General features: G+C 39.5%; 2 protein-coding genes across 2 annotated transcripts in view; one reads left to right on the top strand and one right to left on the bottom strand.

Annotated features, from left to right (window-relative positions):
• Nucleotides 1–2,341, bottom strand: part of LOC137064734 (anoctamin-9) — a 27,698-nt gene extending 25,357 nt beyond the window's left edge. The window contains exon 1 of the mRNA XM_067436224.1: nucleotides 2,093–2,341. Coding sequence (XP_067292325.1) covers nucleotides 2,093–2,149 — 57 coding nt within the window. The 5' untranslated portion in view covers nucleotides 2,150–2,341. The remainder of the gene's footprint in view (nucleotides 1–2,092) is intronic.
• A 14,408-nt stretch (nucleotides 2,342–16,749) lies between these two features.
• Nucleotides 16,750–71,750, top strand: ano5a (anoctamin 5a). The gene is made up of 20 exons (XM_067436130.1): nucleotides 16,750–16,978; nucleotides 22,152–22,219; nucleotides 39,336–39,443; nucleotides 42,835–42,903; nucleotides 44,295–44,579; nucleotides 44,931–45,041; nucleotides 45,141–45,256; nucleotides 47,637–47,771; nucleotides 48,325–48,430; nucleotides 48,507–48,567; nucleotides 55,023–55,174; nucleotides 56,444–56,518; nucleotides 58,713–58,941; nucleotides 59,181–59,359; nucleotides 59,547–59,644; nucleotides 61,168–61,298; nucleotides 62,826–63,031; nucleotides 66,942–67,144; nucleotides 67,240–67,345; nucleotides 69,481–71,750. The coding sequence occupies exons 1-20, from the start codon at nucleotides 16,906–16,908 to the stop codon at nucleotides 69,715–69,717; spliced, it is 2,748 nt and encodes a 915-aa protein (XP_067292231.1). The 5' UTR covers nucleotides 16,750–16,905; the 3' UTR covers nucleotides 69,718–71,750.
• The last annotated feature ends 339 nt before the right edge of the window (nucleotides 71,751–72,089 follow it).

Below are 72,089 nucleotides of genomic sequence, written 5' to 3'. Positions count from 1 at the left end.
TACAGCCCTAGTAATCATGCACAAAACTTGACCATCTCTGAGGAAAGCTAGGTGAGATTTTGATACAGCTAGAGAGAAGACATTGATGACATGCCTTTATTTGTCAAAAAAGGAGAATACGTATATCTACAGGAACTTATTGCCTTTTTAGCACACAAACATTGAACTGAAGAATTAACTTGCATTTATCAAACTGCCAACATCAGTGTAGGTTTGCCTGGTTATACTCGCGTCCTGTTATACGCGTCCGCACGAGCGCGAGGGTGCACGCTGCAAAAACCTGGAGTGCGCGAGACCCCGTTTCGCTTGGCGGTGTGCCCGTCAAATCTTTTAACTTTGCCTGCGGCTCCGCAACCGAAGAAGCACGAGATCCAGACGAATCTGGCCGAGCCTGACGTCTCATCACGGCACACACCCAGTCTGCGCGTCGAGTTTAAACATCTCCCCAAACGGACGAGGCGCACGCTCCGTCAGCGAGAGAAACATCGAAAACAAACAAGCATGCAAATGGAAATTATCGCGGCCGGAAACATTATCGAGCTCATTATTTTATTATCATTGACTATCGCGACAGTTATTATACTTTTTGAGGTTTTTTGGCCGATGGCCCTCGGTTGGACGGCCGTTGTGGACTTTTCCAGAACGCACAGATTGCCAATCCGTCCCTGACTGGCAGTCTGGCACATGTGGGTGCTCGATATTTTCCGTGGGTGCTCGATATTTTCCGTGGGTGCTCGAGCCCCGGAGCACCCACAGTATCGGCGCCTATGGACATCAGTATCAGTATTAGTATCAGTGATACTGGCCTTCATTCATAAAAGATGCCATTACAAAAAATTTAAAGTTGTTTCTACATTAAGAGAGTAACTGTGAAATTATTCAAATATAATATTAAAAAGTATTTAATTGTGGTTAATTACAGAAAAATTTGACTAATTCTTTGTTTTCAATATATACTGTCTATTGTATATAAAAATGTATTATCTTAAGAATGAGATCTGTAAGATAAGAGATCAATAACTCTGGCTATTTCTGGCAAAGAAAAGAAAAAAGCACTCAAGATCAGTATCAACCCTCTCCATGTACTGTTCAGTCAGTTCTGTCCTTGTGTTCTTACTCTAATGAGGAATAGTAATAAACACACCGGTCCAGCTGCATTCACATTATAGGCTACTGTAAACTGAAACACTCTTTTCATGCTCTCCTGATATTCTGCTGAAAGTTTATTTTGACACATGTAACCCTATATGCCTGAGAATACCATAAATACCATGACAGTGACTCAGTTATCATGTCATCAGGGTTTGAATGTTGTTTCTGCATTTTTTAATAGCAGTAGTTGTAGAATCTGATCCTACAGTAGATACTGTTCCTTCCCACAGTTGGTTAGCGTTCACAGCAACAGAACAAAAAGCACAATAGCACATGCTGAAGGTTTTGTGTTGCTTAGCATGAGCCCAAACACAAGTTGTATCTCAGATACTGTGTGTATTGATACATGACAGCTTTGAATCAAGTGACAGTTTCACAGAGACAATCAAAGCATTACATTCAACCTTTTCATGGCTTAGTGGAAGTCTTGATTTGGTTTCATATTGCTGAGGTACTTCCCTCAATTTCACAGCACATTCTAAAACCTCAATCTGGGAAACTGAAGACAGACAGCCTGTTAAAGACCTCAGTGTATTAGACATCTGACTTACGCCTTGCTCATTATGATGATTTGTGTTTAAAACATTTCTGTAATCTTTTGACAGAGCAAAAAATAAATTCTCTATGAACATGAACATGACATTCTCTGTGAATCAATGTTATCAAACTGCCAATGTTAGTATTTTTCCAGGCACATTAAATATGTTTTATTTTTAAAACATATTTAAAACATTAAAAACAGGTATTTTAGTTTTAGGTCAGACATCCTTCACTATATTACTGGTGAAGTAGGCTATGCTCATCTTTAAATCAGACACACACACATCTACCATGTGATTCATTGAACTTCTGTTGGCTCTCAGTTAACAATTGCAGTAGCTTATTTTCAGGTGAAGCACAGTTAGTTAACTCTTGATAATGCGGTTGAAGTTCCTCTCACCTGCCTCCGGTGGCCTATCTTCCGCTGCATCATGAGCGATCCCGGGCTCCAGTCCATGAGTGAAATCTGTGCGGTTTGATGTAAGAGGAATCTTTAATCATTCGCCATTACAAACACAGCAGAATCATCTGAAACCTAGACAGACTTCCGCGCTGCTACAAGGAACTTGACATCTATTGTTGGCTCGACTTGAAGCGGTGGAATGTCGCCGGATTACTCTCGATGATGTCACGAAACAAACAAATTTAACACAACTCATCACAGGAGCGCAATAAGACAATCAACTGCGTCATACGAGCACAATAACTCAAACAACTGCGTCATTAGAGAACAATAACCCACAAATAACATCCATTACAGTGCCATTTTATCTTTTATACGACAAAGACTCAGTCACCAAAGAAAAAAGGGGGTCTAAATATAGTCCTATATAAAAATCTACACAATTCACAATTTTTTTAATGAATAGGCTATTTATTTAAAATATGCATTTAATGACATATATTAATTTAGCATAATACTATTCATTTCGTTTGTAAATATTATCGTATTTACAAACAATGTTCACGTAATATTGAAATATGTCGCTTTATATTTGGGACAATTCGCTAGTCTAGTTATTTGGAACATTGTCACTATTTCTTATTTGCTCAAAGTTGCGCCATTAAGAATTAAAGGACACATGGTTGTTGTTGTTGTTGTTGTAAGCTATAAAGAATTGTTGTTGTTTTTATTATTATTATTATTATTATTATTATTATTATTATTATTATTATTATTATAGTTGTTGTTGTACTTTGCAGAGTGTGTGATTTACAATAGCCTATCTTACTTAATCAAAAATATCTAGGAAAATGTACAATCAGTTGTTTTGTTTTTGTTTTGTTTTTTATGATAAGGCAATTAATGTAATTTTGCAATCTCTATTTTTATCAAATGTGGACTGTAAGGTGTATGTGTGTAGTGTGTTCGGGCTTTTGAATATATTTTGGCTATTGACTGATTATCTGTTTATTATAATTCAAACCCGCCTTTTTTTCTTCTTTTTTTATCATCAAACCCGTCATGTCAGTATACATTCCTCAGCCGAACGCAGTTCTGCCACTAGGTGGAGGCACGCCACTGCAGGAGTCTAACCGGCATTCTCTGTGTGTGTATCTATTTGAGAAAAAAAAAAAATCACAATGTGATTCCCCCCACACACTTTGTCTAGTTTTCTTCAATGAAAGGTTAGAATTTTGTGTTTTTTAAAATGCAAGATCAAAACGATAAACAAAGCAGATTTATTTTCACAGCCGCATTTGCTCACATTTACCAAGGTTACCAATATTAGTGGAGGGCACTGGCATTTTTTAAGAATATAACAATTTGTCAAAATAACACAAAAGATGATCTGCCATGCATTCCAGACGTTGAATAATGAAAAGTTCAAGTCATTTTTATACAACGCAATACAAGCATAGTCAGAGCAGAAGGAAACAGTTCCTTCGTAACATTGGCCGTGGCTTGATTCAGGCATCCTTTACAAAGATGGATCTGATAGATATGTTTATCGGCTACAGTAGGCTAAATAGCAGATCTAAATGATCTAAATAATATTTTGTGTATAAATAATGTTTTATATTTTGTTGCCACTAGGTGGAGGCACGAGCTCTATTACAGGAGCCGGGTTGAAGACTTCTGGTACTGTATAATCTAAGGTGAGCCAGTTCCAAGCATGAAGGGGTGTGTTTGTGTTTTGATTGTTTATTTTTGAAGTCTAATAAAAATGCCCATTAACCTATTGAGTCCTTCATCCCCTGCCTCACCTGACAATAAGTAACATTATAATATTTTAAATGTCTTTTTTTATGCATAAAATCTATACTAAGACTGCAGCAATGATTTAAACATATATAATATGTGGAATAAAGATATATGTGAATACATGGATTTTCTGATAACTGTGCATATATGTCCATTTATGTTTTACTCTATATGAACATATTGGGATATTTCATAATGAGACCTAGTACTGTGTCAAAATACAAACCAAATTCCACAAAAAGTTGGGATACTGTAGGCCTACACTGTAAAAAAAAATGCAGGTCTCCAATTGAAAATGTTCAAGTGACCGATCACATTTAAATTTTTCAGTTAGCAGAATTTCATTTCTGTAAATTAAATTGCATCAGTTCTCAGAATTTCAATTCGGCCAACTGAAAAATTTAGATGTGATCAGTCACTAAAACATTTTCAATTGGAGCAATTTTTTTTACAGTGTACAAATTGTGAATAAAAACAGAATGCAATGATGTGGATGTTTCAAATTTTAATATTTTATTCAGAATACGACATAGATGACATCAAAGGTTTAAACTGAGAACATGTATCATTTTAAGGGAAAATAAGTTGATTAAAAAATTTCCTAGCATCAACACATCTCAAAAAAAGTTGGGACAAGGCCATGTTTACCACTGTGTGGCATCCCCTCTTCTTTTTATAACAGTCTGCAAACGTCTGGGGACTGAGGAGACAAGTTGCTCAAGTTTAGGACTAGGAATGTTGTCTCATTCCTGTCTAATACAGGCCTCTAGTTGCTCAACTTTCTTAGGTCTTCTTTGTCGCATCTTCCTCTTTATGATGCGCCAAATGTTTTCTATGGGTGAAATATCTGGACTGCAGGCTGGCCATTTCAGTACTCAGATCCTTCTTCTACACAGCCATGATGTTGTAATTGATAATATATGCAGTATGATGCAGGCATTGTCATGTTGGAAAATGCAAGGTCTTCCCTGAAAGAGACAATGTCTGGACGGGAGCATATGTTGTTCTAGAACTTGGATATACCTTTCAGCATTGATGGGGCCTTTCTAGATGTGTAAGCTGCCCATGCCACACACACTCATGCAACCCCATACCATCAGAGACGCAGCTTCTGAACTGAGCGCTGAGAACAACTTGAGGTATTCTTGTCCTCTTTAGTCCGGATGACTTGGCGTCCCAGTTTTCCAAAAATAACTTTTAAATTTTGATTCATCTGACCACAGAAGAGTTTTTCACTTTGCCACAGTCTAGTTTAAATGAGCCTTGGCCCAGAGAAAACGCCTGCGCTTCTGGATCATGTTTAGATATGGCTTCTTTTTTGACCTATAGAGGTTTAGCCATCAACGGTGCATGGCACGGTGGATTGTGTTCACTGACAATGTTTTTGGGAAGTATTCCTGAGCCCATGTTGTGATTTCCATTACAGTAGCATTCCTTGTGTGATGCAGTGCCGTCTTCAATATGGATTTACTAAACCCAAAAATGTGGAGAGGCCTCAAATGACACACAATCTATGATCAATCAAATATACTCTAATGTTCTAGACAGTGTATTGTTGTATTTTGAAAATGAGTGGTGGAGTTTAGTTTACAATGTGTTATTTTGAGCATGGAATGAACTATTTTGACAATTTTGTAGGTGTGTTGGTGCGTTAAGAGTTGTGTTAAAGAGGGAAATGAGTTAAAGTATTGGAAAAATTGTCATAGTGATTGTAAAAAACTTTAAAAGTTTGTGCACCCACTGCATGAGTCTGAAATGCATTCTCTCTCTCTCTCTCTCTCTCTCTCTCTCTCTCTCTCTCTCTCTCTCTCTCTCTCTCTCTCTCTCTCTCTCTCTCTCTCTCTCTCTCTCTCTCTCTCTCTCTCTCTCTTTGTGTGTGTGTGTGTGTGTGTGTGTGTGTGTGTGTGTATTGTATGCGTGTGTACATTTATAGTGTACTGTATGTATGTATGTATTTATTGGAGAAAAATATTTATTTCACGATGTGTTTTCCCCCTACTATCTCTTGTTTTCTTTAATGAATTTTTTGAATGAAAGATCAAAACAATAAACAAAGTAGATTTATTTTCACAGCCACCTTTGCTCATATACATACATGATTTTGTTATTTATATACCGTTTTTTAAGAAAATTACAATTTGTCAAAATAAAAACAAAGATGATTTGCCATGAATTCCAGACATTGAATAATGAAAAGTGCAATATATTTTTATAGAACGCAATACAAGCATTGTCAGAGCAGAAGGAAACAGGTCAGTTTCAGGATAATAATCGTGTGTATCGTGTAATAATATGTGTATCGGCTACAGTACATAGCAGATAATGAATGTAAGAAAGATCTTTCTTAAATAAATGAAACCATTGTTATATTTTGTTGCAATCAACTTCACACAAATATCTTAAAACTCACAAGCTATTGGTTTGACTTTTCTATACGTGAGCGCAAATGATAAATATCTGAATATACTCTATAATCTTATAAACCAGATTAAACCCTCTTGTCCTATATTATTACTTTGGTCCCACTCCCACCCATAAGCAGGACCATAGCCCTCAAAGAGCAGGATCCGCCCCATGCGTCTGCCACCTTCACATACGACTGTGGAATTATGAAACCCAGATTGTAGAATTTAGGGTTTGGGAAATAGGCAGCTGTGTTTCTGTCCCGCTGCCACACCCAGACAGAGCTGTGTAATTGCTAGAGTGAAGGGCTGTGGTAACCACTTGAAGGGTGGCCCGGCCAGAAGAGTCTATATTGGGCTCCACAGGCTCCTTTAGTTACACTCCTGGTGGGGCTGGAACAAGCCGTTAACATGAGGAGAATTCTTAGGAAGCTGCTTCAGAAACTCTCTTTGTTCTAAATGATGAAATTTCTTGGCCATTGAAAACCCATACTGGTCAATCCACGTAAGCCTTCAATGTTGAGGCGATTTTAGAGAAAAGTTAATAATGCATTGGCTATTATAATGTGTTACATTACTGAGCTATTCCTAATGGCAAATTGTATTTTTGTTGTTCACGTTTCATTTTTGTGTTCTTGAAAGGCCAGGAAGTGAGCACTATGATCATTGGGTCATCATCTCAAACAACTTCTACATTGTTGTTATCAGAGGGATCATGCAATGGTAACGGCAAGCAGCTTCTCCGTTTATGATCACATCACCTTCACGATTCATTTGAGATGTTAATGAAATTGAATCGGCTTTAAACCAACCAGGAAAAATTCCTCATAGTATTTATGTGTGTGTTTCGCAAATGCCACTCAAAGAGACAGTATCAAGTTGAAATAGCTTAGAATTAAAGACAATCTTATCAGCTATAAACATGAATTTTACTGCTATGTTATCAAGACAACATTTACATTCAGATAACATTCAACGTGAACATTTGAAACAATAATATCCTGCTCTGTTTTCATCTTTGCTCATCGGTTAGATATGGAACTTTAAAGATGTTTAGTTGTCAAGCCAAATGAATTAGTATGAACACTAGCAATTTAATGTTTTAGTAATAAAAAATTAACTATATAAAAATACCCTTTTTTCCACCCCTATTTTGAAGATACTTTGAAGTTAATTCAAACTTTAATCAATTTGAAGTTAAGTTGTTAGTCTTACTTATTTCTTTTTCCTACACTTTTATTCAGGTATCGTTTGTGTCAGGAGTGCTTCAGTGTCAGATGTATGACACAGGCTACACCATAATGCTGCAAACATTAATGGACAGTAAAACAAAGGCAGAAAACTGTAACTCCAGGCCGGCACAGTAACTTCTAAACAACGGATAACCAATAGCAGAGTGTCCTAACTCAGACTGATTTCTTCTGGGCTTTTGGAAGCTTCTTTAAGACAGCCCAGAATGTTCTCGATAAAACAACAGAATTGGCTCAAGATACATATCCACATAACGAAGGAGGTGTTGAATGTCCCAAAAATATCAATCTAATCTCAAAAAATTACCATATTTCATCCGACCAATAAAAGAAAATTGGTTTTAATACAAAAAAAGGTCAACCTTGAAATAATCATCTTCAGTTATGCACTCAATACTTGGTCTGGAATCCTTTTGCAGAAATGACTGCTTCAGTGCGGCGTGCCATGGAGGCGATCAGCCTGTGGCACTGCTGAGGTGTTATGAGGCCCAGGATGCTTCGATAGCGGCCTTAAGCTCATCCAGAGTGTTGGGTCTTGCGTCTCTCAACTTTCTCTTCACAATATCCCACAGATTCTCTATGGGGTTCAGGTCAGGAGAGTTGGCAGGCCAATTGAGCACAGTAATACCATGGTCAGTAAATCATTTACCAGTGGTTTTGGCACTGTGAGCAGGTGCCAGGTCGTGCTGAAAAACCAAATCTTCATCTCCATAAAGCTTTTCAGCAGATGGAAGCCTCCAAAATCTCCTGATAGCTAGCTGCATTGACCCTGCCCTTGATAAAACACAGTGGACCAACACCAGCAGCTGACATGGCACCCCAGACCATCACTGACTGTGGGTACTTGACACTGGACTTCAGGCATTTTGGCGTTTCCTTCTCCCCAGTCTTCCTCCAGACTCTGGCACCTTGATTTCCGAATGACATGCAAAATTTGCTTTCATCCGAAAAAAGTACATTGGACCACTGAGCAACAGTCCAGTGCTGCTTCTCTGTAGCCCAAAAGTGTCTTGACCTGGGGAATGCAGCAACTGTAGCCCATTTCCTGCACACGGCTGTGCACGGTGGCTCTGGATGTTTCTACTCCAGACTCAGTCCACTGCTTCCGCAGGTCCCCCAAGGTCTGGAATCGGTCCTTCTCCACAATCTTCCTCAGGGTCCGGTCACCTCTTCTCTTTGTGCAGCGTTTTTTGCCACACTTTTTCCTTCCCACAGACTTCCCACTGAGGTGCCTTGATACAGCGCTCTGGGAACAGCCTATTCGTTCAGAAATTTCTTTCTGTGTCTTACCCTCTCGCTTGAGGGTGTCAATGATGGCCTTCTGGACAGCAGTCAGGTCGGCAGTCTTATCTATGATTGCGGTTTTGAGTAATGAACCAGGCTGGGAGTTTTTAAAAGCCTCAGGAATCTTTTGCAGGTGTTTAGAGTTAATTAGTTGATTCAGATGATTAGGTTAATAGCTCGTTTAGAGAACCTTTTCATGATATGCTAATTTTTTGAGGTAGGAATTTGGGGTTCCCTTTCGGGGAACTCGAGCTGCGTCGAAACGCTGTGAGAACGCCTCTGCGTTAATGCGTCGTGAAGCGCCTGTAGGACCATTCCATCGGAAAAAAGATCGATCGTCGGCGTGATGACGTCATCGACCGGAAGCTATAAAACGTCCGTGAAAACAAACAGGAACTAGCTTCTGAGCCTTCAGCAAGCGATCTGTGTGAACCTGTCTGTCTATTTGGTGTTTTTGTCTGTCTATTTGAAAGAGTTTTTCCACCCTTTGTTAAATATTCCTATATATTTACAAAAAAGAGAAAATAAATAGATAGAGAAATGGCGAGTGAAAGCAGTCAGTTCAAGAGGTGTGTACATCCCTGCCCACGCTACATCACGAGTGGGGATACACACTCTCTTTGTGTTGCCTGCTTGGGAGCGCAGCATGCCCAGGCAGCCCTCGAGGGGGCTGCTTGCGAGCACTGTGAGCGTATGCCACTGAGAATGCTGCGCTCCCGCCGGGCACTCTTCGAGGAGGGTGCCTCGGCTCGTGTTCCCCGCGGCTCTGGTCCCGCTGCTGCCGAGGCAGAGCGGAGGCTGCAGTCGTGGGGTTCACAATTGGATGTTGCAGAGGGGTTTGAGACGGGCGCTGCCTTATCTCTGCCCTCACCTGCTCCATCCAGCGGCTCTTCTCGGGGCTTGGAAGCACGCATTGCGGTTTCTTCCCCCCCCGAGAGAGTCGCCGGTGCTCCAACTATCCAGCTCCGAGGAGGTGGACGTTGAGAGCATCGCGACTGAAGATTCGCCACTTCAGTCCCCTGCGAGTGAGGAGCTCGTTGAGGTTCTAACGCGAGCTGTGGCCAGACTAAATATTGACTGGCCCGTAGAAAGATCTGAGGCAGGAAGAAAGAGATCTAGCAAATTAGATGAAAGATTCCTGCCCGCTCGCGCTTCAGAACCTCAGCGGCGGGGCCTGCCATTCTTCCATGATTTGCACACCGAGGTGGCAAAGTCATGGAGGAGACCGGCATCATACCGTGTGTTCAGCCCTCAGACTTCGGTCTACAGCAACATCATGGGGCTGAAGCACTACGGTTATGGGGCGATGCCAAAGGTAGAAGAGACGCTCGCGAGCCATCTCTCGCCTTCCTCGGCATCGTCCCTGAAGGCCCCGACTTTGCCCACCAGACCATTAAAGACAACGTCGGCATTGGTGGGCAAAGCGTACTCGGCGGCAGGTCAGGCTGCTGCATGCCTGCATACTATGGCTATAATGCAGGCTTATCAGGCTGACCTGCTCAGGGACTTAGATGGACGTGATGAAGTGGGGGGTGATGTCATAAATGAGCTAAGAACATCAGCTGATCTTACTCTCCGGGCCACCAAAGAGACGGCCAGATGTGTTGGCCGCTCTATGGCAGCATTGGTGGCTACGGAGAGGCATTTGTGGCTCAACCCCACTGAAATCAAGGAGAGGGAGAAAAGCTTCCTGCTCGACGCGCCGCTGTCTCCTGGTGGCCTCTTCGCCACTGGGGCGGCAGTGGGGCGGCCACTGGGGCGGCAGTGGCTCAGTGGTTCATGTAGGTTGTCTACAAACCTGAAGGTTGGTGGTTCAATCCCCGGTTCCACCTGACCAAGTGTCGAAGTGTCCATGAGCAAGACACCTAACCCCAGCTGCTCCCGACGAGCTGGATGGCGCCTTACATGGCTGACATCGCCGTCGGTGTATGAATGGGTGAATGTGAGGCAAAATGTAAAGCGCTTTGGATAAAAGCGCTATATAAATGCAGTCCATCTTCGGTGACGCAGTACACACTGTCACCGAGAGGTTCCAGGAGTCAAAGAAACAAGCTGCGGCGCTAAAGCAGTTTCTCCGTCTCCGGGTCCAGGTCCCTGGGGCTGCCGCTGACATCAGGCAGCCTAAGCCGAGTACGAGCTCCGCTCACAGGGCGCAACAAAAGCAGAGCGTCGCCGCTCGAGCTCCCCCTCAGCGCGGGGACGAGGGGCGGCGCTCTCAGGCGAGGCCTTCGAGGGGCAGGGCTGATCTGCGGACAGTCCTGATCGCCAAGAAGGCCTCGTCGAAGCGTTCCTGACGCCAGAAGCGTCAGGACGCTGAGGGTGGTTCCCCCCGTAGGGAAGCGGTGTTTACCCCTGCCAACGGTACCCGCTTCCCTACGGCACCCTCGGGGGGCCGCGCTGCCAACCCCGCCGCAATGCCGGGGCGCAGTCGGTCTCCGCGGGCCACCCGAGGGTGGTCCGCACCCCCTCCGGGGGGTCCCCGAGCAGTCAAGTCAGTCGTTCCCTGCCGGTCCGCCGCTTCAGGGCACTGCGCTTGTTGCTCAAAATACACCAGAGGCCAGCCTCGAGAGGCTGGTTCCCTTAGTAGATTTTCTAGACGAATGGAAACGTCTATCAAATATATCTCGTTGGGTCCTGCAGATAGTAGAAAAGGGGTACGCCATTCAATTCAAAAGTCGGCCACCTCCTTTCTGCGGTGTCCTACCTACTCTGGTAATGGCACAGGAAGTAGAGACACTCCTGCAAAAAGGGGCTATAGAGAGGGTTCCCCCTCCCAGCAGGGAGTCTGGCTTTTACAGCCGTTACTTCATCGTGCCGAAGAAGGATGGGGGCTTACGCCCGATATTAGATCTGCGGCTATTGAATCGCTCGGTGGCCAAGCTCAAATTCAAGATGCTTACACTCAGACAGATTGTAGCGCAGGTCAAATCGGTGGATTGGTTTGTCACCATAGACCTCAAAGATGCGTATTTTCATGTCTCCATCCTTCCACATCACAGGAAGTTCCTGAGGTTTGCCTTCGGGGGAGAGGCATACCAATATCGGGTACTTCCCTTCGGTCTAGCACTGTCACCCCGCACGTTCACCAAGTGTGTGGATGCAGCTCTGGCGCCGCTGCGTCTACAGGGCATCCGCATACTGAACTATATCGACGACTGGCTGATTCTAGCGAATACAGAACAGATGGCGGTTCAGCATCGAGATGCTGTTCTCGCCCACATGTCGAAGCTGGGGTTGAGGCTGAACGCCAAGAAGAGTGTGCTTTCTCCGGCTCAGAGAACCACTTTTCTGGGTGTGAACTGGGATTCGGTAATTATGCGGGCACAATTATCGCCAACACGCATAGCATCGATCCTGGCAGACGCCAAAGAACAGAAGCTAGGCCGAGCCGTCACTGTGAAACAGTTCCAGAAACTGTTAGGTCTCATGGCAGCAGCGTCCAACGTGATACCTTTTGGCCTACTGTACATGAGGCCACTGCAGTGGTGGCTCAAAACAAAAGGGTTCTCCCCGAGGGGAAATCCGCTCCGCACGATCAAAGTCACGCGGCGATGCCTACGTGCTCTGGTCATGTGGAAAAACCCGGGGTTTTTATCTCAGGGTCCCGTGTTGGGGGCTCATGTTCGTCGCGTAACGCTAACGACAGACGCCTCTCTCACGGGCTGGGGGGCGACCATGAGTGGTCGCTCATCCCAGGGTCTATGGCAGGAACATCAGCGGCACTGGCACATAAATCGGCTAGAGATGCTCGCAGTGTTTCTTGCATTGAAACAGTTCCTGCCCGACCTCAGGGGCCACCACGTACTAGTCAGAACAGACAACACGTCCGTGGTGGCCTATATAAATCACCAGGGGGGTCTGAGGTCTCGTCCGTTGGACAAATTGGCACATCGGATCCTCCTGTGGGCCCAAGGGAAATTGCTGTCAATCAGGGCAGTATATATCCCGGGGGCCCTGAATCAGGAAGCAGACAGCCTGTCGAGACAGGGGCCGAGGCCCGGGGAATGGAGACTCCACCCAGAGGTGGTGGAGCTCCTTTGGAAGGTTTATGGGAAAGCAGAGATAGACCTGTTCGCTTCGGCGGAGAATTCTCACTGCCCGCAGTGGTTTTCTCTGACCCATCCGGCCCCGCTGGGGCTGGATGCCATGGTACAGGAGTGGCCGAGGCTGCCTCTGTACGCCTTCCCCCCGATTGTCTTGCTTCCAGGAGTTCTGGAGAGGGTACGCCGGGACGGGGCCCAGGTACTTCTAGTGGCTCCGAACTGGCCGACCCGAGTATGGTTTTCGGACCTGATATCTCTCCTGGAAGGCTCTCCGATGGAGATTCCGACCAGGAGGGATCTACTCTCTCAGGCGGGCGGGAGATTCCTGCACCCACGCCCGGAGATGTGGAAACTGTGGGCCTGGCCTCTGAGGGGGCTAGGCTCATAGAGGAAGGTCTCTCGGCCGAGGTCGTAGAGACCATCCTACACTCCAGAGCTCCGTCCACAAGGAAGCTGTACGCTTTGAAATGGAGACTTTTCTCAGCATGGTGCAGAGAACGCCAGTGGGACCCAGTTAACTGCCCGGTTGGTACAGTGCTGGAGTTCCTGCAGGCGAGGTTCTCGGCAGGGTTGACCCCCTCCACACTTAAGGTGTACGTGGCGGCCTTGGGTGCCTTCCACGTCCCTTGCAGTGGAGTGTCTTTGGGAAGACACCCTCTAATTACACGCTTCCTTCGTGGCACTTTAAGGTTGAGGCCAGTTATGCACTCGAGGGTCCCAGCATGGGACTTGGCCATTGTTTTGAGGGGCTTGTCCGGACCTCCGTTCGAACCTCTGGAGGAGGTTTCGGATAAGTTCCTCACCTTAAAAACCATCTTCCTTTTGGCCATTTCATCTCTTAAAAGGATAGGAGATATTCAGTCCCTGTCAGTAGGGCCCTCATGTCTAGAGTTTGCGCCAGGGATGGTGAAAGCATTTCTGCATCCCAGGCCGGGTTATGTCCCCAAGGTTCCTACGAGCCCACGGGGCCCCATCACTCTACAAGCCTTCTGTCCTCCTCCGTTTATGACGTCAGACCAGGAAAGGTTAAATCTGCTGTGTCCTGTGAGGGCACTGGATACTTATGTCCACAGAGCTGCCCTGTGGAGGAAATCTGAACAATTGTTTGTTTGCTTTGGACCCCCTAAGAAGGGGGCCCCAGTATCCAAGCAGAGGATGAGCAAGTGGGTGGTCGAGGCCATCTCACTTGCTTATGAAGCTACCGGGCAGCCATCTCCACTGGCTGTCCGGGCGCACTCAACCAGGGGTATGGCTGCTTCTAAAGCACTCTTGTCGGGGGCTTCCCTCCACGATATCTGCAACGCGGCCGGTTGGTCGTCTCCTTCTACCTTCGTCAGGTTCTACGAACTAGACCTGGCATCTACAGTAGGGGCACAGGTACTCTCGTAACCGTGTGCGCTTCGGCTTCACACATACGAGACACTTGGTCCTATGGCGATGTGGGTATAAGCGTTCTCACAGCGTTTCGACGCAGCTCGAGTTCCCCGAAAGGGAACGTCTCAGGTTACGTATGTAACCCTAGTTCCCTGAGGGAACGAGACGCTGCGTCGCTCTGCCATACTCCCGGCGTGTCCGTGATCACTTACTTCAGGCTTTATCAGAAGTTAGTTCCTGTTTGTTTTCACGGACGTTTTATAGCTTCCGGTCGATGACGTCATCACGCCGACGATCGATCTTTTTTCCGATGGAATGGTTCTACAGGCGCTTCACGACGCATTAACGCAGAGGCGTTCTCACAGCGTTTCGACGCAGCGTCTCGTTCCCTCAGGGAACTAGGGTTACATACGTAACCTGAGACGTTTTCATGAGCTGTATGCCAAAATCATCAGTATTAAAACAATAAAAGACCTGAAATATTTCAGTTGGAGTGCAATGAATCTAAAATATATGAAAGTTTAATTTTTATCATTACATGTATATACTCTACATTGCCAAAAGTTTTGGGACGCCTGCCTTTACATGCTATTGAACTTTAATGACATCCCATTGTTAATCCTTAGGGTTTAATATGGAGTCGGCCCACCCTTTGCAGCTATAACAGCTTCAGCTCTTCTGGGAAGGCTTTCCTCAAGGTTTAGGAGTGTGTTTATGGGGATTTTTGACCATTCTTCTAGAAGCGCATTTGTGAGGTCAGGCACTGATGTTGGACGAGAAGGCCTGGCTCTCAGTCTCCGCTCTAATTTATCCCAAAGGTGATCTATCGGGTTGAGGTCAGGACTCTGTGCAGGCCAGTCAAGTTCCTCCACACCAAACTCACTCATCCTTGTCTTTATGGACTGACACTTTGTGCACTGGTGCGCAGTCATGTTGGAACAGGAAAGGGCCCCCAAACTGTTCCCACAAGTTGGGAGCATGAAATTGTCCAAAATGTCTTGGTATGGGCAAAGTGCCAAAGAGCCAAGGACAACCCCTGAAAAACAACCCAACACCATACCCCCCCCCCTCCACCAAACTTTACACGTGGCACAATGCAGTATATTTACTAGATGCCATATCAACATTATTTAGAGAGAAAAATTCCACCAAAACTAAAAAATCTTTGGACAATATCACTGATCATTTATTTATCCAAAGCAAAAGTAAATATATTACTTAAGTTTATTTTTCATCTCTGTATTTTGTGTTTATGTAAAATATGACAAATTGAATATTATTTGAATATTGTATATGTTATTTAACAGTTGAGATCATTCTTTAATGCTGATCTGACAGTAGAAGACACAAGCTGCGGTTAAATCCGTTGTGCAGACCGGGCATGTTGTCACACTGTGTTACAATGAGCCCCTATCAAATATATGATATTATATTCTATTATTTTATGAATTATTTTGAGAAACCACGAGAAAAGGGTCTGAGAGTCAAAGTTCAGAAATTATTCATTATTATTATGTTTTGAACTCTGCTGTATAGCTGTGTTTAGAGATGTGTTGTTGTCAAACTCAAAATAATTGTATATTATTGACAAAATATTTTCAATTATTTTCAATATTGTCATGGATTTATTATTTATTATATCAGGTAACATTTTAAGCTGTCATTTGCTCATGTTACAATAAGGGGTTTATTGTAACATGAGCAAATGACAGCTTAAAATGTTACCTGATATAAAAATAATAAATCCATGACAATATTGGAAATTATTGGGGCATGTTGTCTCATTTCACTTCAATTCTTTTAGGGTAGGCCTAAATCAAGAAAAAAGTATATACTATATTAATGAAACAAAACCATATACTTGTAGTAAATGTGTCAAAAGTCTAGAGTCAAAAATATGAGTCAAAATAACTAATGAAAATGAGCTGTTATGTTTAGTCTTCTCCGCTGGGTCATAGGCCTATGCTTCAGCTTCAAGCAATCATCAAAGTTCACAAACTTTAGTCAGTTGTTCGCAAAGAAAAACTTTTTTGTATTCTGAAAATCCCTGAATGCCTTTGATGTAGACCGAAAATGTATGATTAGATCAGGCTAAAGCAGCAATTCCTCAGTTAGGCTGTTTGTCGTGAGGGTGAGAGGGTTAAGAATTATGGGCATCTCTCTGTAGTGCGCCGACAAAATCTCGGTCATTTTATAAATCACTCCCCTTTAAACCAAGTGAGCGCTCGAGAGAGAGAGAGAGAGAGAGAGAGAGAGAGAGAGAGAGAGAGAGAGAGAGAGAGAGAGAGAGAGAGAGAGAGAGAGAGAGAGATTTACGAACCCAACTATGTGGAAGGTTTAACTCATGAATATTAAATAGACCCCAGTGACGTTGCTCTGCAGCCTTCCAATGAAAAGACCGGTTCTTGAATATTAATTAGTCCATGCCAGCCTTCCAATAGGGAAGAGCATCACTCATGCATATTTAGAGAGGAGCTATTGCCATAGTAGGGATCGTAATTGACTGAGACCCAAGACAGACCAACCCGAGTGGGCAAATCTGGAGAGCGGTCACTCCTCGGGCAGAGCTGAGATCGGATCACAGGGCGTGGAGCCCGGCGGAAAGACCCTTCACTACACATTAATGCCACATTATATCTGGACGCGTCATTAAAATGAATCGAGGATCGGGAAAGTCGAGCGGGGAGACGCTGATAGAAATGGACCGAACCGCTTGGTCCAGCGGCGGTAAGTGCCCGCAACACGCCTTTACACTGGGAATGATTTAAAAGAAGAAGAAAATACTCATGGGCAGTTTTGTGCTTTACTTTAGTTTTTAATCTGAAGTTAGACACTAGTTTTGTTTGTAATTTCTCCTATTCAAGTAGCCTTTTTTAGAGATAATGGCCTGAGAGCTATTTTTACAAATACGCACATTCGTTCCGTCCAAATTATCCGCGAGAACACGAGACAACATCGCCAACCTTCCAAAAATTAGTTTCAAATAAAGTTTCAAAACTTCAAAACACACTTTATTGTATCTGTTTTAGCCGGCAATGTGTTATTTAGTTACAGTCGCTTTTACATTGCATACAAATGAAGGTTAAAGGGCTTTAAAATATTTTCTTACTCTGTTTTTCTAGGACGTTGATATGATAGCCTACATTTGGACTCTCTAACATATCATAAGTTAGCATAACTTGACAATTGAATAAAAAATATATGTTTATTTAATACATTGGGTGCACACTAATGTACAATGACAGGGATAGACTTTTGAGGAGTTGTGAGTCAGTTACACAGAATAAGCTGAGATACTCATCAACTTCCCCTTTAAAATCCTTGATTATGTTTTTACCTTCAAATAGTAATGTGCTCTCTCTTTGTCATAGCATATCTGTGCCAAATCACGTTCTATTAAACTCAGCAGTGTCAGAGAAGATTGTGAAGCTGATCCCTTCTCATATTTACGAATACCCAGTGGAGCTGCCTTTGTCAGACTCGTCTGAATGTTGCTGACATCAGTTCGGCTTCACCTGTCCCAGCATGATGTGTGCAGAATTAGAGGAGTTCCCTGATAAGCTGATAAAGGGCTCTATAAACTCTTATGCGACTTTGTTTTCAACTTTGTCTTTAGTTAACACACTGCGAGAGACTACACACACACACACACACTATCAACTGACACTTAAACCACACAAGCACTTGAAAGAACTTTGTAACTATTGTTAATACCACTTTGACATCCTATAATCTTATTTTTCTGTTTGCTGTGCATGTCAGCTAACCATAAATTAGGTCTTGTGTGCTTTGTTCAGAGTTTCCTGTTTCAGAAGGCATTCTCATTTCCAGTTTCATACCTAGTACCTAAAGTTGTCTCGTTTCCTTACAGCGGTCAAATATGTTTTTTTAGCTGGTGTATGTGATTAACTTTGCAGGACGATAGATCACTAGAAACAGAACTGAGCCTTAGCCTAAAATATGAAATATATCAGGGCACGACGGATATATATATATATATATATATATATATATATATATATAATGTTGCTCAAACAATAGACTGAAACTAAGGTCATACAGGGAAAGGGAATAATATTCACGTTTCTTTGAGTAAATGTAATATAATTGTGAATGTCAGACATCTGGATGCACAGGCTACACACACACTATAAAATGATCAAATGTTATCTTTATATAACTGCAGAGATTGTTCAACTGAAATTCATTGGTTTGATAACACACACTATTGCCTGTTTTTATGGCTTCTGTCAAAATTATCTGCTTTTCTGTGAATCAGGCAGGAGACAGAGTTCACCCAAACATGATCATTCTCTCATCATTCGATATTTGATATGAAAATGTATAAGGCCTCTAAATTACAATCTAAAAACATATTGAACTCAATCTATCGCATGCCTTCTGTCGCACGATTGACACTTTTTTATTCATTGTTAAAAACTCTATAGCTTATTGGTACACGTCTTTTTGCTGTAAAATCTTTCTTATTTTTTAAAATAAACATAAGGATAACATTTATATTATTAGTCATATTTTAAGATGAACACTTACTGAAGCAACCTAGGTTTGCTTGATTATCCTTTTTTTTTTTTACATGTTAAAATATGATACATCAGGCTTTTGAAGAGTGTTCATTTGTTCATCTCTTGATGTCTCAGTTGTAATTGAATCCAATAGCATGTTTTGGCCTCCATAATCATAAAACTAAGTATTTAAATATCAAATATCTTACAACAACATATTACTGACAGATATATACAACTTTTATGTAAGTATTCTGCTGTACTTTCAACGAATTCATACAATGTATATCAAATGTATTTTTTCCTTTTAGACATATATTAGCAACTGCAAAATATTGCTAGTATTATTTAGTATGTCAGACTTAAAGGCACAATATGTAAGATTTTAAGGTTAAAATATCCAAAAATCACTCGATCAACGATGTTATATAAAAACACGATTGTGATAGCCTATGATTTGTCCGATTTCTTGTCTTTTGCATGACTTGTGTACTAACATCATCCCAAATGTTTCCAAGAATGTTTAAATCCAGAGAAATAAGCAATTTTAACAAGGACACGGACAGCAGGGTTGCCAGGTTTTCACAACAAAACCCCCAAAAAAGCCCAATCCTGGAAAAAAATTTGCATCCCCAGGACTCAATATCACATAATTGAGGTAGCTTAAACCTGTGGACATGAAAAACAGCCAGCGGCAACAGGGTTAAAGTAGCCCAATTCCGTGGGAAAACTGCAGACTTGGCAACAATGACGGACAGTGTCCATGTGATGCCTAACAATGAAATCATACCCACGTTTCCCCTTCATTTCACATTTTATTTGTAGAAACCATGGAAACAACAAATACGCTTTAATATATGTTGGGCTTTATTGATCTGAGCTCATGGTCTGAAGCTCATGGCGCTGCTGCACTTAGGATGTGTCAGAATCCACTTTTGCTAGTTTAACGACGGGAAAAATGGTCTGCGTGTCCAGAGCATGATCCAAAAGGTTCGGCTCGTCTTTTAATGAGTCATGGGTGTGTTTTGGGCGTAAGGTGCAATAAACCAATCAGAGTCTCATCTCCCATTCCCTTTAAAAGCCAGTTGTTCTCAAACCATGGCGGAATCACTCTTTACATGGAGGAAAGACTGAATGCTTCTTTAATCCTCTTAATTTAATATTTAAACGTGTTTGTGTACTCCTGCGCGTGTCCCTGTGTGTAATATGCAGAGTGTACACGGGTTGTGCACCGCCTATTGGCGCATATTACTAACACACCCTTTAAATAACACAACAAATACTGAGCTATTAACTTTAGAGCAGGTTTGTGTTGGTTGATGGAGCAGTTGTTTTCAGTTCCTCAAAATAGCAACGCTTCAACAATGCCACTTTGCCACTTTTTTAACAAGTGCCCAAACCTCGTGGGCACAGAGTTATAGCATAACATACTCTCAGATGTATCTAATATGATAAAACAGCGCTGCGTTACCTCACATAGACATGAGCAGAAGTGCTCGTCATAATAAAAGCTCCACGAAATCAAGATGTCATCAAGCTACGCTTTTGTTTTGAATAGGCGACCTCTAGCAGTGAAAAATTACATATTGTGCCTTTAAAGGAGACATTTTGAAGAATATTCATTGTACAATGAAAATAAACAGTATATTGTAGTATAAGGCTAGTTGCATGGGTCATATGGAGTAATACTTTTTTGGTATATACATTGGCCTTTCTGGAGAGTGGAACTGTGAGAAGACTCTTCAGAAATTCTCCACACAGAAAAGATGCTTAAATATCTCCTCCGATGTCTCCGTTTAGAGCAGTTCTCGTCTGGTGGGCGTTCACTGTGGTTTAAAGCAAACCCAACATATGCATGAGCTTGGCCTGCTGTATTTAGCCTGATCTGATGAGAAACCTTCTAGTATTCCTACTGTGTTTAGATGTAAGAGCTGGTTTTGGACTCTGTGGCTACATGCAGTCGGTCAGGCATGACACACAAATTGTACATCTGTTTCTTTATGGATAGATAAGCAAAGTCAGTGATCTTCTTTGCTACTAATGCTTGTAAGCATAGTTACACACACACACACACACACACACACACACACACACACACACACACACACACACACACACACATGTTGGTCTATGTGGTTTACAGGGACTCTCCATAGGCGTAATGGTTTTTATACTGTACAAACCGTATTTTCTATCCCCTTACACTGCCCCTACCCCTAAACCTACCCATCACAGGAAACATTCTGCATTTTTACTTTCTCAAAAAAACATCATTTAGTATGTTTTTAAGGCCATTTGAATTATGAGGACATTTGATATGTCCTCATAAACCACATTTATAGAGTAATACCAGTGTAATACCCATGTAGTTATACAAATTTGTGTCCTCATAAACCACATAAACAGGCTCACACACACACACACACACACACACACACACACACACACACACACACACACACACACACACACACACACACACACACACACACACACACAGATGATTAATATCAAGATTTGCATTTCATCTTCAAAGATTTCCTTTTGTTATTCTTAGATGTTCAGCATTTCAAGACACACCCTCTGTGTTCTTCCTCTTACATTTGCGTTCAGAATCTCTTATGGTACAATATAAAACTATATATATTAATACAACAATAAATTATTCAGATGATTCATTGTACAAAATGTACTGTGGCTTCGCTTGATCACAAATGAAGATGAATGGGAACAGGGACAGTGTGAATCCAGTGACTTAACCCTTCGGAGAAGTAAACACAATTTCTTTTTGGAGAATGAGAGAATAAAAAAGTTATGTCTGTACCTTATTGTGCTTCTGTGTTTGACCTGTGTGTGCTTTTCTGTTCAAACTGTTGAATATTGTAACACTTTCACATGGGGAACACATATTCACAATTAACTGACTTTTGCCTTAATAAAATCCTAATTAATGCTTGTATATAGTTAGTAAGGTTAAGTTAAGGTTTAGGTATTGGTTAGGATTAAGGGATGTAGAATATGATCATGCAGATTAAAACATTGATAGGTGCTTTACTAATAAACAGCCGATATCCTATAATATGCATGATAATAGTTAATAGTGAGAATTGAACCCTAAAATAAAGTGTTACCAATCCTTTTTTGTTGTTCATTTCATGTGAGGAGCAGTTCAGCGTATCTGTATGAACATTAGAGACCTTCACCTTGATTTTATCTCCAGTAGCGTGACAAACTTACAAATATTTCTGGAAGATTTTATTTAGTCTCACATTGATTTCACAACAGATCATTTTTGTGAAGAAACATCTAGAAAAGGGAAGAATTTTTGCAGAAGTCATCTATTAACACCCCTTATTGTGTCTTTTTTTCTCTTCCAGAAGAAAACAATGGCTTCCATTCCAGTTCTTTTTCGGATAAGGAGTCGTTTCAACTTGAAAATGCTGCGGTAAAAACCCAACACCATTTTAAGTCCTCCTAATCCTCATTTATTAGATGATCTCAATACCGTCACAAACATGTTGAAAAGAAAGTCCTGTGCAGTATGAATTTCCATGGTTCATGGTGGTTTGGAGCTGGTCTAGCTAGTGGTTAATACCGCCAACTTATCTGGTCAACCAGCATGGTTTATTGGACTTAAGCTGGATGAGCAAGAAAATATTGGTGGTTAAGTTAGTTCAGAACACCAGCATCTAAAACAAACATTAGCCACTTTTCCTCTGTCGGGCCAGTGTGAGCCAGGGCTTTAACGGGCCAGGCGGGGCGAATAACCTCAGACCTGCTGCACCGAGCTGAAAACTAACCAGAAGGAAACCACTGGAAACTAGCCAGATCGCAACACAAATATGATCAAATCATAAAGTTCGCTGGCATTTTTGTCATTTACTTAAAGATTGAAAACCCAAGCATCGATGTTTTACCAGTGTTTGCAATATTAAGTAATACATTGATCATAATGTGTCAAGATTGTACATTAGTCAAAAGACCCATATTGTACAGAGAGACAGATCCAGATCGTCTCTCTTATCTGACTCAGTTCAGTTCCTAGAGCTCCCACCTAACAATGATGAATCCGGTGTGTTAAATAAGGGAGACGTTGGTGGTTCTCCAGGACCAGGATTGAAAACCACTGCTCTATAGAGTAACCATATCTCACCAGCTCATGAAGAAATAGCAGAGACTTGTGTTAAAGAGAGACCGGACATTGTTTACAATCTAATCATTTTTGTAGGAGTTTCATTGGTCAGCCAAAAAGCAGGTGTCATATAGCAGGTTATTACATAAGTTAGTTATGTGTTATTTAAAAAATGATTAAACCCCCCCTTTGTTAATATAAATGAATAAATAGACATGCTGTGACTCAATAGAGTGGTTTTGAAAGAATTGTATTTATATATGTCCTATGAGCAAAGAGTGTTTAGTCCCCGGACAATGCATTAATAAGGAGATGTGTATGTTCATTATAACACACACACAAACACACATTAATAAGAGCTCATAGATATCCACTTATAATTGATTAGCTCATATGGTCAGCTTGTGTTTGCTTAGACAGGTGTCCTTCCATTACGACACATTCATTCAAATCTGCTCACCTTTCACCGCGCACATCCATCTGGTTTGCATATGAAAAATAACTTGTACCTGTCCCTAAAGAACACCCAGTGTGTCTGCACTGGTTTGCTAATCTTTGTTTTGGTTTTAGCAGAAAATCAAGTTTTTTAAATTGTATTTCTTGTTGACTTGCGAAACTAATAGCCACAGGATTCTGGATAATTTTTATTGTTTAAAATAGATATCACGATTCTTCCTCAATTCTGAATATAAAATAGTGTAAGTTATTAGAGGTTCTGACAAAATATTAATCACTGCAGTCCATATAAAAATATTAATTAGGGATGCACCGAAATCAAAATTCTTGGCCGAAAACCGGAAAAGAGGAAACCAAGCCCGAAAACCAAATCACCAAAAGAAATGATGCCAGTTATTAGTAATTGTAACCATTAGTAACCATTGCATTTATGGCTATGACTGTGTAACTTTACTAAAAATCAAGGCATTGCAATTGCATAAATTAATATTAAAGTTTCAAATATTAATCAATTACAAATTATGCAAATAGATATTTAGCACATTGCAACAATGCACAGTTTAAAATAAAATTCAAACTAAACTGTTTAACTTGACCTCACTCGTGTACATTAAATAAAATGTACAGCCCTACTGGCCTGCGGAAAGGTACAGAAATTGAATATAGTAATCAAATGTAAATAACTGCACTTAATTTATCCTTATTTAACTTACAAAAGCTATTCAATGAAGAGCAGTGAGTGATGTCCTTATTTTTTAAGGACTACTGCCCCTTTAAGACCTACCCACGGTTATGTGGATATGTATATATATATATATGTGTGTGTGTGTGTCTTTCTCGACTGTATAAAGTTCTCTTAAGGCATATTCAGACTATGTCTGCTAGGATACTTATCAAGATGGACATGTTGACATACCTAAATGTGTCCGTTTAAGTGCAAGACTTGAAAGAGAACTCAATATTTGAGCGCTCTCGGGTGAGTGCACAGAGACAGATCTTCTCACAGCGCACAAGTTCTCATTCGCGTCTTCTGGCTCTATATCCGGGTAATGACAGCGAAAATGACTGGCCATATTCGGACATACGACAGCACTCGCATGCATTGCACAAAGTTTACAAAGAGAGATCGTTTTTATCACTGAGGAGCCAGTAAGTGTATCCATCGACAAAAACATAAAGCATTATTTTCAAGTTACAACCCATATTACAGATGTCAGATGTTAGAAGAACCACATACGTCCACACTGCAGTCCGCAGACATGTTGCTTTAGCACGTGCAGGTCGTGGTTTCTGTTTGCGTCATCACAACATTTCGGCCGTATTGTTTTCGGTGATAAAAGTCTTTGGTGGCCAAAAATATGCTGCATCCCAAAACAATATTTGATAAATTGTATTTATTTATATATATATATATATATATATATATATAAATATATATATATATATATATATATATATATATATATATATATATATATATATATATATATATATATATATATATATATATATAATTTTTTATTATTATTATTATTTATTTTTTTTATGATTCAATGACTCACTCAAAGACTTCATTACTGGACAAATCCGCATTTTAAACAAATCTCTTGAATGAATGATTCTCCGGGCCCTTTCATACACCCGGCACAATGTGAAACCAGGCACGACGCAAGTGTTTTTTTTTTGGTAGTTGCAACCCGCCGCAGTTCTCATTTTCAGGTTGTTTAAATATCAAATGCACCAATGGGTGTGCTGGTCTGAAAAACCAGGTGTGTTCAGGAGCATTGTTGGTGTTTTGATATTTTGAGGAACTGAAAACAACTGACCATTGACCAACACAAACCTGCTGAATATAGAGCTGAAATATTCATAATGGAGACAGTTATGGCAGAGAGGAAGATTTTCCATTAAATACCATTAATGAATATTTAAGTGTAGTCAAGTTCCCTCCTCAGACTGTGATGAAATACTCAGAGCTATGCTGTGGTCGACTGAAGTTCACTTTATCTCCGCTGGTATCTGTCCACCACCCATCTCTATCATTTCCTTGGCCTTTTTATGCTTTTATGGTTTTCATCTTCTCAGGCTGAATCAAGATAAGCACACTGTGTTGTTTCTCTTCTCCTCTCTTCCCCCTGTCCTGTGTGTGTAGTCCATGTTGAGTGTAGTGTCCGAGTGCTCGAGTCACTCCTCAGTGGTTGAATGTGAGCAGTGTGAGAGAGAACACACTGAGCCACAGCAGCACCTCTCCAGCTTTATAGGGGTAAGAAGGAGTGTGTTTGTGTTTGAAGTTTGAAGTGAGCCATCATGGAAAACATTTCATATTGTTGAACATCAAATATTTCATGTGTATTTAATAGGCTATCAAGTCATCATAAATTAAAGGGTTAGTTCACCCAAAAATGAACATTAATTCCTCACCCTCATGTCGTTGGACACCCGTAAGACCTTCGTTCATCTTTGGAACACAAATGAAGATATTTTTGTTGAAAGCTGAGAAAGGCTTCAGAAAGGCCTCCATTGGCATTCAGTACATCCCCACTCACAAGACCCATTAAGGCACTGAAGACGTCGATACAAAGTCCATCTCACTACAGTGGCTCTACAATAATTTTACAAAGCGACGAGAATAGTTTTTGTGCGCAAAATAAATCTAAATAACGACTTTATCCGCCAAGTTATTGTCTTCCGTATCTCTGACGTGAACTCATCTGGAACTCACGCAATAGCACCGCTCCTCCTCTTCCGGGTCAAAGTCATTATTTTGATTTTTTTTTGCACACAATAACTATTTTCGTCGCATTGTAAAACGATTGTACAGCCACTGTAGTGAGATGGACTTTGTAACAAAGTCTTTAGTGCCTTTATGGGTCTTGTGAGTGGGGATGTACTGAATGCCAATGGAGGCCTTTCTGAAGCCTTTCTCAGCTTTCAACAAAAATATCTTCATTGTTTTTATTTTATTTTATTTTTCCTTTGTTTTACCAGGGCAGTCACATTGAGACAGTAGTCTCTTTTTCAAGTGAGCCCTGGAGCTTTTCATTTGTGTTCTGAAGATGAACGAAGGTGTTACGGTGTCCAACGACATGAGAGTGAGTAATTAATGAAATAATTTTCATTTTTGGTTGAACTAACCCTTTAAACAGCACTATGAACAGAAAACGCCCAATAAAATAGCATCGATGGAATAAAAGATGGAATAAACAACATGGCCACTCTTTATAAAGCCACAAGGATAGTCCTGTTTTAGCTTCATCTTCATGTTAATTCATGCTAGCAATGCGCTTAAACATGTACATTTTACATTTATGCATTTGGCAGACGCTTTTATCCAAAGAGACTTACATTGAATTCAAGGTACACGTTTTTACATTATTGTCAGTTCTGCAAATGCAAATTCATGTTAGCAAATGTGCTAAAAATGTTAGCAACATGTTAAATCACGCAAACCAAATGTTAAATCATGCTATTTTAATGTTAACAACATGTTAAATCATGATAGCAAACATATTGCATGTTAATATGCCAAATTAGGTTAGCAACATGCTAATTCATGTTAACAGTGTGGTCAAACATGTTTGCAACATGTTGTTAAATCATGTTAACGACATTCTAATTCATGATAACATGTTAAATCATACAAATTCATTTTAATAACATGTTAAATAATGTAGCAACATGATAATTCATGCTAGTAAAATGTTAAAGCATGTTAATTCCTACTAACAACGTTAAATTATGCTAGCAACGTGTTAATATATGTTAGCAATGTGGTAAAACATGTTCACAACTTGTTCAATCATGCTATCAATGTGTTAAAAATGCAAATTCATGCTAGAAAATGTGCTGAATTGAGTAAAACCTTCAAACTTAAAGTAGTTCAAAGTTATTTTAAACATTTAGAAATGGCTTTGTTTAGCTAACATAAAAGTTTGTCATCAAACTTTACTCAGCTAGTTAATATTATGCTTTTACTCAGCCAGCGTGTTTGCATGTCCTGTTCCTTCAATGGCCCTTCACTTACTGCTGATCGAGGCCTTGCAGAACCCAAGGCGTCGTGCAAATAAGAGTCTTTGGCCTTGTAATGAAATGCCAGAATTGTAGTAATATAACTATTATTGTTGATAACATGCTATCAGATTTTTTTATTGGACGTCATCTGGCTTCATAAAGCGTTCTGAAATAAATTAGTAACAGAGGAATATCAAATGGACTTTTGCCCGGATGGTTTGTTGTGTTGACATTTGTGTGTTCAGTCTTTGTTCTTGTGTGTATTCCACTGTCATTAACCTCACAACACTCAATTCATCCACAGATCTGGAGAAAGAGAGCTTTATTTCTGAAGTATCGCTCCAGGGTACGACACGGTAAAGAGGGCTGAAACTGTGTGTGTGTGTGCTTTGAGTGAGCATCTTGCATTTGGTCGTATTAGACTTTATTATGCTATTGTGGTTTGAAGAGCATTATGAAATGCATGGCATCACGTTCAGTTGTGTAAAACGAAATATTAAGTGGGAAAAAATGTAGAGTGGGACCTAACGTATTGGATTGTGTGAAGACAGTAGCGTCATGATTATGGGCTTGTTTAAATGAGATGTGAGGTTGTAACGCATCTTGCTGTGAGCTATGACTTTTCTAACTGTGCCTGGTGGATGATGAAATATCAAATGATATGAAATTAAATATTTTTGGAGGAGGGGTGAAGGCTATATCTAGGGACCCAAAGCTAAATATATACAGGAAATATTATGTGGTGAAGTAAATATTACAGAAAAAGCAAATGTAATTTCTACATGTCCAATATTAGTACTCAAACTTGTAGCTATTAAAGCATAAACATCAAGGTTATAAAATAAAGTAAAACCTACTCAACTTTTCTGATAGTGGTGTTCCCATCATGCACTGGGGCATGAATAATTAATTAATAAGGTTGATTTACTGTGTTTACACTGTTTTATTATTGCTTTTGTTGTTTGGTTTAGTAACCTGCCTTTTGTGACATTTGGAGTTAATTTTCTACTCAAAATGACATTCATAATCAGAAACTACCCATCCAATGTTACTGTCGCTGTGTATTGAGTACCAAGTATTGAGATCAGGTGATATTATGTAGATGTGGTGCCTACTAGGGGTGGGCGATATAGCCAAGATCTTATATCACAATATGAGTAGTTTTATTTCACGATATAGATATTTTTGCTTTAAATAAGGTTTTGTGATTTCACTGAAATTTCATAATTCTTATCACAATTTTCAATATCATTTAAAAAACTAAAAATTACCACAAAAAAAATCTCAAGCTTACTGAAGACAAATAAAGAAAAGAAAACAAACTACAGTAAACGAAAGAAACAAATGAAAGAGACCTACTTGAAAAAACTTAAAGCACTAGAAATATTATACAAAATGTATAAAGTAATCAAATGTATAAAAACAATGCATAGTCTTTACTGTGTAAATTAAATCTTAATAAAGTTAGCAAAATAATTTAATCAAGAGCAGTGATAGATTATCTATCTTTTTTTTAATTTTTTTATTAGCATTAATAATGACAGCAGGTAAATCTGGATGCTGTCACTTTAAGACAGTGAACTCATTGTCATGTTCAAGAAACCAATTTGAAATGATTTGAACTTTGTGACATGGTGCATTATCCTGCGGGAAGTAGCCATCAGAGGATGGGTACATGGTGGTCATAAAGGGATGGACATGGTCAGAAACAATGCTCAGGTAGGCCGTGGCATTTACACGATGCCCAATTGGCACTAAGGGGCCTAAAGTGTGCCAAGAAAACATCCCCCACACCATTACACCACCACCACCAGCCTGCACAGTGGTAACAAGGCATGATGGATCCATGCTCTCATTCTGTTTACGCCAAATTCTGTCTCTACTATCTGAATGTCTCAACAGAAATCGAGACTCATCAGACCAGGCAACATTTTTCCAGTCTTCAGCTGTCCAATTTTGGTGAGCTCGTGCAAATTGTCGCCTCTTTTTCCTATTTGTAGTGGAGATGAGTGGTACCCGGTGGGGTCTTCTGCTGTTGTAGCCCATCTGCCTCAAGGTTGTGTGTGTTGTGGCTTCACAAATGCTTTGCTGCATACCTCGGTTGTAACGAGTGGTTATTTCAGTCAAAGTTGCTCTTCTATCAGCTTGAATCAGTCGGCCTATTCTCCTCTGACCTCTAGCATCAACAAGGCATTTTCACCCACAGGACTGCTGCATACTGGATGCTTTTCCCTTTTCACACCATTCTTTGTAAACCCTAGAAATGGTTGTGCGTGAAAATCCCAGTAACTGAGCAGATTGTGAAATACTCAGACCGGCCCGTCTGGCACCAACAACCATGCATCGCTCAAAATTGCTTAAATTGCCTTTCTTTCCCATTCTGACATTCAGTTTGGAGTTCAGGAGATTGTCTTGACCAGGACAACATTCCTAAATGCATTGAAGCAACTGCCATGTGATTGGTTGATTAGATAAGTGCATTAATGAGAAATTGAACAGGTGTTCCTAATAATCCTTTAGGTAAGTGTACATGGTAAGAGGCAAAGTCAAAGTGGTTAGAAGAAACTGGTCATTATGATGGATGACGTTATCCAAAGAGTCTAAAACCTGGGAGAAACCAATGACAAAGGGGTTTACAGTTTTAATAACTACACAGCGATTTGAAATTCGTACATTACTTGCATTTAGCCTGAGCTTTAGAAGAGCATCCAAGGTAAAATTGCAGGAGAAGGTCTTGATTGTTCGGTCTGAAGGTGTTGTGTATGATTTTTTTCTGTATTGATTGAAATAGAAATTATAAGCTTGCATGGTTGTTTCGACTCCGTAGAGGTTGAGGAAGTTGCACGTAGCCTGAGGAATTTGGGTTTCCCTGTGTGGCTTTGTGTGTGTAGGCTATATCAGCCTTCTGGCTCATTTTACTTTTTGGGTGAACTATCCCTTTAAGAGAAGGTACACCGCCATCTTGCTCCGAAGAAAGTGTCTTGAAACCAACTGCCCAATACAAACTTCCCAGGAGGACTTGAACACATTACTTTGAAGCGCTATACACATTTTAAATCCCCAATACTATCCCACATGTTGTTCAGGCTAGTGTTGTCTGAACAAATAATTTCATATTGAACAATAAGACTCTGTGAGCTCCGAGCCTGCATTGCAGCATCAATAAATGATGTTTATTGCGGATTATGAATGCATCATTTTAAAGATTCGGAGGATAGTTTCAGAGAAACACAAACGGAGGTCATAGAAGAGGAAATATTTATCCCTTGTGCTGAAATGTTAACATAGGGTTTGCACACTATTGAAAACAGTTGATTGAACTTTCATTGATTCATTTTACTGTGATTTTGTTCAACTTTCTTAACAATTGCTTGTTTGTGTGTATATGTCTTTCAGAATGGAGTAAGAGCTGCAAAAACAGCATCAAAAACCTATTACGTTTCTATATAACCACTATGTTTCCATCCCTGCATGATAACATGTCTGTGAACATAAACGCACCATCATGTTCATTAGCTGTGTTTTTTATAGCTAGAGTTTGAGTCTTTAATTGTGTCCTGTTACATAATTATACATCCGTGTTGGAGATGCTGTTTTGTGTGGCTGGCGGCTCGGCAGCTCACTCTGTCCCGGCCTGATTTACCTAACCACGCATGTACTTATGCTATATGTCAATGCAGAAGCGTATGGCTATTATTGACCGTTTTTTTTCTAACATGTTCATATGCATCATCTTCAACCTGTAATTACAGTAAATGAAAGAGACCTGTAGTGAAAGAAAAGCAGCTGTGGAGAGAGAACGGCAGAATGCCAGGTCAAACATACTCCTGCTTACAGTAAAGAGACGGCAGGAAGTTAATTAGATGATGTTTGCACAAGAGTGTGTGCCAGTGAGATTTGTTTAGAAAGGGGTCAGGCTACATCACTCTTAAAGGGACAGTTCACCCAAAACAACAAATGCTAGCAGTGGCACACTTTGCCAATGACAAGTATTTTTACCGAATTAGCTCTGAAAAACACTGGGAAATACCGCGACAGGACAGGTGTGAAGAATAAGGAACGTCATCAGATAACCTGGTTATTTACATGCTATTGCCATTTTCTGATGCTGAGGTTTGTCTTTTTGAAAATGTCACGATCTGTATATGGTTTTTAGGCTTGACATGCAAATCACAGCAGAGAGAACATTGCTGTGGAAAATTATTACTCGGCAGGTACTCTTTCATAGCTCAGCATACTTTAAGGGTTAGTTCACCCAAAACGGACAGAGTTACTCACTTAACATCTAAGTTGTCAATGTAAATGATAACAAGAAATAATAATGTAAAAGATTACACATATGTCATAGTCTTGAGGATGGGCTCTTTTAAAAGAACACCATAGCAACGCCTTAACAACCACCCAGACCACCTTTGCAAGAGGATAGCAACATGCTTAAAAACACCCACAGAAACTTTCTGACAACAGTCTGATCATCTACTTTACAATGACCTAGCAAACTCCCTCTCTAGCAACCATGTAGCAATGCCCTGTCAATCATAGCAACCATCCAGAGGACCCTAGAAACTACATAGCAACACCCTAACATTCACCTAGACCACCTTTGCAACACCATAGCAACATGCTTAAAAACACCTACAGAAACTCTGGCAGCCACCCGAGCATCTACTTTACAATGCCATAGTGCCACCCAGCAACTCCCTCTCTCTCTAGCAACCATTTACAGTGTGTTCACACGGGGTGTAGGCGTTAACGCTTGACTTAAGGCGCGGCTGAAGCTTGGTGCTGACGCGATCGTCATAGTGACAACAGCCAATCACATTAACTTACTTGCCGCTTGGACCACAACACAACACAAAAAAGCGCCTTTTTTGACAGCTAGTCTGTGAGACAAAATAATTTCACGTACTGGTCCGGGAGCTGCGTCTGGATGGTTCACGGAGCAGTAATGAACGCAATTGGCTAGCGCCTGCTCTAGGATTTTTGCATACGGCGATCTGATTGGATGACGCCTGCGCTGGCGCTTGAAAAGTTGAGAAATCTTCAACTTCTGCGCTTGCAACGCGAGTGAAGCGACGCGACGCGACGCGACGCGACGGAACCCACAATTCAGTTCGGCAACGGATGATGTCACCCATTCAAAGTAAATGGGAAGCGTTGACGCGTACGCCCCGTGTGAATGCGGCGTTAGCAACACCCTGTCAATCATAGAAACAATCCAGAGCACCCCCACAACTACATAGCAATGGCCTAACAACCACCTAGGCCACCTTCATGACAGCATATTAAGGTGCTAATAAAACCTTCTTAACACCAAACTCTATGAAAATCACCTGAGCATCCACCTTCCTCAAAACCCCTTAGCAACCACACAGAAGGCAAGGCACATTTCATACACAAAAGTAATTAAAAGTATCAAAAACTTCAATCCCTATATTTGACATCACACATCCTGCGATCTGACAATTGTGGATGCATAGGCATGTGGGCGGGGCTAAAGAGATAAAGAAAGACACACACAAACACACACACACATCATGGCATTATCCCTGGATAACTTTCAATTCTTTAGTGACATTGTTTAATTCATGGCAGGAAATGACAGCCCTGCCGACAGCTTCCGTAACCCGGACGAAGGTTAGCGCTCTTGTTCTCGCTCTGGTTTGTGTGTGTGTGTGTGTGTGTTTGTGCTTGTGTGTTTGTGTGTTTGTTTGTGTGTGTATGCTCATCTGGGATTAGTCATGGGCCATGCAAAGCATGAGAATAAACTCTGTGTAAATATGTCAGAATGGATGAAATGCATGAGTGTGCGAACATCAAGCCAACCTACTTCGATTTGATTGGTCATCTTAAACATTTTGACATTGGAGAACGGTGACAGATGAGAAGGACAGTTATCTTGGCATTGTGCAATATCCGTACAACACCAAAGCAGAGATAATATTAGGCAATTATTTCACAATCTTTATTATATACACATAGTTATAAGTTGGTCCACCACCAGCACTCTCACTTCCCATACTGGAGAGCAGCATCCCATACCGTACGCATCTAGACATTAAGATTACATTATCAGGACCGCCCCGCTGGCACGATGATGTCATCCCTGCGAGCCCCTGCTCTCTGTCTCTCTTTCACTCTTTTATTGACTGGGCGTGTGTAGCTTGAAGGAGGGCCGCTGAAGAGTGTGTTTGTGTATATATGTGTCCGATTTGCTGGGCTGTTGTAGGAAAGGAGGAGATCTCCACTCTGGAGACTCCGAGGATCGTGAATGATGCAGCACTTGATAGGCGGACTGGAGGTAAAGTGTTTCTCTTCTCTCCATTTCTCTCTCCTTCGTTCATCTTCCGTCAGCAGTTTGTGGAGTAACGGAGGAGGATCTCTGGGGGATGTGATGAGCAGTGTCCTGACATTATTAGCCAGCGGTAATCGCTTTCACTAATGGGTTACTTGCGGACTCTAGCAGGGATGTGTTTGGCCGTAGCCTGCCCTAGTCATCGGATGGTTTTGTTTGTAGGAGCGGCGTAAGAAAATCAGCGGTGGAAAACCACAGAGAAATGGATCCCTGGAAGTGAGAGAATCTAGAGGTGTTTTACGCCCCGGCTGCCTTTGTGGTCATGGCTGTATTTGTTTGTGCTATGCAGTGAATGTAAGTTATTTTTAGTTGTTGGAGAACAGCTGCAGGCTGTCAGGGCTGGAGCGGCACTGTAATTTTCCTGGCTCAAAGTATAGCCTGCAGTCTTTAAACTTTGGCCAATGCCAGTGTTAGCTTAGGTGGAAAATGTCCCACTCAGGGCTGACATGCACCTCGTAGACTGAGATTAAAACAGGGTTTAATACACTTGCCTGGTTTTGAAGAAATCTGTGTGTGCAGAGGCCTTTCTCAGTGTTTATATCTTTACATCAGACTGTCCTGAACAGTAGGGGGCAGCAATCAAATTGCTGTTTAATTCAATACTTTGAACTGAAGAAGAGGAAGAGAGTCATGAGCTGAGAGCTGCACTGTTTCATGCTAATTGCCATTTTACCTAATTATTCAGTATCACAGTGTGATTCTATAATTGCAGGTATGTTTGGCGTCCAAAGTCTTTTTTTCAGCTTTTTTTCAAATGTTTATACAACATTGAATAGTTTAAAAATAACTTTATCATATACAAATGTGTGTCTGTAAATCTTGTCAACTCTGTTACCTAACCACTTTGCCTTTAACTCGGAATTACTGGGTGCGTCTCAATCAGCTCCCTAGTTCACTAGTCAGGGCACTGATCAGGGAGTCAGCCCATTGACTTATGTCCTGATCAGTGCCCTGACTAGTGAACTAGGGAGCTGATTGAGACACAGGGTATATCATCAGTAGATATCCATAATAAAGGCTAGATGTCTCGTGCGCACTGTTGGCCAATGGAGGTCGCCGTCCGCAACTGGCGGCCATCTTGTCACAGGCAGCTCGCTCACTCGTAACAGTGTGTTTTAATGGTGCATGTACTTTTAAATAACCATAACTTGCTCAATTTTCAATCGATTTTCAAACTGTTTTGTTTGTTATAAATGTCAGAGATGTAGTCATGACACTACATACTTATGAATAATTATAACCATGGACTTTAATATGAAAGTAACATTGAACAGAACAGATAGGTGCAATGAATATACACACACACAAGGTATTTATGAGAATTCTATATATTTATACACATATACAGCTCTGAAATTTTTTTTATATCTATATACGCTTTTATAATAAGAATATAACTATTATAATAAAATAAGTTGTATTTTTAAAAAAAAAATTAACAAAAAAAAAACATGCAAACCAAGTTTATTTTAACTAGACAAAAGATTGGTTGTCATAAAATCATTATTGGTGTCAATAAACCTATATAATTGAACAGCTCGATTGTGGTCTCAGCCCCCTTGATAACGTGCATGTAAGTTATAGCCGTGATACACAAGCTGCACGATTAAGTCGTTTATCGAAACGAAAAGCTGCAATTGACTCCGCCGTAAGATATCTAGTCCTTATTGGATATCTATGATATCATCCAGAACTGTGCGAGATACAGGAAATGATGTCACTTCCCCTCCCTGATAATCATCTGAAGCACTGTGTGCTCTCTCTTAGAAAATATTTTGGTCTAAAAAGTTCTGACAGAGTTAATTTGTCAGTCCCTCCAGTTTTTCGCGATTCCGTGATCGCTGAATACAATGCAAAATCAGAGAAATGTCGCTTTTTTTTTTTTGCGATCCTGCATAATTGGCCATTTCAGCACAAAATAATCACAAAAAATGTATTTTCAATAACAAACAAACAAAAAAATAAATAAATATCTAACTGAACTATCTCTAATTTATTTAAAGCTTAAATACATTGTTTTCATGAGGATTACAGACGTTGGAGTGCTTGCACAGTGTGTCTTTGTAAAAACGAAAGTAAATCTCGTCTGCCATCTCGTCTTGCATAGGCCTAACCCAGCTAACAGGGAACGTTCTCAGAACGTTGGCTAACGTTCTCTGAAAGTTCTCAAGTTCTCAAAAAACGTTCTTGCAGTATCGTTATTAGAACATTGTGCCAACGTTATTTGCTATTGAGTAACGTTCTAAAAACGTTAGCTATAAAACGTTATTCTTACATTGTTAGTGGAACAATGTAGTATGTAGTAGTAGTAACGTTGTACTACTATATAATAGTATACTACTATATAATGTAGTAGTAACGTTTAAAAACGTTACTACATTAAAAAAAGTATTAGTCATTACAAATTAGTCATACATCTTTTTTCTCAAACTTCAGATACATCATTTGTATATCCAGAGACAAGTTAATGACACTTAAATTGTATTTTCGTGATTATATATATATTTTTTACAATCATAAGAAAAATCTAGTAAACTAATTATGTATTAAATATAAATGTAATATAAATATAAAAGTCAATTATAAAAGTGGTTTTAGCTTTTTTTTAAGAACGAATAAGATGTCAATAAACAAAAGCAAGTACATTAAACGAGAAAACAGGAATATTTTATTTGATCATACTCCACACCCTAAATAGGTTTGGGAAGTGTGTCAGTATTGGCCATTGGGTCCGTGTATTACTGTAGGCAGATAAAAAGTGAAAGCAACCTAGGCTACCTATCAAATAACCACTGAAAAAAATAAAATAAAATAACAGTAGCCTGACTTAAACAATAAAAAAACAGCATTTTTGTATTTATTTATCATTGTTATTTGTCCTCATATCATTTGTTTATTAGTTCTTATTTTATTACTGACTGTTAACTTGATTACCGTAATTAATTATTTGAGAACTTTTTATATAGCCTAAGGCAATTGCTTATTGCTGTATTTACTTTCCCTGATATTTCCCACCCTAAGGGATCATGCTATTAAAGCTAATAGTACACCACTGGCCTTTTTGTGTAAGATAACAAAATAAACAAGATTTGTGCATTTTGTTTGTTCTATTGTTGTGTATGACTATTGTGCATCTAACATGATACATAATATGGTAAATGTGGTATCTTAATTATTTTAAAAAAAAAAAAAACATTGCAAAATTTTTTGCAAATTTCTGGAAATTACCTCCACATATTCATCGCAAAAATCACAAAAAAATATTGTGAAATCCTGGAGGGACTAAATTGTTAAACGTCAAAAATGTTACCACAATATCAAAGGAAAATAGATTGTATCACTGATCACACAGTGATTTGTTTAAAAGTCTTTTAATCGTCATTTCATTAGTACCATGTGCTCTTAGCATTTATGCTAATAAGTGGAGTTTTTGGCTAAAAAGTGTAAGGCTGTCAATTCTGTTACAATCAAAGGATGTTATCAAGGTAGAGTAACACTGTTGACATTATGTAACAGAATTGACAGAACATAGTTGACAACCAACACTATAAAAAAAAATGTTAACAGTAAAAAGGAAAGTAGCTTATGTTTGGCAAGCATTGAATTATGAAAATGTAGTATGTTTACAACTGAAGTATTTTCTCTGTACAGATGTAACTTTTTTAATCAGTTCCTGATTCCTGTTCACACGGATCTGTGGAAATTACCAAAATACTGTATTATGAAAGCATTTGTATAAAATACTGTATTATGACAGCATTTGTATAAAATACTGTTTTAGGAAAGCAAAGAATTTTCCCGACCTGCTGTAAAACCAAGCAGCCAAAACAGTCCTTGTTGCATTATATTACTGTTATCACCGTAAAGCTGCTTTGAAACAATCTGTACTGTAAATGAAGCAAGGAGATTAAGATACTGGAAGGAATTTCTGTTTGTGAACAGTTTTTCCCTTAACTTTTTGAAATGCCAAATGTATCTCCAATTATAGAATCACAATCATGTACACTTCGGCTATATAGTTTATGGACACAATTATTCCTTGAAATGAAGAAAAATATGATAAAGCCTCCTCTAGGGGATATCTTTGACTGAAAAATATTTATAACACATAAATGAATGTTGGGTTTTTAATCAGGGTTTGAGTTAATGTCAAGGCCCATTCACACCAACAACGTTCATTATAACAATAACTATAACTTCTGTAATTATAAACATTCTAATTCTGTGAGAATATGGACATTCACACAACTATAACGATAATGACACAGAGGAACGATACCATCTAGCCTGACAAGCCAGACCCACATGAAGATGTTTGGTCTGGAAACTCACCATTGACGGCTCAATCCGAGGGGCGGATAAACGGTTGTCTTTCAAACTCCCTCTGCACGCGATAGGATAGCGCTACACCAACCAGAGCAACGAAGGTGAAGCAGAGCTCGTTGACAGATTAAACATTCGCCGTATCCGGTCAGCTAAACTCAGAACACATCTTCCCTTTTTAAGAATGACTTCAGTGCCGCTCTTTGTTCTTTTCTCAGAGAAAAGCTTAACTCCAAGTCTTCCAGAGTCGCGGTCAAAGCTGATTCAAAAGACCGCCGTTCGCCAGTTTCTGTGTTAACTAGAAGCACGCAAACGCAACTCGGCCGTCGTCATTATGGCCCCGCCCGCCGACTCTATACATGATGTGATTGGCCCGTCCAGATTTTGAGGAACACAGCTCAGAATGGTATTGAGAGTTCCTAGACGACACTCGCGGGCAGATTAAATTTGCTGCTGCTAGGGTGCGTCTAGATTTCTAGGCTAGATACCATCACTTTCACAACAACTTTTTCCAGCTTGATGAACAATAAATAAATTGACAGCCAATCAGAATCCACCTAACTGAGCTTGAGCATTTAAAGCGGCAGACGATAATCTGCATTGGGTTTATACTGTAACGATCAGAATATCATTAGACACCAGAGCTGTGACATAAATATTCTTGGCATACTAAAAAAGCTTTAGTTTTTAATAAAAATTGATGATTTATATCGTCATTGAAAGCTCTAGACACAAACACTCTTTTGACTAAAGGTTAGGCCACATTAATACAATTTCACAGGCAAAAAAATGTCAATTCTCCATTGACAATTGGCAATACATGAAGCAAAGCTCTTAAACCTGGTGCAAAATTTGTATAAAGAAATTCCCGATTGTGTGGATTCCTATGGAAGTGACTGGATTCTGAACATTTGTAGAGTTATGGTTAATGTGTCTGAACTTTAAGTCTGGCTTTCCTTTAAAATGCAGCTTGTGCTGAAGTATTTTTGCGGGTTTGTGCGCGCATGAAGCCTGTGTGTAGCAGGATGATTGCATTGTTTTTGTGGGAGTTAGGAGATAGATATAGATAAGATCACAGTGTCTGGACATGCACACAGCTCTGTTTCTATGCACTCTTTGCGGTGATGATATTTAATAGGGTATCTTGAAATTATTACGCATGTATTAGCTTGAATACTTTCAAAAGATAGAAAACCTCACCCTAAAGCTGCAGTACTTTGTATAAAAGCGTGACTTTGTTCAAATAAACCCTGTGTGTGTGTGTGTGTGTGTGTGTGTGTGCAGGTGGATAAGCAGCAGCAGAGCAAGGATTCTGTTTACTTCAGAGATGGCCTACGCAGGATAGACTTCGTTCTGTCGTACATCGATGACAAGGATGGAGAAAAGAAGCAGGTTTGTTATCCACTCTGTTATGTGTTCATATATCATTTTGCGTCCTCCTGTGACCTGTGAGATAAGGGGCCCTATTTTAACGATCTGAAATGCAAGTGTCAAAGCGCGAAGCGCAAGTAACTTTGTGGGCGGGTCTCGGCGCTGTTGCTATTTCCCTGGCGGGATAAATGGCTCTTGCGCCCGGCGCAAATCTAAGTAACCTAAGTAACCTTCATTAACCTAAGTAGCTTCATTATTCATAGGTGTGGTTTGGGCGTAACGTGAATAAACCAATCAGAGCGGCATTCAACATTCCCTTTAAAAGCAGGTGCGCAAGTTCCATTATGGATTGCTATTATTATGGCGTATTTACCAGGCGCACGTTCTTGTAAGAGCAGCCCTTACGAAACAAAAATATATTGCTGTATATTGGAAAATTTCATGCAATACATTAGGCAATATATTCACATATATGGGAATTAATATTTATATCTTTCAATATATTGCAATATATTGAAAGCGGCAATCATTTGTATATTTTGCAATATATTACATGAATATATAATATATTTTATAATACCATCAATATATTATTCCATATATTTACAATATATTAAAATATATTTCAAGTAATATATTGGTAAATATATTTTCCTTTCGTAAGGGAGTGAAAGACAGAGAAGTTGTGTTGTATGGGGATGGGAGAAACCCACCCAAAATAGCGTCGGTTAAACAGTTTTTTAGTTTTTCAGTCGATTTTTTTTCCTGGGTCTTGACGGACAAACCAATTTGTCAGATGTCCTTATATACATATATGTCTTGCCACTATTGGGCAAACAGGTCTGATCCTTAATTACTACAATTAGCCTGAATAATTTGTAAGCTAGATGTATGCCTATTTTTTCACATCTTCGTGGCACACCACAATGTGTTAATATTTTTTTTAGTGTAACAATTTATGATTTGCAAAAATAACTGTTGCATCTGTGTAGATTACATGAGCAAAGTGTGTGCGCGTTGTGCACGCTATACATTATGGTCAAGCATGCGCCCTTAAAATAGCATAATGAACAATGCGCAACGCGCCGCTGACTTTAGACTAGTTTTTTTTTCTGTTCAGTGGCACAACTGTTTAATGGAACAGCAAAATAGCACCAGGGATTGTTTGCGCCGGAACACGCCTCCTTTTTTGCGCTGAACCGCCCAGGGAGCGCAAGTTCATTCACTAGTTTAGGGACGTGCTTCTGTGGAGGGAAAAGCGTGCTTTGTGCGGGTGCAAAATAGAAATGACACATGCGTTGGTGTACAAAGTCAATTGCGCTGGGTGCAAGATAGGGCCCAAGATCTCAAGGGTCATTTGCCTAAACAAATGACTAACTTGTAAACTGAATAGCCATTCTACAAAACAATGACTCATCCTACTTCCTAATCCTGAGGAATAGGGATCAGCGTTGACTTTCTGAAAGCTAAAAAACGTGTTAGTAAATGAAACTAATTTTACAACTAACTGTCATACAACTTTAAAGGTGTCATGAACTGGCTTTTTTTATACTGTTGCCTGTTACCATTTTTACATTCAGAAACATCATAATGAAGTAATATGCTATTTTCTACACTGGTTTTAAGCCTCTCTCTTGAAACGCTCTGTTTAATCATAGCAAGAAAAGAGTCTCAACTGAGCCAGCTGAAAATGCCTGGCTGTTTGAGAGGGTTTTGGCAGCGCAGCGTTATGTTTTACACCTCACTCTCTCTCGCCCTCAGCTCACGATCTCTGCACATAACGGTTTAAATTAACAAACTTTGAGTGCTGCTGATCAAGAGTTTTGTGCAAGCAATTTAAGCTCTTGTACCAAATATAGCAGGCTTCATCAGTGATTAAAACAAATATTATTAATATTAATTAAAGTTTTACAGCATATTGAACGCTCCGAGCGAGCTGTGCTGTGGTAAACATAGAACTTTTCCTTGACATTAAACGGTGAATAATCAAACCAGTGAATAATCAAAGCAGTGCATTTATCCTTTATTCATCCAATATCTCTTCAGTCAGTACAGTATAAAATAATAATAAAATGAGGCATGGTAATATGCTAACTGTATCTTACATACAACTTTATCTCGTGGCTCAACAATTTTACCTCCTACAGACCAAAATCCAAAGTACTTCCAGACATGGCTTTAGATTTCGGAGGGTTAAAATCACTTTCTCTGCTGTGGTCGAGTTGAGCTGTGCACTTTCTGCCATCTTCCATGCAAGACGCGTCAATTTTCAGCATTTTTTGAATTTTCATCAATTTTCGTCAATTTTGTGCCTGACAGTGCGACTCCTGTGACCTGCTCCTGAACCCTCAGGCACGCGAGCGCGCACATGAGCAAAGCATGCAGCCACGCCTCGGGCGCCTACCACGGGCGTTTTTGTCCGTTTTTGTTTTGTTCTTCAAAATCAGTTTTTTAAAAACTATTTGAATATATATTCGAATTAAGAATATTTGTTGGCAGCCATAATGCAGAGTATTCGCTCTGGCTCTTGTTTTAAGTGATTTTAAAATGTGTTGTGGCAGAAATTAACTATGATTCAATTGTTTCCACCACAAACGTTATTATGCTTGTTGTCATCTGTTGACATTGTACAAGCAGTTGGTTGGTGTTGTATTTGTCCTGCCCCTCCACCACTGTGATTGGTCAGCTGGGTGAATCGACCAATCACGACAGGCCTAGAATACACAGAGCATCACAGTTTGTTGCGCATGGGGCTCCAAATTCCCCTGATCTCAATCCAATCGTGCATCTGTGAGATGTGCTGAACAATCGAGTCCAATCCATGGAGGCCCCACCTCGCAACTTACAGGACTTAAAGGATCTGCTGCTAACATCTTAACGCTAGATACCCCAGCACACCTTCAGGGGTCTAGTGGAGTCCGTGCCTTGACGGGTCAGGGCTGTTTTGGCAGCAAAAGGGGGACCAACACAATGGCTATGCCTGACTGGTGTATATCCACCACAATATCAGTAATAAACAAATCTGTAATTATATTAATTTCAATCATACACTTAAACAATAGTAAAAAAGCTTTCAACTCTGTCGTCCAGATGGGCAGCATTTCCTTTAGTGGTCCCCAAACTCTGCCTGTGCTGTCAGCCTTTATCTGTAAAGTCTCACACCACTGTGTGTGTGTCATAGTCTTGTGTACTTCCACATTCTTGTTGCTCATAAATGATGTGCTTTACCAGGCCTGGCCAGGAACTCACACACACTTCACACACATACAGCTCTGCAGACAGAAACAATCTTAAAGAAGACGTAACTTAACTTAAAAAGTTAGCAGAAACTCTTCTTGTGCTTTGTAGAGTACATATCTCACCAAAATCCCAAATCTGTGATTGTCAGATGTGTTGTTGATCTTTCATGCAGGATCGAAGGAAGGAGTTTGAGGCTAACTTACAGAAAGCCGGACTTAACCTGGAGACTGAGGACAAATCTGTGAGTAAAACTCCTGAAATCATCTATGCCACCAAAAAGTCCTTTCAGGACATCGAAATGTCATCAGATTATTTCTCACTGCATCAGCACTTGATTTTTGACCAAAATCTTGACCAGAAATGTATGCATCCTTTTGATGGAAATAAACGTTGTGATGTTTTTTCTATCAAGAGGTGTGCACATTTTTGGTCAAGATCTTGTATTCATGACATTGTTATCCTAGAATATGGCCATGATGTGTCTTCCTACATGGTTGTTTAAGAAATGAAAAGCTACACACTCCATCCGTTAGAGTTAGAAGAACTGTTGCAAACATATAACATGCTAGAAACACAAACATCACTGCAATAATCATCCAATCATAGACTCGTAAAGGGGACATATTGTGCCTCCTTTAATGTCTATGATGTCCCCAGAGTGTGTATGTGAAGCGTTAGCTCAAAATATCCCACATATCATGTTTTATAGCCTGTTAAAATAGCTAAAATTGAGCAAAAACACACTGTTTTTGTGTATGTCTCTCAGTGTTCAGTTCGAACTGGACTCTGACAATAGCGTCCACATAGCCAGAGAATATCTGCTGCATGGAAAAAGAACCAACCCAATCTCACAGCAATTTGTACGAATTTGACTAGTTGGTCAATTTGTATGATTTTGTATGAATGACCTAACCTCAAACCCTGCCCCTAAACCTACCCATCACCGCAGTGTAGACAAATCTTACGAATACATTCGAGTGAGATGGTACGAATTAGCCACCTTGTACAAATACGTACAAATTGGTCGTTTAGTTTAATTCTGTTTTGACTTTATGTTGCCATCTTGCTTTTATCCAGTATTAGTACAAGCCGGAGACTGTAAGCTAGATCACCAACAGTTGGTACTGAGCCATCCTACTTATTAAGATTTGACTTTTTAGCAAAGCCTGCCTTGTCCGTCGTTCAGATGAACTAGCATTGCTTACGAGACATTGCTGTCGCTACAGCTGCTCGAGCCGAGCGTGGAGAAACAGTGTTTTCAATCAATCAGTTTGTCATATGTCCCCTTTAAGCATTTGCCTATTTAAATCCAAGGCAGTGTATATTCATTGTATTTGTTTAGCTGGGTGCGATCTAAAGGATTGTTAGTATCCATTAGAGGGGCAGTGAACTTCATAATAACATTTACACACACCAAATTATTTTGGACCTTTGAGTTTTGAACAATAGAAACACCATAACTATGTTAACTATTCCGATTTACTAAAAATGTATTTCTCTTGAAGCGTGAATGGCGGTGCTGATGCAGTGTTCATTTTTTAACCTGTCACTGTGCATTTAAAAGATTTGTGCATTAGTAAAAAGTCATAAACAAGTTCCCACTTTCCTCAAATATCACGTGTGTCTTTGCAGGAGTCGGAAGATGGAAAGACATACTTCCTTAAGATCCACGTGCCATGGGAAGTGCTGGCAACATATGCAGACGTTCTGAAAATCAAAGTGCCTTTTAAAGCCAATGATATTCCACCCAAAAAAGAAGTGCCCATGAGCTGGCTGTTTACGCCCTACCGTCTGCCCGATCATGTGATGAATCCCGAGCCGGATTACTTCACATACACGTTTGACAAGAGCAAGATCGACTTCTTCCTCATCGAGGATAAAGAAACCTTCTTTCCTCCGTCCACGAGGAACAGGATTGTAAGAAAACCAAGACATAAAGACATAGAGTCTTGAGTGTCACACACTCTTTCAGAAATCATTATAATATGCTGATTTGGTGATCAATTATAATCTGTTCTCAATTATTAGGGGCCCAGCAGCACCAAAGGGGAGTGTAACACACCTCCTAGTGCTTGGCCCCTAATTACTTTAATAATTAAATGACACAGGAATATTTTACATTACTTATATAAAGATATTACAGTTCATAATATTAAATCAACATCTTGGTCTTACTAAACTCTAAATGTCCAGAGTTGAAAGTAGACACTGATTTTACTAAGGAATTGCCCTGTAACGAAGGCTTGGCTTGTGTTCTTCTCCATGTAGGTATATTACATCCTTTCTCGAATTCCATACAGTAAAGAAGACAAGGAAAAAAAGGGCATTAAGAGACTTCTGAACAACGGGACCTACACCTCTGCCTTCCCTCTGCATGACGTAGGTCTTTTACATGGGAAAGCCATCACACCTATTGAGTAGATGTTGCTGTGGTTTCGCTCCATTGAAAAGCACTAATGTTGATGTGTGTGTTTGTAGTGTAGGTACTGGACCAGGTCTCCGGATGATAACTGTGAGAGCGAACGCTATTCCCTGTATAAACACTGGGCCCGTTTCAGCTGCTTTTACAAGGAGCAGCCGCTCAACCTCATACGGTGAGACCGAGCATCATATTTAACCTCCTTTTGTCAAAATGGGCTCAGAAAAACAGCTAAAAATGCATCTTGATCTGCTGTTTATATTATTATTATTATTATTTTCAATCAAGAAGAAACTTCAACTTAAACAGCCTTTGTAGGAAAATAACTTCTGTTTAGTAGGTTCAAGTTAACTTCTTGAATGTTTGTTGAAAAACTTTCGAAAAACGCATCCAGCGAGTGTTTTGCATAAACTAAGGACATATATCACAAACGCAGACTCTTTTAAGACCCAGGTTTATAAATTATAAAATTTAAAAATGTGTTCTCATCTCATGCAGCAGAAGTAGAATAGGTTCAGTCAAAACGCTGTATTTGTAAATGCATGAGAGAATAATGAGCCGAAAAATTTCCCGCTGACACGATGCAAGCCACAGCATATTGATATGCATCGGTACTCCACTGTACTGGGAGGGGTTATGTACAAGATATATTATATTAAATAACGGACAAAAGAAAACCGGGGGTAACAAATAAGGATAGGAGCCTAAAATAGAACATTTCTCCAGGTATCTCTGTCTGTCTCTCTCATTCAAATGGGCAGTTCAGGCGGCCACCGGGCGAGATTGGCCGTAATTATATAGCGGCGTTCTATTTAGTAGTGACGTAGGTGTCATCTATGAATAATATAAATGCTAATTCAAACAATAGATCAAAACAGGTTTCATGAAACCTGTTTTGATATTCACTAGCACTAGGGTGCAGAAATTCAAAAAGGTAACACAGCTTAATCAGTGAAAATCTAGCTGAAATCGGTATCATTGTACATGTTTTTTACTAAATGAACACAAGGAGGAATGATATTTAAAGGGGTCCTAAAATGCCCCTTTTAACAAGATATTTAATAAGTCTATGATGTCCCCAGAGTGTGTATGTGAAGTTTTAGATCAAAATACCCCACAGATCATCTTAAGTTAAAATGGCCACTTTTTGGGGTAATCAAAACCGTGCTGTTTTTGTGTGTCCCTTTAAATGCAAATGGAGGGAACTTCAAGAGCTCGTGCTCCGGCATACCGGCAACAACAAAACAGGACAATCTCACGCACTGAAAACGTCAGAAAGTGTCGGTAGCACTGTCCAGTCTTATATGTTCAGTCATCTGACGGTGTTGTGCATAATAAATGAGCGTTTATGAATTACGCAGACGGTGAGCATATCGGGATAAATATATTGACATATCTCTGGTCTCCGGTGCTTTCACGTGCTATCAGAAATCTCATGAGTCCCATTCAAGTGGGCGACTTCAAAGGACGTACATGTGCAATTTTTTTTAACTACGATAATTCTGATAGTGAGGGCAGCAACAGTAAAAATAGGCAAAAACATCTGAAGTTTGCTCACGAAGCGCCCCAGCAAGCAATAGTCGTGGATAACTATAGACCCGATATATAGTCCAGCTATGAGTAACACACTTCTAGCCAAAATAACCTTGAATTTGGTTACATGTAGTTTTTGCTTGAATACCTTGCGAGATGTTTGATATTCCATCATGTAAGAAAAGTCAACAGTGATTAGGAGGTGTTTGGTTTCATTTAGTTGATATGTTTGTACTTGTTATGGTTTGACGGCTATTACATTCTTACTGACAGCCCAAATGTTCCCTTATTTTAGCCTAGACATCAGGGCTGTTTTGATGGCTTTTAGACGCATTTTAAACACAAAATTGTTTGCTGGGGTTGGTATTAACCAATCTTTCAGAATCAACTTTTTTTTGAAAATCCAGCCCAAAAAAACTTGTTTGTGAAGCAGTCAGGTGCAAAATAATTTGTGGAAACCCATAAGACTTTAGCGATTTTCTTTGGGACATTCCCTTTGAAAATGAAAATTAACCACAATGTCCTCAGTGACTCAGATCTCTGCAGACTCTTATGTGTATTGGTACATTTCGTTCAAACACCTTATGAAAGTTAATTTTGCATAATAGCTCCCCTTTAAACATTTCCATTTATATGCACCAGTATAACAATACAAAGATAAACAGCCATATATGTATGCAGTCATTTATTTACATTAAAAATGTACATTTTCAAATCATGATGGAATCACAATAATGAGTTTAAATCTATTAAAACATCTTTCTTAACACTCTCACACTCGCAAGTCAAGTGAAGCGAATATTGTAGAGTGAACTTAATATTAAAAGCACTTTTGATCACTTTTTATTACTCAAATAGGCTGAAGCATATTTTGCATTGTAGTTGTTGTTAAATAAGTGAACTCAATGTTCCTTTTCAAATAAAAGTTCATTAAATATAGAGAATGTGATGCATGTTACGTTTGCTGACCGTAAGCAAGTGGATGGACACTTTCATTAAATGTCTTGCTTCCTGTCCCAAAGGAAGTACTATGGAGAGAAGATCGGCATCTACTTCGCTTGGCTGGGTTTCTACACCGAGATGCTGTCTTACGCCGCAGTGGTTGGTCTCCTCTGTTTCATCTATGGTGTGGCCACCTTTGACAACAACATCGTGGGGTGAGGATTAGGCTCGGAAACTGAATACAGGGTTTCCGTGGGTCCTAAAAAGTCCTTCCACATTTAATATCTTAAATTCAATATCATGGCATTAAATGAGGTCCCTGTGGTGGAACTAACTTTTTATATATGACTTCTGCATGTTCTGTTTAAATGAATGGCACAGACCGTGTATAGTCGAATTTATGTCTTGATATAATACAATTATTAATGAAACGAAGAAATCTTTTTTTCTTTTTTTGAGGTGTTGAAGTGTTGCTAATACAACTCATTGTGTGCTTCCTAGACATTTACATTTAGAGAACTTAATGACATTTTAGGTTCCATTTAGTTTATCTCTTATAAAAAAGTCTTATAAAGTCCTTTATAAAATCTGCAGAAACCCTGTGAAAAGATGAACTGTTCACACTAACGCCTGCTTTAGCGCCCGTTGTGGCAGTGCTGAGAGAGCATTGCATTAGGGATCGCTCTGACACGTTTCAGAAACACACCGAAGCCTAAAACACAAGTTAAGTATAGTGTTCACAGGAAGAGTGTTTCTTGTCTCCTGCAGAAAGGAGATCTGTAATGAGACCATTGGTGGGCAGATTGTCATGTGTCCGCTCTGTGATAAGAAATGTGGCTACTGGAAGCTCAACACAACCTGCAGCTCTTCATGGGTGAGGAAAAAACTACACATGATGTAACTATTTTTTGTGTGCATATTTATTGATGCAAAGTCTCATTGCCTTTTAGCAATCGTATCTGTTTGACAACACAGCCACGGTGTTCTTTGCTATATTCATGGGAATATGGGGTGAGTAAAGAGCTTTTTTAAACTGTGTACTTGTTACATCAAACTACTGTCTGCACCTTCTTATCACACTTTTGTGCAGCTGAGTGCCTCTGGGTTTTGGAAAAAAGTTGCCAGCCACTGCCAGCATTTTTTATCTTTTTCACAAAAGTTTCATGGCCCCCAGAATTTTATTTGTATTAATGTTGTTGAATGAATATCTGAAAATGCAACATATCAAAAGAAAGAGCACCCCCTCTGCTTTTAATCTAAAAACTGTTTTATTCTAGCTTCATGGATTCCTTTTTTATCAACACTTGTATAAGTTTCATAAAAAGCTACATTGTGAACAAAAAGCTGAGAAAATCTTGTTTTTGACTTCATCCAGATCAGATTCAGAGCACTTGTTTTGCCTGTAGCTCGAAATTATCCTGTGCACTTTCTGACTCCTTTTGCCAGCATGGGTCACATATGATGTCTTGTTTCTGCTTCTTCTTCACCTGCGTTTTGATCCGGAGATTGTGCTCTTTCAGATGTCATAGCGCCCCTACCATATAACAGTGAAAACAAAGAAGAAAAAACACATTTTTGTCAATGGCGGGGAAAGAGTTTAAAAGAATGTGTTAATGCTTAGATGTAGTTTTAATTATATTGATCATGATGACACATACCCTGACTAAGGTTTATAAAAAGTGCTGTCACAATTCATGATTAAATTTGAGTACTCGATTTTTAACAACTGCAATTTATCAGTGCTGATTTACTAGCAAAATACCAGAAGTGGCGCATTCCATGGACGTGAGTCAATGGACCGCATTATTAGGGTGCACAATATATGAAATATTAATATTTAAAGGGGTGGTAAAACACATTCTTTTGAAGGCTTGATTGTGTTTGTGGGGTGCACTGTAACGTGTTCATGCTTCGTTTTTAAACAACTGCATTATTTTTCATATATTTTAACTTTATTCTTCAGCGCCCTGTCCCTTTTTGTAAAAACCGTCTAACGGTTTCCCGGTTCTATGAAGCAATTCCCTCAAAAATACGCAATGGGCTCTGATTTGTTAGCTGGCCCAGCTGTGTTCTGATTCGCTTAACGCGTAGTTCAAGTGTATGTAGATCTGTAAGTTATCATGAGCTGTGGTTGGGGCGCGGCCATTACATGTTTTCAATACTGACAGGGAGTCGGAGCCTGCTGCATTTACAACACAAGATCATCCACTGCACCTGATATATGTAATGTGGCATTACATGAGGGAACAGGGTACAAAATGATTGTGTTAGTTGTTCGGTAAAGTTATCATGGGCTGTGGGCGTCCAGCCGCCATTATATGTTTAAAGGGGGGTGAAACACTCAATCTTGAGTACCTATAGAGTAGTATTGCATCCTTCATATCTCCGAAAAGTCTTTAGTTTTATTATATTTATAAAAGAAATATAGGCTGTACCGAGTCTTTCCGGAAAAAAACGAGCGCCTGGAGGCGTATCGTGTGGGCGGAGCTAAAGAATGATGAGCGCGAACAAAGCGGTGACGTCCTCAAGCGTGGAGAAACCCATCGCTATCGAGCTCAGCTAATAGATATATGATCCAGAATCATTCAGAGGCTGAAAAAAATTGAACAGGAGAAACAGCAGAAGCAGTCTCTGTGGTATGTACTGTATTTAGTGGCCTGTCAACATTTGTGTGTCTTTACTCACAGTTTATGAGGACATGATTTGGTTTATGGACTATTGTATGCGACTAGACCTTAGCAATGGCAAGCAAAACGGTTTTGCACGTCAGTCTAGTGTAACGTTATACAGAGAACAACAATGGAGTCCGTTAGCGCATTTGAATGACGAAGCACGCGATCGTGTCGTTTACTGATGTTTACTCACGCGACGATAGCCAACAGCACAGACATGTGAAGCAGTTTTACTCACCGGCTGCTTCCAAAGCAGGACCAAACCTTTATCGCTGGGACCGCTCCGTCAAAAACACACTTCTTTGGTATGATTTGGTGAAGTCCTGACAGCAGTGAACGGTGGAGATCCACTTTTGCGACGCGACTGAAGCGATGTTGTGAAGCTTCCCGTCATTTCTGCGTTCAAATCGGTTCAAATGCAGCGCTGCCTTCCCGGAATGCTGTGCTGAAGCGTTGAAGTCGCTCGACGTCACCCATAGGAATAAAGTGGAGGGCGGCGACTGGATCGACTGGATCTGCACCTGAGAGAGTGTTTATGGGCGTGCATTTCCTCCCTCGCTCTAGTCACGCGTGCGCGCCCTACCGAGAGAAGAGCCCGTACGGCCCATACAAGGACCTTCCGCTCTTATTAACGTCAAGCCGACCCATACTCGAAAAAAACTCTCTGAAACTTGTGAGAAACCGGAAGGAGTATGTTTGACACAGAAATACTCCATCAAACGTCCAACATTAGTTTGTGAAACTTTGTCTATGTTTAGGATGGGAATCCAAGTCTTTAACAGTGTAAAAAGCTCAGTATGCATGAAACAGCATTTCACCCCCCCATTTAAACACTGACGGAGATGGGGCATGCTGGATTTACAACCTAAGATCATCCACTTCTCCTGAATGATATATGACAGTTTTCTGATTGTGTAATGTAATTTGAAGTGTATGAAACCTAAAATAAACATTAAAAGACACTGAGCTCAAGTCAGTCTCTCACTCAGTCAGTCTGGCTCAGCGCCGGTCAACACGCTAAAGCAGATTTACATTTTTGAATTTGGCAGTTGATCACTGAATAGTCTAATCATATGTAACCCAGTAGAATACAGTTTTACAGTTAATGGGTGTATTTCATATTTATTTGGTTTCGTATGGTTTTAATCCAGATCATATGTGAGTGAATTTCACATTGAGATTTTATGTGTATGTATGCCTTTAAGGACGCAATCATATATAGCAAGTTTGATTGTGATACACACACATGTAAAATACAATAGAAAAGCGTGGCTTTAACCTACAAGTTAGGTATTCCTTTATTTTATTGGTTATATGTGATCATCCGCTGCAGGGACCAGCCTAGAATGTGATTGATCATGTCAAAGGGATAAGAAACTGGTTTGCAGAGCCAACAACGTTGTCATATGTATACTTAATTGCTACAATGTACAATTTACAATACAAACTATTACAGGAACACACAAAAAGAAATCATACTTTCAGGTTATGGCCCGTAAACAGCTTCTGTTTTTAAAGTTGGAACTGTTCCATTTTTCAGGACAAGCCGTTGTGCGTATCCTGCATTGAACTCGCGACAATTGTGAGATTTCCTCCATGAAAATGTGCAGCGAGATTTAAATTTTAACCGTTGATCCCTAGCTCCCCCGTCCCTTGGAAGACTGAACAAAGTAACAGCGTTTCGTCGGCATTGCAAAATGGTCCCCCTTATTTAATATTGTCGGAGGAGGGGTTTATGTAAATAGTAGGGCTGTCAAAGTTAATGTGTTAATAACGTGTTAACTCAAATTAATTTTAACGGCATTAAATTATTATTAAATTATTAATGCGCGATTAATGCAGTGCGCATTTTCGGTTTGATCCGTGGCGTAGCTCGTAGTTGGAGAAATCGAGATAAGCCATAGGCATAGGATGCAGCAGCAAACACTTATAGGGAAAGAAAATGGTTAACACTAATATTCTAAACCAAAAGTGCAGTTATTGCCTATAAGCTACTATATTTTCTGTTTAACCTTTATTAGACTCCAGGTCAAAAGAAAAATGCGTTTTGACACAGTGCACATTCTCTGCAGTCCGAGCGCGATGCACTAAAGCTCACTCTCGCTCATATCCGAGGTAAGTCATTAACACCATCACCGCTTACAGTACATGTTTTATTCAGCTAAATGCATTACAGTCGGCTAAAACGAATACGCAGGTTACTTTTCTTAACAAGAGCACTCCCACGTCCGTGTTTCTCAAACTGTTCGTGTGAAGCGCGGCACAGTTCTGCGCACACACACACAAAATACCGGCAGTTCAACAGGGAACGCGCATCTCTTAAAGTGGCCACACTATATTCCTACTTGTGGAAAATGGACCTCCTCCTCCAGGTATGGTGATGTACTGGTGCGCTCTCAGGTCCGCATGACAGCTTTCACATTACCAGTGTTTCATACGAAATGTGCCCAGTTCTGAACTAAACAGCCAGTAATACTACCTTTATTTATATTCTTAAAATGAGAGAAATCACTGCTTATTCTCCATTCACAGTAAATACACAGTAAATGTCCTGTTTTAATTACAATTAAATGTCAATAACATGCATTTGAGAACACATATGAAGTCTGACACACTGGCCCTCATTTATCAAAAGTGCGTACACCAAATTTCCAGCGTACACCTTGCGTACACCCAAACCCACGGTGACTTTGAGATTTATCAATATGGACGTTGGTGTACGGCACGCTCAAATCCCACGCCAGCTCAGGAGGTGGTGTACGCACGTTTGAGTTAGTGGGAAAATGCGCAGAAAAACAATTCCTAACACCACAAAACGCACTGACAAGATATGCTATATTATGATCCACTGTTAAAAAACCACAACAACAACATTCAGTGTTTATTTTTGTGCAACATGAACGTCAATGTTTAATTTGTGTGACTTTACCAAAGCGTTTGATCTGTAGGCATATGTAGCCTATTCCTCCAGTCGCGAGCCTGTGCGCTTCATCTGACGTTTCAGGCCCGCCTGGCCCAGCAGCTGCGCACCGACTGGGACTAAAATAATTCAGACTGACAAAATAATAAAAATGACCTTCTTCTTTTAAATAATAATAAAATCAATAAAAACGACATTCTTCTTCTGAATAACAAGCGTCATTAAGAATAATAATCATAATAATAAGAATCTTACAAATTGTCATGTAATTATTAATGTGAATGAATGGTAGTACTCCACATCACATCATCATCACTATTGTACACTCCAATACATGCCGTTATACGAATTTAAATGCTATTTTTTTCAAAACGTGCTGTAAAATAATGCAGTGATGGTAGCCTAATTTATCATCCAAACAGCTTTAAACTGCTGGAGTGCGCTTCTCAATCTCCACACTATTAAGAGTACTCGTTATTTGGGTCCATATTTTGTTTTTGTAGGTGCCTTTAATTCCACTCTTTAAACTCCCAAATAAAACAATTTCGGGGGTTTTTTCCACTTCCCTGGTGATCTCGATGGGCGTCTCAATCATCTCACTAGTTCAGTAGTCAGAGCACTGATCAGGGAGTCAGCCCATTGACTTATGTCCTAATCAGTGCCCTGACTAGTGGACTAGTGAGATGATTGAGAACGCCCGATCTCCACGTCGGAGAAGTTTCGCTTCTTTGCCGTCTTCTGTTTGTCCATGGCGTAAAATGAGGGCGTGGGGGAGGCGGAGACTTGAATATATAGGGGCGTGTTATTCTAATGACGATCGTTTTCAGCCGCGGGATTTATCAAGGGCAAGTATTGCGTACACCTGGATTGCAGAGGTACGCACAGCTTCATAAATCAGGCGGTGAGAGGAGTGTAAGCATAATCTTACGCCAACATATACACCAGTTTCTACGCAAGATTGATAAATGAGGGCCACTGTGTTTCATAGTGGTGTTGCACTGTTTTCATTTATATGAAGAGTCATGATAAACATCAGCCATCTTGCAAACAGACAACAGCCTTGCACTTGCCCCTCCCACAAGATGCGAATTTCACCTCCAACGCGCGTCTATTCCACTTCAAATCCTCAATTTATATGCACGTCCAATTCACTGTGGACGTTTAATGAATGTTTATTATTCCCTTTTACTCTAATGGTAATTGATGATTCTTGTACTTAAACTAGGAAACATTTATGAAAATATTAATGTTGTTTTCATTATATACAGTCCACATTTACAAAAATCTGGTTACATTAAAGTGTTAGTTCACCCAAAAATGAAAATTCTGTCTTTAATTACTTGCCCTAATGTCGTTGCCCACAAAGTTTCGAACCGTTATGAATTAGCGTGTCAATTCATGATTCGATTCATTAATCTATATGCTGATTCATAACCATTTAAATCTTTGTTTTGAAATCGGCCCATGACTATAAGTCGTTGTTTTGGGGTTTTTTTGCACACAAAAACTATTCTCGTGTCTTCATTAAATGATTGTAGAGCCGCTGTAGTGAGATGGGCTTTGTAACGACGTCTTTAGTGCCTTTATGGGTCTTGAAAGAGGAAATGACATTGGTGTCAATGAAGGCCTTTCTGAGCCATCGGATTTACACACAAATGTCTTCATCTGTGTGTGAAGATGAACGGAGGTCTGACGGGTGTCGAATGACATTAGGGTGAGGAATTAATGACAGAATTTTCCTTTTTGGATGAACTAACACTTTAAAACCATCAATGTAATGGTTTGGTAATGTTATGTTCACATATTTAGTACATTTTCAGGATGTATTGAATGCAGATGGATGTTTTACAGTATGTGTCTTTCTCTGGTGTCAGTGACCCTGTTCCTGGAGTTCTGGAAGCGGCGTCAGGCACGGCTGGAGTACGAGTGGGATCTGGTTGACTTTGAGGAAGAGCAACAACAGCTGCAGCTTAGACCTGAATATGAGATCAAGTGCACCAGTCAAAAGCTCAACCAAGTTACACAAGTAAGCATATTCACCGAATTACCTTTTGACCCAGAACATTGATCATGTAAAGCAGGGTTCTTCACTCCTGCTCTTGGAGAGACGCCTACCTGCTTAGTTTAGTTCCAGTTCAACTGGCCATGATCCTCAGGTAAACCCAAAGACTTTGTTTCGTTGATTCAGGTGTGCTGGAACTAAAGAGCTCTCCGGGATCATGAATGAGGAACTCTAGTATAATTAAGGATCTGAATGATTTATTTAGCAGTGTATTGTGCTACTGACATGTTTTTCTTCTTCATTCTACAGATAAGATATTGTTTGCTCATACTGTAAATGTTCATCGCAAGATTTTCTTGAATTTCACCATTTGCCCTGAATTTAAATGTCTGTCACACTTATTTTTCAGCTGTTTTATCTCTTCTTTCAGCAGATGTTATAGTATTTTTTCATCTGTACATAATGTAATGTAAGGTTACTAGGCTACTTATAAAAGGTTTAACTAAACTGGAGTTGTAAGGTGGACCCATTAGTCAGTTTAGATGCCATTCAACATGAGATAAAAATGAGACGTACAGTAAGTCAAGTATGTTGTACTGCATTAAGGTCTTTGGTCAAATCTAATTGTCTCAGTCCATATTTTATGATTTTTTTTTCCACAAAACATAATTTCAGTTTCTACTGTTAATGTTGAGAAGCAGTTTATCTGAAATGCAGTCAGATATAATTAGATTTCAAAACAGCACATGAATGTAAATGTGGTTTGGATTGGGTTTGTGAAAATGGCATCTAATGGTCTATGTTAAATGGACAGAAAACGGGCAAAAATGTAGTGTTGTCATTTTTCAAACAGAAGTCAAGGTTAGTTTATTCAACAGCCAATTTGGAAGCCAGATAATGCGTGTTTGTTTGGCTTTGCTCGTGTTGTATAGGAGCAGGAGTGGGTTCTAGACCAGACACCAGCTGATAAAGCAGGCAGGTTTATCCTGTGTTGGGCCACTGTGGTCTTGTGGGTAAGGCAGGCACAGGACGAAACCAATTGGTTTGATGTGTGTGTGTGTGTGTGTGTGTGTGTGTGTGTGTATAGCATTAGCAGCCTGCTCGCAGTGTGATCCCAGCTTTGAGACTAGTCGTAGAGTTGATGTGATTGTAGAGATGATTAGCAGCAGGAAGAGTCCTCGTAGACAGGCGTGCGGACACGGACGGCACTAGTACAGTGCTAGATTAGGACTGCTGTCCCAGATGTGTGGTGGTGGTTGCTCATGATCCCTGCTTTGCTTGCTTGCTGTGTAGGAGATGGAGCCCTATTTTCCTCTAACAAGCAAGTGTGCTCGCTCATTCCTGTCTGGGGCCACCGTACTCTTCTGGGTGAGCATCAACACCATCTGCTACTTTTAGCAGACTGAGAATTTTATACAGTAAAGTACAAATTTTGTCACTTTTTTATATTAGCACATAATGAAAAAAAAAACACAGTGGGGTTCAAAGGTCTCAGACAACTCTGAAAATCTAGAATCTGGAGATACTTTGAAGTTTTGGGATTGTTTAACCATATTATGACACAACACTATGTCCTAACCAGATGCGATAAGATTCCAGAAACAATCTATTTATCAATTCACACCAGAGGCGACACGGCTATAGATCGCAAAAAAACCCACAGCCAATCTCTCCAAAGTCTCTCCAAGCGCACTGCACTCACAACCAAACTGATAAGCACATCATTAAAATCATATATATTTCACAATTTTAACATTATTAAAATACACACTGAGTGGCTATGACAAATCGTTATTTCTTCACAGTTTATGCTCTTGTTTCCTTTAATTCAGTTTCAAGGTCCAAGGTAAATCATCCAGCGTCACTTTCAGTATGGCTTTAATAAAGGTCATGCAAAATGATATTCAAATTCGCATTAAATTAAACATTAAATAAGGCGCATAATCATTACATGAGATTATCATTGTCATACTTTGCTGTAGAAACGTTTCTAAAATATAATCCCTTAACATGGAAAATATACCATTTATATTAAATTCTGCACTTTTTCTTCAATAGTCAAATAAGCAAAATTGTTTAATGCTCTTTGGAACTTCATTCGTCATCATTTTTTCAGATCATGCTAATAAATCCCATTGCTTATTACAAAATATACGAAAGCATTTGAACCCCATTGAATATATTAGCTCAGTTTCAATGCCTGTCTACATAAAGCAGTTTAAACTTTAAAAGTGATGATACACAAGGCAACTTATATATACGCCATCTTACATTATTGTTGATTCTGTTATTGTCGCCATGCAAACTACTGTATGTTTTCTGAATACAAGCCAATGTTTTTTTGCCTAGAAATATATTTGAAAACAACTGATTTGTCTTATATTCAGGGTCTAGACTTTTACATGTCATTAATACATCCGCAACAATATGTGGCACCAAGAGTGTGCCAAGAACTATAGGACCCTATTTTACCGATCTGAGCTCATGGTGCAGCTGCACTAACAGTGTGTCTGAATCCACTTTTGCTAGTTTAATGATGAAAAAAATGGTCGGCGCACAATCTAAAATGGTCGTCCCTCGTCTCTTAATAAGTCATGGGTGTGTTTTGGGCGTAACGGACAATAAACCAATCAGAGTCTCATCTTCCATTCCCTTTAAAAGCCAGTTGTGCTCACACCATGACAGATTCGCTCTTTACATGTAAAGGCTGAACGCCCCTTTAATCATTTTTTTTTCTTCTGTTAATGAAATGTTGGCAGACTACATGCTTTTCACTATGAGATGAATAGCCTCATTTTTTATGGTATGCCAAAATGTGATCAGTGGTACATTTTACCAGTATTTACCATACTTTCAATACAAAAAAAAGGTTGTTGTCTTAAACTCAGGTTCATCTTATATTTGGAACAATACGGTACAAAAAAGCGAATTTGTGAAAACGGTGACGTCAAACACGTGTGTATTATGTGTTCAGTCTATAGGTGTGCACAGTGTCTCTTTACATGACATCACCATCTACTGACCGAGCAGTATATTACAGCGTTTTTAGTTGTTTTCGCGGATCCGTGTGAACGTGGATCGTTCTGACAACATGGTTGTCTTTTATATGCACCAAAAAGCAAAGGAAGAACGTGTCCGTTTTTAATAAGCCGTTGTCGTGTAATCGTACCCTTAGAAGCTGCCTATGTTGTTAGGAGAAAGTAGTAGTTTTGAAACTGAGCTATACAAATATTAAATAGGTTTTGCATAATATCTGTGATGCATTTAATATAGAATGTAAATAAGTCACTGGACTGAATGGACACAGAATCACACATCTGTAAGTCAGTAAGTTAAATGTTGCCTGATGCATGTTTTCACCAGCATGTAGCATGTTAGTGTGTTGGCGTGTCCTAGTTCATAGTTCCCACACTGTTCTAATGAACAAAAAAAGTAAATATTAGAAAGAAAAAAAAAAAGACAATATTTTTGTATGAACAATTTGAGTATAATCTACTAATTGCAGTGTATAAGTTGTTGTGTGTGTGTGTGTGACGTTTACCTCTCTCGCCTCAAACCCCAGATCTCTCTGATTATCGCCAGTATAATCGGTGTGATCGCGTACCGTCTGGCAGTGTTCGCCGCGTTTGCCAGCATCATGAAGGACAGCCCGACCAGTAAACTAGATGTGGTCGGAAGTCTTATCACGCCCCAGTTTGCCACATCCGTCACTGCTTCCTGCATCAACTTTGTCATCATCATGATCCTGAACTTCTTGTACGAGCGTGTAGCCATTAAGATCACAGATATGGGTGAGTCTTTAGCAAACATGAACTCCCAGACGCTTTCGCAACCTCAGTAAAGAGATTATTGTATTTATTTGTCATTGGCACAATTGTTCAATTCAGTTCATGAAGTGCTCTAAATCATGTGACAGATATTAATAAGAGAAACACTGTAATATGCTGTACAATTACTAAAGTATTTCCATAATACATACAGATTTTTGTAAGTTTGCATACTGACTTTTCCTAACTTGTTTTATCCACAGAGGTCCCCAAAACACATTTGGAGTATGAGAACAAGCTGACCATCAAGATGTTCCTCTTCCAATTTGTCAACTACTATTCCTCCTGCTTCTACGTCGCCTTTTTCAAGGGCAAATTTGTGGGGTACCCTGGCAACTATGCCTACATGTTCGGCAAATGGAGTGGGTTGAGAAATGAAGAGGTAGACCTGAGAATTATTGCAATTATTTCATTGAAAATGTGGGGAGATTATTGTCTGTTGAACTTTAATCTATATGAATTAAGCATAGAGTTAAAGCACAATTAAATATGAATAGGATTATAGTTAATGAATTATTAATAGATTCTTGTTTATGATGATAATTGTATGATCCTAACTGTGTTTTCAGTGCGAGCCGGGCGGCTGTTTGATTGAGTTGACCACTCAGTTAGTGATAGTGATGGTGGGAAAACAGGTTTGGGGGAACATACAGGAAGCACTCGTCCCGTAAGTCCCCATTACATCATAAACATCATTATCTGTTGCATTGCCACGATATAGACCTAAATTAATGCTTAATTTCATGACTGTACTCGTATATAATCATTCAATCCACTCAATGTGGCTGTAAGTTTCTATGCATTCTTAGGGGCTGAGCAGCGAAGGTGCGTAAGCAGCTTTTAAATCCATTAGCGCTCGTATTTTTCTATTTTCTTCTTGTTTTTCCGCTCTTGACTCTGTTGCAGACCTGCTTGCAGAAAAGTTTTGAAAAATTATAATTCTGACTAAACTTGGTGTGTCACAAAGACGCATTAAAAAAATATGGACGTATTGTCCGTGACGTCACCCATAGGATTCTGAAGAGCCGTTCTGAAGCTTAAACTAGAGACGAGCTGGGCGTCACCATTTTAGCAGCACGTCCGGATAACAGAAAATGGGCAAAGAGGCGGGATGTGGGTGGAGCTTAGGTGACTCAATGACTATAGACCATAGACAGTAAAAGAAATGGACAGAGCGATCCTATAGACGTCAACGGCGGTAATTGAAGTCAATTAGAAGCACTCACTTCCTGATGGCTGAGTGAACTGCACAGGCTCAGACTGAGCTTGAGGACGTAGATGTGACGTGAGCCTCCTGTCTGACAGCTGTAGGTCTTCAAGTAGTTGTGGAAAGTGAAATCTGAATCATGTTGTTTAAATGTTTTGTCCCGTTGCTTTTGGCTCACAGTGGGCTTCTCCCCATTCTCCCCCCTTGACTTAATCAGACTTTGTCTCCACGTCCCGCCGACTGCCTCATAGACAGTAAAAGATTGCTTCTGAGCGTCTCCTCAGGTCTATACGGTAATTTCTCAACTGCGCGACAAAGTCGCATTTATTATAAAGCGCACGTTAGCCTATTTTTCCAAAAACAGCTTCTACGGGGCGATAGTGTAAGGTACAAGGTAATGGAGCCTTTTATGCATTGTCGTGTTTCTTTAGAAATAAACAATGGACAAATGGAGTCTTTAAACGTCTCAGATGTAAAGTTATTCACTGTCAAAGTGACTCAAAAATGAATGGGAGTCAATGGGATGCTAACAGCAGGTGATGGCTTGGTTAGCAATGGGTGGAATGCTTTCCGAGTGCTAGATCACCCCCTTGCTGTAGACAGCGGATAAATGGCTATCCACCTGTCACTCAAAGTGGCCACTCCCTTAATTATGCAGAACTTTAAGGCTTTATATTATGTAAACTAATGAGATATAACCCAAAACAACTCTTGAGGCTGTATCTCTGCAATGCTTTGGGATATTGACACCAAACAGCAGCGCCATCAATTATTTGAACGTGATAAACCATTAAACCGAAGATTATCTTAATATGCTTGTAATTGCTCATTGTTGCAGTTGATCTAATGCTCCCAGCCATGCAGTCATGACTTGTCATGACTTAATGACTGCTTGCAGCTATATTTCATTTTTTTTATTAGTGTTACTTATTTATTTGTTGATAGTGGGCGGTGTTTCTCTTTGTGTGTGTGTGTGTGTGCAGCTGGTTGCGTAACTGGTGGGTGAGCAGAAGTGCTCGTAATCATCCAGAGAGTCTGTACAGCCGCTGGGAGCAGGATCACGACCTCCAGAGCTTCTGTCAGCTTGGCCTATTCTACGAGTACCTGGAGATGGGTGAGTGGAGACACACACAAACACACACACACACGTCTGGTTCACCACCCTTTGTGGGGACTCTCCAGGGACATAATAGTTTTTATACTGTACAAACTGTATATTCTCTCCCCTAACACTAACCCCACCCCTGAACTTACCCATCACACAAAACTTTCTGCATTTGTACATTTAAAGGAAAAAAAAAACTCATTGTGTATGATTTATAAGCTTGTTTCCTCCTAGGGACCTCAATTTAGGTGCACAGTTTCAGCACAGTGACACCTAGTGTCTATTTTTGCTTATAGCTATGAATGCTTTGGCCGTAAATCACAGACCAGGGGTCTCATTTATAAAGCTTTGCGTAGATTTCATCCTAAAAGTGTATGTACGTACAAAAGCTAGATTTTGCCAGAACCTGCGCAAAAATCCCTTTATAAATCACCGCCAGCAGCATTTCCTCCCCGAAATCACCATATATGGAGCTTACAACGCCCAGTTTTACTATGCATGACCTCATCTGCATATCATTTGCATGCATATTCCCATACACATGACACCATGTTATACACTGTCAAAGGTAAAAGACATTGAAAAATATTAGATACGGACTATAAATGCTATTTGTGCCTATAAATGCTATTTGTACACATTACATTGCTGAATATCATTCAATATCCTTTTTATGTTGTAGAATAAATATATCAAAATATCCATAAAAATAAAAATAAATAAAGTGTTATTTTAGGCTAATTAAAAATATTTTGTTAATTTCGTTAATTTTAAACACTTCAAATCAAATAAAATTCATGCAAATTTGCTAATAATGTCCTTAAATGAAAACTCGTTCACTTCTTATTCTGCCATTGCCGTAATCCTCCAACAGTGCCAGCAGTGCCATGAAGCAGAGCATACCCTGGTCACCGGAGGATTTATGTTTTTAACAAATAGACTGATCGTTAACACCTCGAAAATGTTATAGTGAACACATGCTTCTTCATGACGGTTTTGTAGGCTAATGAACACCGTAATAGTTAGGACCGATGAGCTATTGTGCTTCATGACTGTATTTGCGTATTTGCAGACTTTGACATTTTATGATATATGTAGGCCTACATTAAGGAAAATATTTCGTTTTTACACTGTGTTGTGCAGTTAGTTCTCTAATAAAAGGGTATTTCATGCTATTCTGTATGCTTTGCTATTTCTTAAAAAGGTCTTAACAAGCCTTAAATTTGACTTGGTGAAACTTGCAGAGACCCTGAACTTTTAATCTCTGCAATATTCTCCTGATTTAAGCAATAAATGGCTTTTCACAGTGAAGCAGCGGCTGAAATGACTCACGCTTCACTGTGCTTGAATTTCACACAGATGAAAATTAATGAAATTATGAATTGCTTGTAACATGACGAGTTTAAAAGTAGTTCCACCAACACTGATGTACTTGCTTCTATATGAACAGGCCTGCAGTAACTCAGTCTCACATACAGGTGGTGCTGTAGCTCTTCTTTGTGTGGAGTAGCACGTCATGTCCTTGTTGTTTTGCAGTTGTCCAGTTTGGCTTCATCACCCTGTTTGTGGCCTCCTTTCCGCTGGCTCCTCTGCTGGCTCTGATGAACAATATCTTGGAAGTGCGAGTGGATGCCTGGAAATTCACCACTCAGTTCCGCAGGCCCGTGGCCGCCAAAGCGCACAGCATCGGTGCATGGGAGGAGATCCTCAACATGATCGCAGTCTTCTCAGTCGTCACCAATGTGAGTCTGTAACACACTCTGGTTATGATACACTTATCATCTGAAAAAGAAGAGTTTTGGAATGGTAATGTACATGACACAAATAATAAGTGAGTCTTTTGGACTGATTCATTTAAAAGAAGAATAATTGGTACATGTACGCATGGAAGCTAGCATCCGCCACAGATTATAAATAAAATTAAAAAGGTCATGCAACTTTTTATCTCAGACTTATTTTCTCACAAATTGTCAATAATGAGATAAAAAGTTGCATTAACTTTTTTATTTATGTTTTATTCCATGGTGGAAACAAGTTTACAAACAGTGAGTATACTTCAAGTTCATTTTATTAAGTATACTTAAGTAAATTTCAAGTTTATTTGTAAGTAAACTTAATGTAGTAAGTTTACTAATACTAATGTACTAGAAGTATACTTGTAAGCGTAGTTTTATTACTACTTGGGACTAAATTGCCCCACTTTTAAGCGTATAACAGTATATATTTTAGTATACTTTAAATGTAACAGTTTTAAACTAGTTGTGAACTCAAAGTTTACTACTAAGTTTTTTGTTTGTACTGCAACTATACCACAAGTGAACTTATGGGTATGCGGATATTTACTAGTAAAATATTTTTTTTTTAGTTTATGAAAGTACACTTTGAAATATACTTCAAAAAAAGTATTTAAAGTATACTTTATTGTCCTCAAAAGGAAATTGGTTATGGACTACATGTTGCTGCATAGACATAATAGACAAATAAACAATTCATAATAACTAGTGATAGATAGATAGATAGATAGATAGATAGATAGATAGATAGATAGATAGATAGATAGATAGATAGATAGATAGATAGATAGATAGATAGATAGATAGATAGATAGATAGATAGATAGATAGATAGATAAATAAACAATACTTTAGTTGTTTATGCTGCAAGTATACTTGTCTCACTGAACATAACATCATACTTATAGTTTTACTATTTATATATAATTTTTGCACTTTAAGTACATGCATCTTTTTTTATCAACACTTGAATATGGGTAAGATTTATAAAAATTTAAATTAAACAAAAAGCTGAGAAAATTGCATTTTTGATAAAGACTACATCCGAATGGAATTCAGAGCAATGATCAAAACACAGATGGAGTAGATGGAGTCCCAAAGCTGCACAGTCCTAGAGCTCGTCCTGGGTCGACATCTCATTCAGTAACATCAGGCCGTTTTGAACTTATATGCTGTTTAATGTTTGATGATCGCATTATTTCACTTTTTTGTAAGCAATCTTCTATCACTTGGTTCTGCTTCTTCTTTTCCTGTGTTTTAGCGCCCCTGACCATATAACAGTAAAAACATTGATAGCCCAAAAATTCAGTTAATGGCAAGAAAAATTAGATTTTAACGTAAATTCCCATGTTCACTTCAAGTGGACTAGCCTACACAAAAATACAAAATCTCAGATTTGACCGTATGCATAGAACGACTAATATAATAAGTAAAATAAGCCAGCTGGAAAACTTCCGGTCAAATGTCACTTATTGGTGTGTTGGTATCTTCAAAGTCCTAAGGTAGCTTCATCAGCATCAATAGTGTAGTACTTAGTTTATAAGCAGTGTTTCCCCTCAGCAATATTAAATTCAACCATCAGTTTTCACACTGTCATGTGAAAAAAAAGCATTATCAAACCGTAAATTACAGATTTATTGTGCACTTTAGTTACATGCATTGAACAAAATGGGAGTTATGATTTAACTTGGACAGCTTTGAGTTAAAGGAAGGAAGAACCTGCCTTCTGTGAAAGTTATTGTTTTTCATGAGACTTTTTGAGTACTTCATACTTAGATTTATTTTGAAATTTAGTGATTTTATAATGCTTAGTATTTATTCAATAGCGAAATATATGGAAAAAAAATATTACAGGACATGGCTAATATGAGCCAATCAGTGATCCCAGTAGCTAGTGTCTTACTAACGCATTACTCTAATCGGACTACTTTTTTCCAGTATGAGTAATCTGATGCGTTACTATTTCCAAACCAATAATCAGATTAAAGTAAGTCACTGTGAGTTACTATTTTAGTCATTTTCCTTAGTAAAAAAAAAAAAAAATAATATATATATATATATATATATATATATATATATATATATATATATATATATATATATATATATATATATATATATATATATATATATATATATATATATATATATATATATATATTTTTTTTTTTTTTTTTTCACCAGGCGACAGGGGTGTTATCGGCAACGGCTGAATGTAACTAATGAAGTAACTTGTAATATTTCTTACTTTTAAAATCAAGTAATCTGTAAAGTAACTAAGTCCCTTTTTAAAGGAGTAATCAGTAATCAGATTACTTTTTCAAAGTAACTGTGGCAACACTGGAGCCAATATATGATCCTCTGCTGCCATCTGCTGGTTATAGTCAATCAATCAATCGAACTTTATTTATAAAGCACTATAAAACAACCGATGTGAACCAAAGTGCTGTATAGCAAAAGTCCATAACTCATAATGCATAAAATACTAATAAAAACATGTTTTTGCTCATCACATTAAAGACAACATTGAAGTGCTGGAAAAATGTTGCATGTGCGTGTCCAATTTCAGACATCTTATTCCAACATTCCCATTAGCTTCATCAGTATTGCAATCAATAACACTGGTTTATAGTAGGGCTGAACGATAAATCGTTATCATATCTTTATCTCGATATGAACTTTCAAGATATTACTATCGAAAAAAGCAACGATATAGATTTCCTCTCTCCGCGCTCGCCCTGCATACAACTCTGGCAGTCACAACAGACATCAGTTTTACGAGTGCCCTTGAATGCACCGCTAAAAACAGTGCACACACACTACCAGGGATCTGGGAACTGTATTGTGAGAGGGGGGGGTGGCATTTTCATGGTGACGCGTCATTGGTTGTCACGTGACACACCGCAGCAGCAACAGCGCTGAATGAATGATGATCTGCTCATATGTCATTTTTCCTTTTTTAATCAGAATATTCACAAATGTGTTAGCTATGGCATGAAATATCTGATATTCCGATTCTCAAACACATGCAAGTGGAAGTATATTGTTGTGTAAACACCTTTATAACGATGGCGTCAGTTGAGCTGCAAAAGCGACGGTCGCCGCCGTGTTAGTTTATGCCGCAGACGCAGTTCAGAGAATCGGATCTGTTGGATTCACAACCTCTATGTTTACAACACGTGAACTCATACACTTCTCCTGAAATAGCGGCTGGTGAACTGGGTATAGAATAGAGTAAACATTGAAGTTACACAATGTGTATCTGATATGAATAAAACGTGTCGAATTATAATGGAAATAATTATTATTACCTCTTCCATAGACATCAGTGTGTATTTTACAAACTGTAAATGTATTGTTTTTTTTTTTTAGTACGTATGTGAATTTATGTTTGATACCTAAAATAAACAGTATGTGGTTGAAAACACTGAAAAGTTGTGATATGACAGCTCTGAGCGATAGTCAACATTTGGATTTAGCAGTTGATCGTGATGCACTTGATCATTCGCTCCAGGGACCAGTCTCTGATTACACCTGTGTGATCGTACGTGCGAAAGGGTTAAAAACAATACATTTTCTGACACATTTTTTTTTAAATGTAGGCTTAAATCTTTTTATTTTTCTAAGAAATGCTTGGTTTTCACCGAACACGTAGTCATATCATATTGTATCGTTATCAGGATATCTAGCATGAAAATCGAGATATGAAATTGTGTCCATATCGTTCAGCCCTAGTTTATAGGCAAATTAGGTAAGTGTGATAACTGCATTAAAATATTAACACAACACAACATTAAAAAGTCAAGCATTGGTGGTGTTGTGTCCAGATATATTCATTAATCATTGATTTGTTTGTCAGGCTTTCATTGTTTCGTTCACGTCTGACATGATCCCTCGGCTGGTGTATCTGTATGTGTATTCCCCGGGCACTGAGATCACTATGGAGGGATACATCAGCAGCAGCCTCTCAGTCTTCAACATCTCCGAGATTCCACTTGCAAACACCCCAGAGGACGGTGAGAACCCAGACTGGTTTGACAGCACCAACATGACCACCTGCAGGTACCGTTGAGTATGATGTGATGTGTCTTTCTATAGAGAGATTCATGGTTATACTGATAAATGTGTGATAAACATGAAGGCTGTTGATACTCTAGGTACCGCGACTACCGCTACCCTCCAGGACACGAGAAACAGTACAAGCATACCGTACAGTTCTGGCATATTCTAGCTGCCAAGTTGGCGTTCATCATCATTATGGAGGTATGGGCTCTTAAAAATTCCCTTCATTCCCTTCTGAAACAGAAGAACACTCAAGCATGCTTTGAAAAACAGTACTGATTATGTAAATCATATACTTGAACCCTCATCCTTTAGCTTTTTTTATGTTTTAAAAATTGATTGATAATCAAAGTGGTCCAAGACCCTAGGACTTTTGTCGCACTTAAACCATGAATGCACAAACAAAATGACTGGATTCGAGGAGTGTTTTGTGGTTGAAATTTTAAAGTAACAAATCCTTCCCTCTTGGATCAATTTGACCCCTGGCCTTAGGCATTGATGGAATGCAACGAATGCTTCAGTACACATCTGAAAAAAAAACTTATCAAAAAAAATGTTTTATAACATGTAGATGTGTATCTGATACCCCTTTTCCACCAAGGCAGTGCTGGTGCTGGTTCAGAGCCAGAGCCTAGTTTCAAATCGGTTCTTTGTCTTCCCACACCCAAAGCACCAGATCCGAACCAGGAAAAGTGGTTCTTAAAGGGGTACTTCAGCGCTGGGAAGATGAACCTGTATTTAAACTGGGTCATTAATGTAGTAGAAATGTGAAATTATTTTTGAATTTGGTGCTTTCTAGACTGAGAAAAGACAGAAAATGTATTTTTGTCTCATGGAGATGAAAGACTACAATTCCCAGAATGCTTTGCTGCCCTACGAGGCCACTCCCAAAGCCACCGCTACTGGATTACAGTGACTGAGTTCAGAAAGTACAATTAAATACTGAATGTGTGTGTTCAATATAACGATCGAGTCGCCGCGTGAGTCTCACAGCACTAACTCAGATTAGGAGTCAGATTACATTTAACGTCATAAATGAGCTGATGAGCTCTCGTGATGAGAGCTGAGGTATTCGCGACCATATTCGTGGCATACATTCACAACGCGTTTTCAGTTCATGCCTTTGGAAGCTTAACTTTCATAGAAATTAATTTGAGAAGTTAAAACACTTACATTGCTCAGCATCCGTTTAAATTAATGCCTGTAGCTGAGCTGTGCTGTAAGTGTGATCTCCATTCCCCATGCGCTGAAAACATGAGGAAATGGCTCCCTCTGCTGGCTGTAGTCTTTAGCCTCTGGGCAAACAAAAGCCCGCCCACTCTCTCGCAGATGCAGAACAATTAATTATGTTGGTGTGAAATAAACAGTTATGGAAATGTAGAAATTAAAGCTAAAGCTCCAATCTGCTCCCAAATATTTCGAAAAAAGTCCGTTAGTGCCTCAGTGACAACTTCACTCAGAGAAGCCGTCGATCTCAGCTGTCAATCATGACGTCACACCCCCCGTTTTTATAGCATCAAATAACTAACTCAAACTAAACTTATTTTTAAAACGAACACCTGAAATGAAATCATCGTGATGATAACTGCCTTCAGTGACATAAACTAACTTTGGGGAAAACATTTTGAAGTGTAATTGTATTATTTAGTTTGCCTGGCGTCCATTAGAAAACACAGAGGGGCGGCTATACTGGGACCGGCCACCGGGGGGCGATCGAGGCGCGAAAGCTTCAGTAAATGAGAGGGAGACTGCAGGCTTGGTCCGTGCAGACAACAAACATATCGACCCATTTGAATTCTGCACTGAATGCTGCATTTCAAAGCGATATGGAGGAGATTATGATGATAAACAGTGTTAGAGGAAACTGGCTTTACCAAACAGAAAGGTCCGCTCTTACGCTCTAGTCAAACTGTATATTAACGAAACGCTAATTAACGAATTAGCTGTTCCAAAAAAAGGGAGGAGCTGCTAACAGCTGAAGCCGTTTCAGGGGAAATTACGTCAACACATTGAATAATGTGGCGTGTTTCATGGCACTTCAGTGGGCCTTTAAAAAGCTTCTTTTTTTCTTTTTTTTTTTGGTAAAAGAAAATATCTCCCTATGCTTTGAACTTAGTGTTGTAACTCGGCAGATGTTGTTTAAGCTCAAAAAGTTAAACAAGTGAAATTATGATTAACCACCCCTTTAATATGTATATCTTTATAAACACTAATAATATCCTAGTAATATGCATGAGAATTGGACCGTAAACTAAACTGTTGCCATATATTTATGTCATCAATATTAAAAATAAGTGCTAATTTCTTCCTGCAATAATAATGGTGTTCTCTCCCAGCATGTGGTGTTTGTGGTGAAGTTCTTTGTGGCGTGGCTGATCCCCGACGTGCCGTCAGAGGTCAAAGCTCGTGTGAAGCGCGAACGCTACCTCATCCAGGAGTACCTGCACAACTATGAGCTGGAGAAGCTCAGGATCCAGCTGAGCCAGAGCGGCCCGAACGTCGAGCAATGCACGTGTCCCACCACAGCCTCCACGCCGATGAAAGTGGAGATGTTATCAGACTGTCTGACCTAACACAGGCCCGACTGACCTGACCTGAGGCTTACACTAGCCCAAGCCACAAAACACAAATCACACGCCAATGCTTCCTCACATCTCATGGTTTATGTTGGAGAATCTTTTCACGCCACAGTCATTGTTTGAGGTATTCCTTGACAAATCACTCCTGTCTCCCAGAGCCCTCATTATCAGCCAAGTGATGCATCCAGAATAAGAGATAAGAAGTAAAAAAAATCAGGTCATCTTCTGTCTATGCAAAATGACACTTGCACTGGTCAAGACCAATCAAAGTCTCCTCTCTCTGTCCTTCCATGTCATTGTTCTGTGTCGATGTTGTCAATGTCTCGTATAGGACACTACAAGCATACAGCACAGGCTGTAGACAGAAGCATCGTGTCGGCCCAGATCCGGCCCACATCTGGTCCATGTGGATTTAACTGTGCCGACGCGATGCTGCTGTCTGTTCTTTAAGAAACACTGTGTGGGAATCAGGCAGCTGAAGTGTAGAAATGTAACCCAGACATTTTCTTGGCAGGTTTGTGCGCTTCACTCGTAATTACAGCAAGAATGTCTCCTTCACACAGCGGCGGATTACAAGCGCTCAGACTTTATTGTTTCGAATGCCTTTAAGCTACCAAAGATAAAATGCCTTAACGTCATAGTCATACACATGGATCCTTTACTTTATTTAAGATGAGACTTTAATATAAAACACTTCTATTTACTACATGTTCATGTAAAATGAAATGCGTATCTAAAAAGGGTTTTCAGGAAAATTGTACTATTATGCGAAGTTATTTTCTATTACATTCAAGTGTGTTTTGTTTTTTCAGTAAATTTAGTGTATTTTCTTTTATGATTAAAATTTTACATAATTTAAGACATTTCAAAATATTTAGCAGTATTATTTCACAGATTGAAGCAGCACCGATACTCATTGTTATTATGTTGTTTCAACTTAAAAGTGCTTGTTCGTGCTGCCTTAGGTCAACTTGAGCTGTGAAGTGACAACTTGGATATTTGAGTTGATAAAACTTACAATTTTAAGGCAGCACAAAAACGTACCTTTTTTAAGTTGAAACAACATGTTTTAGTGATATATATATATATATATATATGCACACTACACAGTGCTGTCTGGGTGATGGAGGTGTTGAGTTTTCACTCACGCTGTTTATAAAGCGGTTATCAGATAATCTGCACTTTAAGGCTTTAAAGGAAATCTCCTCAAAGCCAAAGTTGCTCCTGTGATTTAAATGGCCATGTTAGAAAGCTAATATCTTTTTTTATGTGCCTTTGTCTGTCTTAATATAAAATCCAGGCTGAGTGATTGTTTGTACTTCCTTTTCCACTCATTTACTGTGTTGTCCTGGTCGGAGAAGGACAGTCACTTTGATTTTATGTTTTGCACAAAGCACTTATTGAGAAGTAATTTATCTCAGTGTTATGGACGCAAGATTTGTGGACAAAGAAACCTTGTGAAATGATCATTTGGCGTTCAAATCAAACGATTGTAATGAGGACCATGAAGAGTTATATATGCTGATGATGATGATGATGGAAAATCTGAGCATTTTTCTGTTATTTGTGACTTGAATATTTGAGTTGGAAATTATGATCTTTTTTTTTAAGTCTCTGGTTCTGTAATGAAGAATTTGACAATTGTTTCATCGTTTGAAGAACTGTTATTCATTCAGATGTACGCCGTCTGAATATGTCTCTGTTGATGTACGTAGCTGACAATCTGCAAGCTGTGCTACAAGATGACAAGCCATTTATCCTAAAACATGACCTGGCCTTTTGAGCATTTCAGATAGATATTAAAGATCTGGGTGATCAAAATGATCAACATTTATGCCTTAACCTTTATCTGTGTTTTTTCTTGATTACTGTTTTAAGTTGATTTTATGCCTGTTTTTATGCATGTTGTTTTGGATGTGGATATGAATCTGGGTGTTTTTCTCTAATACTAATGTACCAGAAATGTACTCGATTTTTCATACTTTAAGCAAACCATTGTCACCCAAATAAACGGTTAAATCCACAAATTCAATGGTCTTTAATTGTTGTACGCATTGCTTTGAATTCTTACAGAAGGTCGCATATTTTGGGGTTTTGAGCGAGGGTAAGTTTCAGTGGCAGCTAAATTATATTTCATAGATCCAGTAGGGTTTGCTTCATAAATCCCAGCAGAGCAATCAAATGAGTTCTCATCCCTACGGCAGAAAAAGCTTCTCAAGAACGGAGGCCTCCACAGGATGACTAAAGAGAGGACGCCTAACTACTTTCATATTCAGCCCAGCATTCACGGAGGCTCACAGAGAGCCTAACACTCCGAACTTCTGTTCAGGCAGCCCTGAAATGTGGAGGCCTCAAACAAGAAGCCT

Source organism: Pseudorasbora parva, chromosome 25 (assembly GCF_024679245.1).
Source record: "Pseudorasbora parva isolate DD20220531a chromosome 25, ASM2467924v1, whole genome shotgun sequence".
Taxonomy (NCBI): domain Eukaryota; kingdom Metazoa; phylum Chordata; class Actinopteri; order Cypriniformes; family Gobionidae; genus Pseudorasbora; species Pseudorasbora parva.
Note: the sequence above shows the minus strand (reverse complement) of the source record. Positions and strands in the feature narration are given on the sequence as shown.

Excerpts from the sequence above, each read along its gene's own strand:
- ano5a (XM_067436130.1), top strand. The coding sequence starts at position 16,906 with ATGAATCGAGGATCGGGAAAGTCGAGCGGGGAGACGCTGATAGAAATG. Across the intron at positions 59,360-59,546 it reads GTGGGTTGAGAAATGAAGAG|TGCGAGCCGGGCGGCTGTTT; the intron begins GTAGACCTGAGA and ends CTGTGTTTTCAG. Across the intron at positions 59,645-61,167 it reads ATACAGGAAGCACTCGTCCC|CTGGTTGCGTAACTGGTGGG; the intron begins GTAAGTCCCCAT and ends GTGTGTGTGCAG.